The 72,089-nt window shown below is 42.4% G+C and overlaps 4 non-coding genes across 4 annotated transcripts; 3 read left to right on the forward strand and 1 right to left on the reverse strand.

Annotated features, from left to right (window-relative positions):
* The first annotated feature begins 3,413 nt into the window (after positions 1–3,413).
* LOC120268256 lies at positions 3,414–3,520 on the forward strand. Its single transcript, XR_005538890.1, has one exon. It is a non-coding gene; the product is annotated as a small nucleolar RNA R71 (small nucleolar RNA).
* Positions 3,521–26,925: 23,405 nt separating this feature from the next.
* Positions 26,926–27,031, forward strand: LOC120267264. Its single transcript, XR_005538429.1, has one exon. It is a non-coding gene; the product is annotated as a small nucleolar RNA R71 (small nucleolar RNA).
* Positions 27,032–32,739: 5,708 nt separating this feature from the next.
* LOC120265917 lies at positions 32,740–32,846 on the forward strand. The gene has a single exon (XR_005537803.1). It is a non-coding gene; the product is annotated as a small nucleolar RNA R71 (small nucleolar RNA).
* A 26,262-nt stretch (positions 32,847–59,108) lies between these two features.
* Positions 59,109–59,215, reverse strand: LOC120266967. Its single transcript, XR_005538344.1, has one exon. It is a non-coding gene; the product is annotated as a small nucleolar RNA R71 (small nucleolar RNA).
* Positions 59,216–72,089: the final 12,874 nt, after the last annotated feature.

Genomic DNA, 72,089 nt, shown 5'->3' on the forward strand with positions numbered 1-72,089 from the left:
TTTAAGAGGCTTTTTTCCATCTTTTCCCCAACTTTCAAGATGGTGGCGGCTAGGGTTTGGAGAGATATTGTCAAAGAATTTGGAGATTTTCTACGGCTTCGACATCGCACTCCATTTGGATGAAAGTTAGTGGGAGAGCTTTCGTTGGCATCAATCCGGCGAGGTGTATCCTAGGCGGGACAAAGGGACCTTTGGAAGAGTCGAGGCTTCTCCACAAGACTATCATCATGACTATCGAGAGAGTTTTCTATGGATTACTTGCTTTTACATTCGATTTCATTATTGATTGTAACTAGCTCCATGGAGAGATAAACCACCTACTGGGTACATGGATTTGTGAACCCTAGGATATATTTGTTTCATTAAAACTTTTATTATGCTTTCATTAATTGATGCTTTAATTGAGTTCCAATCTTGAATGTTTGATTGAATGAATACTTCCTTAGAGTGACATTGGGTTTAGAGTTCTTATTGGTAACCCTTGTGAGTGAGTGACACACCACGAGAGTTAGACAAAGGTAGATTGGAGAGGGTTGAGAGGGTGAGTATAGAGATAGCGGAGCGTCCCCTTTCCCTTGCGGTGTGATTTATCCGACCTTCATTTCCTCGAGTTCTTTGTGGTCATATTAGAGTGAACGGGCTAAGGGATGACCTTCCGCTGGGGGCTTAGTTGTAGAGGTAACGGAGTGAAGCTGATAAGTGCTTGTTTGATAAGAATATGTGAAGTGTTCTTTCCTTACAATGAGTATTACTTTTATCAAGTTTAAGTGCTAATACATGTGTATTTGTGTTCTTTTGCGCATGTGGGCCTGTGAAGCTATGTTTTTAGAAAAGAAGCCAAAAATAGATCGTGTACGCACTATTTGGTGGAATCTTAGAAGCAACAATGCGAACACACAAATGGGGCTCTAAGATACGTGAATGTGTGCTAACCTCCATGTATTCAAGCCATTACAATGAGTTGGAGGGGCACAAAGGTAGTCACATATGTGTATCCCAACTTGTGCAATGATAGCAAGATCTTCACCAATGAAACCGTTTATTAAAGAAGCGACGCGATCTACGGCATAAACGTGTGCCCGTTTATGTTGCCTCAATGAAAAGTGGATTCGGGAGTGTTTCTAGCGGACTGTAGCCAAAAATTAGAAGTCCAGAGAATTCACACAGGCGTGTGGAAATTCCACATGCCCGTGTGAAAATTCCATAGGGGCGTGTGGAACATCCACAAGCCCGTGTGGATGCCTGATTCTAGCCCTTTAAAAGCCGTTATTCAGCCCCGATTTCTCAATCTTTTCCCCTATTCTTTTCTCCATCTTTTCCTGAAATTGAGAAATGACGGTGGCTAGGGTTTTGAGAGGTATTGGCTAGGGCTTTGGAGAGGTTCTATGGCTTCGACATCGCACGCCGTTTGGAAGAAGGTTAGTAGGAAAGCTTTCGTCGACACCGATCTGGTGAGGTGTATCCTAGGCTGGACAAAGGGACCCTTTCGTCGAGTAGAGGACTCTTCATAAGACCATCACCATGACTAACGAGAGGGTTTTCTATGGATGCTTTGTTTTTATATTCGATTTCATTGATTGTATCTAGCTCCATGGAGTGCTAAACCCATAGTGGGTACTTGGGTATTCATGAACCCTAGGATTTATTCGTTTCATTGAATCTCTTTATTATGCTTTCAATTAATTGATGTTTATTGTGAGTTCCAATCTTGGAGACTTGATTGTATGAATACTCCTCTAGAGTGACACTAGGGTTGTGAGTTCTTCTTGGTAACTCTTGTGAGTGAGTGACACACCATGAGAGTTAGACAAAGCAAGATTGGAAAGGGTTGAGAGGGTGAGTCGAGATGTAGCGGAGCATCCCCTTAACCCTCCGGTGTGATCTGTCCTACCTCCACGTTCCAAGAGTTTTTTGCAGCCATAGTAGAGTGAATGGGCTAAGGGATGACCTTCCGCTGGGGCTTACTTGCGAGTGCAATGGAGAGAAGCGTTGAAGTGATTTTAGCTCCTAGGGCTTAATTATGGCTAAGGATCTTCCACCTGGACCAAAGGGTTAGGTCTATACATAGGAATAGGGTTTATCACTTGGAATCCCTAGAACTCATTGCAATTCTATACGAGTACGAGGTTGAGAGGTTATTCAATCTCTTCTCAGGGACATGTATAGAGTTAGTCATGGTTGACCTTAGATTGGGGATCATGTAATTAAGGATTTCCATGACTCATTGTTGCATCAATTAGGAAGTATAATAGATAGTTCTTGCACTTGAAACGATTGTCCTAGGATGATCAATATCCGGGTACCCCATCTTTATCGATTTCCATACCATCTCCTTTACTTGTGCCCTCTATGTTGTTATTTTTATTTTTGTTATTTCATATTTTTTCACACTTATCACTATTCATCTTCCACATTAGTTAAGAAACAACTTAAGTGTCTGTATTCCCCATTCTCTGTGGATACGATACCCACACATATGGGATTATTACTTCGATACCCATGCACTTGCGGTTTACACGCATATACGGATGTGTCAGAAGCGTTGAAGTTATTTCAGCACCTAGGGCTTAATTGTGACTAGGGACCTTCCACCTGTACCAGAGGGTTAGGTCTACATATAGGAAGGGGATTTATCACTTGGAATCCCTAGAACTCATTGCAATTCTGTACGAGTGCGAGGTGTTGAGATTATTCAATTTCTCCACCGAGACATCTATAGAGTCAGGCATGGTTAACCTTAGATTTGAGACCATGTATTGAAGGATCTCCATAACTCATTAATGCATTAGTTAGGAAGCATAATAGAGAGTTTTGCACTTGATCCTATCGTCCTAGGCGGAATAATAACCAAGTACCCCATTTTTATCAATTGCCTTATATCCTCCTTTACTTGTGTTTCTCTTTCTTGTTTCTTTTATTCTTTTTTAAATTACATCTTTTTGACAAAACCATTATTCATCTTTCACTTGGTTAAGAAACAATTTAAGTATTTTTATTCCCTACTCCTTATGGATACGATACCCACTCACCAGGGATTTATTACTTCGACACCCGTGCAATTGTGGTTTATACGCATATTTGGTTGTGTCATTGCTCAATGAAGGGTGTACCACCAAAGGCTATCGTGCAACCGGATGGGGCATGCCCCCTTCCACATCAATCATAACTTGTTACGGCCGCCAATCTCGGAGAAGTTATAGTGTCTAACTTCTTACTCAATGGCTTCACTTGGGCAGCGAACGATCTAACCACATTTACTCCATTTGTAGCTGTTCAACCCCATTTCTTGAATTAATTATCGGGCTTCTCATGGGGTCTTGCAACCTAGAGTACCTCCTTCTGCTACATCAAGTAGCTGTCTTGTACTTGGGTTCAAACAATTGTAAAAAGTCCGAATGATCATCCACTCTAGAAACCCATGTTGAGGACAATTTCGCAGGAGTTCCTTGAACCTTTCCCATGTCTCAAATAAAGACTCCAATTCCATTTGCACAAAGGATGAGATCTCATTCCTAAGCTTTACAGATTTTCCGAGATGGAAATAATGGGCAAGAAAAGCTTCTACCATCTCCTCCCATATAGTGATCGATGCTCTAGGTAATTAGTGTAGCCACTGCTTCACTCTCCCCTTCAAGGAAAATGGGAAGGCTCTATACTTGATGGCATCATCCGTAACACCATTGATCTTGAGCATATCACACACTTCCAAGAAATTCTCTATGTGATTGTTTGGATCCACATCGGCCAAACCATTAAACTATGCGGACTGCTGTAACTTGTGGATGAATGCAGGCTTTAGCTCAAAATTCTGAGTTATGATTGGGGGCCACATAATGCTAGATTGTGTCCCCAATACAGACAATCTAGCATAATCAGAGAGTGTTCTCTGTTGTTCATTCTATTCCGCCATGTTGTCAGACCCTTCAACTTCCACTTTAGCTAGATTCAACAGTTATTGCACAGATTCTTTACCTTTTCTTCTGAGTATACATTTAAGTTTGGGATCACCTTCAATTAATATCGAAGGGTTTGCTCGGGTCATAACCTGGAGCTGTATCAAAATAAAAAAAACAAAATTAGAAAAATGGTAAAATAAGAGAAGATATAAAATAGAATGAATGAATGAATAGCTAAGATAGCAAACTGCAAAGTATCTCTAAACACCTACCTTCCGGCAACGATGCGAAAAACTTGATAACACCCCTTGCGTGTGACCCGCAAGTGCACGGGTTTGTCGAAGTAATAAATCCCAAGTGAGTGTGGTATCGTATCCACAGATAGTGGAAATAAAAAATACCTAAATAGCTACTTAACCAAATAAAGATGAATAATGATTGTGTTGATAAGATGTGATGTAAACAGAAATAAAAAAAAAAAGAATGAGAGCCACAAGTAAGCGAGAGGTAAGCCAATCGATAGAGGTGGGGTACTCAGACAATGCTCCGAATAGGACTTATGCTTCAAGTGCAAGACCTACCATTATATTTCCTAATTAATGCTTAATGAGTCGTCGAAATCCTAAAGAACACGGTCCCAAACCTAAGGTCAACCATGACTAACCCTACACTATATCCCATGGAGAAATTGCTCAGTCTCAACACCTCACACTGCACAAAGTTGCATGGAGTTCTAGGGATTCCAAGTGAAAAACCCTATTCCTATGTGTAGATCTAACCCTTTGGTCCAGGTGAAAGACCCATAATTACAATTAAGCTCAAGATACTAAAGTCACTTTAACGCTTCACTCTATTGCTCACACAACTAAGCCCCAGCGGAGTTCATCCCTTAGCACTTCACTCTATTGTAACCGCTAAGAACTCGAGGAAATGGAGGTAGGACAAATCACCCCGGAGGGGAAAGGGGACGCCCCGCTACCTCTTGACTCATCCTCTCAACCATCTCTAATCTAGCTTTATCTAACCCTCATGGAGTGTCACCCATCCACAAAGATTACCAATATTGGCACTCAACCCTAGTGCCACTCTAAGGGAGAAATCATTCAACAAGAATTCAAGATTGGAACTCAGTTAAAAGCATCAATTAAGGAAAACATAATGGAAGGTCAATGAAACAATAACATCCTAGGGTTTACAAAATCCAAGTACCCACTAGAGGGTTTAGCACTCCATGGAGCACAATACAATCAACAATGAAATCGAAAGTAAATATAAGTAATCCATAGGAAAACCCCCTCTGTGTTCATGTTGATGGTCTTATACAGTAGCCTCGTCTTCTGCAAAGTTCCCCTTGTCCGGCCTAGGGCACACCTCGCCGGATCGATGCCGACGAAAGCTCCCCCAATAATCTTTTCCCAAGAGAAGCGCGATGTCAAATCCGGAGAACCACTCCAAAGTCATGCCAAAAGCCTCTCAAAACCCTAACTGACGACCTCTAAAAAGATGGAGAAAAGTTAGAGAGAAGGGAGAAAGAAGATCCCCAAAATCGGGTTGAATCGCGGTTAAATTGGGCTGGAATCGGGCATCCACAAGCCCCTGTGGATATTCCACACCGGTGTAGATAATTTCCACACGCCAGTGAGGATTCTCTGGAAATCTGATTTTCGACCGGCTATGAATAGTACTGCCACAGTGTCTTGCTAAAGTTACTTACTACAGTAACATACTATAGTACTCGGTCGAAACACTCCCAATTCCACACTTTTCATCGAGGTAACATAAACGGGCACACGTTTATGCCATACATCACAACTCTTCTTTAATCAAAAGCCTCAATAATGAAGATCTTGCTATCAATGCAACAGTCGGGATACGCAAATGTGACTATCTTCATGCCCCTCCAACTCATTGTAATGGCTTGAATACATGGAGGTTGTCCCACATTCACATTCTTAGAGCCCCACTTGTGTTTTCTCGTTTGTTCCTTCCAAGACTCCACCAAATAGTGCATTCACGATCTACTTTTGGCTTCTTTTCTCAAAACATAGCTTCACAACCCTACATGCGCAAAAGAACACAAATACACATGTACTAGCGCTTAAACCTGATAAAAGTAATGCTCATTGTAAGGAAAGAACACTTCGCATTCTTAACACACAAGCACTTATCACTAGGGTTTAGAGTGGTTTTGACAAGGCTTTTGGAGAGGTTCTACGGCTTCAACACCGCGCTCCGCTTGGAAAAAGGTTATTGGGGAGGCTTTTATCGGCATTGATCCGACGAGGTGTGCCCTAGGCCGTACAAGGGGACCTTTGGAGAAGACGAGGCTACTCCACAAGACCATCGACACAAATACCGAGATGGTTTTTCTATGGATTACATGTTTTTACATTCGATTTCATTGTTGATTGTAACTACCTCCATGGAGAGCTAAACCCCTAGTGGGTACTTAGATTTGTGAACCCTAGGATGTATTTGTTCATTAATCTTCTATTTTGTTTTCGTTAATTGATGTCTTTAATTGAGTTTCAATCTTGAATGCTTGTTGTATGATTTCTCCCTTAGAATGATATTAGGGTTGAGAGTCTACATTGGTAACCTTTGTGAGTTAGTGACACACCATGAGAGTTAGACATTGCAAGATTGGAGAGGGTTGAGAGGGTGAGTTGAGAGGTAGCGGAGCATCCGATTTCACCTTCAATTTGATTTATCCTACCTCCATGTTCCAAGAGTTCTTTGCAGTCATAGTAGAGTGAATGGGCTAAGGGATGACCTCCGCTATGGCTTAGTTGTACGGGTAACGGAGTGAAGTGTTGAAGTAACTTTAGCACCTAGGGCTTAATTACGACTAGGGGTCTTTCGCCTATACCAAAGGGTTAGATCTATACATTAGAATAGGGTTTATCACTTGGAATCCCTAGAGTGTCTTGCAACTCTACACGGAGTGATGTGTTGAGATTGATCGATTTCTCCACCGGGACATACTGTAGATTTAGTCATGGTTGACCTTAGGTTTGGGACCGTGTGTTTAGCAATTTTCATGACTCATTAAGCATAAATTAGGAGATATAATAGTTGATTTTGCACTTGAAGCAATTATCTTAGGTGCTTATCGGTTGACCCCACTTCTATCGATTGGCTTACCTATCATCTATTTGTGATTCTCTCTTTCTTGTTTCTTTTATTCTTGCTTTCATTATATTTTATCAACAAAAATCATTATTCCATCTTCGCTCTCAAGCCTCTCAAAACGATTATAGGCTCGAGATGGGGAAAACATCTGTACTGGGGATGGCTTCTCTGCTGCAAGAGGTGCCTCGATCTCCATCGCCATGGGCTAAGGCTCGGGGGCAAGCTTTGAACCCTCGGCCAGCTCATCCTCCCCCTATTCTACCTTTGGGGCAGGAGTAATCTGAGCATATACTCCTGATTAGACTTTGCGGACCATACCCATCAATCTCATCATCTCTAAGCTCAGGGGGGTAGGTATACTCATCTTCTCTACCCCACGAATCGTGTCCAGAAGACCTATACCCATAACTAGTCTCGTAATGTAGCGGCCCGAAAAAATCATTCCTAATCTAGCATACTGCCCCTGATGTCATATATACTCTATGATAATGTGCCCTAGATGAATCGGTGTGCTTTGGACCATCGAATATATGTACAACAGCTCCTGTCAGCTCAAAATGCTAGTGCTATCACCACAGCCATTCACCGTACTACTCAGAATAATATGCACATATAGATAAGCACGTTAAGAAAGGCATGTGGAATTGGAGACCCCTGGCTCATATTGTCCTTGACCACATAATGCTCTGTACTCTCTCTGCGCTGTCAATGCCCAAGGATAATCTGTAGGTAACTGATGCACGATCAGCAAGCGCACGGAGTCATCAAGTAATACCTTTCGTGCGAGCACGAGAGGGTCGTATTCCCTGGGCCCAAGGATATACCCTTACTTCCTCTTCGCGTATTGTCTAGCCAAAAGATTCGAAGGGGTTCTCTAATCTATTAATTAAAATGAAAGAACTACAAGTGGAGTCTAAAACAAGGCAAGGGTATAAAATCGGGGAATGAAATGGTCACGGATGCGGATTCCCTAGGGGCTACTGAAATGTAAAGGATGCTAAGAATGTCATGCAATTGAAGGTTTGGACCTAGAGATTTAGTAAATTAGATCAACCAGATGGTCACGGAAATTGACCCCTAATCCAGTATAAGTATTTATACAGAATTTCTTCTGATCAAATCCTAATATGATTGCATTAACAAGGGAGAAATCTCTAATTGGAGCCGGAACACAACTTCGTCTAGCCCTAATGTTGGAGGGGTACAAAATACCTGATGGTCACTACGTATTTGTACATGAATCCCATCCAAACTTGGTGTGTCTAGTACAAGGGCGATGGTCACACTACCAAGTACAACCTAGGAGTTGGTTTACAGAGTTCTCATGTAAGCAACCCATCAAATGCACCAAGAATGAATCACAAACACACAACAATTGCAATAAACAAAATTAGATCATCCAAATACACAAGTTCACCCCAAGGTTCACCGGCATCCGGTGACCTTGGGGTCTACTTGTCCATGCAAACAAATACAAATAATAGGTCCATCAAAAAAACTATAAATGACATAAGAAAACTCCTTCAAACAATAGAAGTGAGATGAGAAGCCAAATTAGGTGGAAAGCTTCCATGGATGACGGGATCGGGGGGGCTTCCCTTATCATCTACAAGCTCCCAAAGAAGAGATCGATGAAGATCTAGCCAAACCAAGCTTCTTCCTTTGATTCCCCTTGTCCAAAACGTGTGATCTTACCTCCCCTAAACTGGTAGAAGTCAGCTCCAACTCCCCAAAAAGCTCTCTCCAAAAATGTCTCCCTTTTTGCCATAGAAATTCAGTCCAATATATACCCCGTCAGGTCCATACGGGCTCCATGCGGGCGCATGGAGGCCGTGAAGCTCACTGCCATTTTGCCCAGAAAAGGTGTCAGTGCTACAGTACTCATCTACATTGTCTTGCTACAGTGTTTTCCTACATTATTTAGAGTTGTGAATTTCCAGCAAACCTCACGGGCACTCATGCGGGCGCGTGGACCACGTGAAGCTCACAGCCGAATGCGTGATAGCATGAACAATGACTCCACTACAGTGCTTGCCACAGTGTCGAAACCCCAAAAATGCCATTTTTGTTGTCGAATTTGTCCAATTTGCATTTTTGAGCTTCGTTCGACTCTTCTAGGATTTGTAACATCGAAATAAGCAATTTACAATTAAACGGGCATCAATTCATTAAAATATACAAAAATAATACAAGATTAATACATATAAAATACGTACATTTAGGTGTTTATTAGTAACTGAGCACACTCCTCAGTGTCTGTAAATGCCTCCTTGTACAAGCCAACCCAGGCTGAAATTTGAGAAATGCTCATGCTATGGTGATGTCTAAATGCCCTAAACTGAATGGCATCTAAGCTGTCGAATCTCTCATAAAATCTATCAAACTCAAATGATGATAAGACCTCAAGAGTAAGTACACGAATGGCTTGCTCCTTAATCAATAGTAGCTGCCTCTGACAAGTTCCCCTTGCGTATATCACGCAAGTGCACGGGTTTGTCGAAGTCATAATCCCGGATGAGCGGGTATCGAATCCACACAGAGTAGGGAATAAAAACACTTAATCCGCTTCTTAGGTATGTGAATGATCAGTAGTGACAAGTGTGACAATGATTCAATTCTCAAAAGTAAAAACAACAAGTAATAGAGCACGAGTAAAGGAGGAGGTAAGGCAATCGATAAAGATGGGGTACTCGGATAATGCTCCACCTAGGACAATCGTCTCAAGTGCAAGAACCCTCTATTATGATTCCTAATCAATGCAATGGCGAGTCGTGGAAATCCTTAAATACATAGTCTCAAATCTAAGGTCAACTATGCCGAACTCTATACATGTCGCGGAGGAGAGATTAGATAACCTCTCAACCTCGTACTCGAATAGAGTTGCAATGAGCTCTAGGGATTCCATGTGATAAATCTCTTCCTAATTATAGACCTAACCCTTTGGTCCAGGTGGATGGTCCCTAACCACGATTAAGCCCTAGATACTTAGATCACCTCAACGCTTCACTCCATTGCACGCGCGAGTAAGTCCCACCGGAGTGTCATCCCTTGGACCATTCACTCTATTATGGCCGTAAAGAACTCAAGGAACGGAGGTAGAATCTATCACGTCGGAGGGGAAAGGGGATGCTTCTATACCTCTCGACTCACCCTCTCTACCCTCTCCAACCTAGCTTTGTCTAACCCTCGTGGTGTGTCACTCACTCACAAGGTACCAAGAAAAACTCTCAAACCTAGTGTCACTCTAGGGGAAATGTTCATACAATCAAGCATTCAAGGTTGGAACTCACAACAAACATCAATTAATTGAAAGCATAATAAAGAGATTCAATTAAACAAATACATCCTAGGGTTCACAAATACCCAAATACCCACTAGGGGTTTAGCTCTCCATGGATCTAACTACAATCAAAGAAATAGAATGTAAAAGTAATGAATCCATAGAGAAACCCCCTCGATAGTCGTGTCGATGGTCTTGTGGAAAGTCCTCTACTCGTCGTCCAGGGATTCCCTTGTCCTGTATAGGATACGCCTCGACGGAAGCTTCCCTACCAACCTTCTTCCAAAGGAATAACGATGTGGGAGCCGTAGATACTCTCCAAAACCCTAGTAAATATTTCTCAAAATCCTAGCCAAAACAATCTCTCAAGTTGGGGAAAATATGGAGAAAAGATTGTTGAAATCATTGTTGAAATCGGCTTTAATAGGGCTGGAATCGGGGATCCACATGGTCCAATGAATTTTTCACACACCCATGTGGAATTTCCACACGGGCGTGGGTAATTTCCACACGCCCGTGTGGAATCTCTGGAATTGTGATTTTCGGCCGGCTACGAACAGTGCTGCTATAGTACTTTTCCTTAAAATGTTCTGCTACAGTACCTGGCGTAAAATACTTCCCGAGTCCATACTTTCATCGAGGTGACGCAAACGGGCACACGCTCACGTCGTTGATCGCTTTGCTTTTTTAATGATGGACAAGTTGGTGGAGATCTTATTATGTGTGCATAAGTCGGAATGCTTGAGTGTGACTGCCCTGTGCCCCTCCAAATGGTTGTGCTAACTCAAATACAAGGAGGTTGGCACACACTCTAGCATCTCACACCCGACCTATGTCTTCGCGTTTGAACCTTAGCAAGATTTCCTCCAAAATAAGTGCATTATGATCCACATTGGTTTCTTTCCTTCATACTCGGCCTCACAACCCTACCTGCATGAAAGTAATATAAAAACACACAAATTAGTGTAAAAACCCGAGAAATGTAATGCTTAACATAAGGAAAGAATGCTTCGCATTCATATCACACAAGCACTTATCAAACTCCCCCACACTTAAGCTTCTGCTTGTCCTCAAGCAAAAATTAAACATTCTGTGCATAGATGAAGGAAATATTGGAAGTGCTTGGCCTTAGGGTCACCAAAGTTTACAGAGAGAGCATTCTACAAGTAAGGGAAATTTCAACATTAAATACAAACAATCAAAGCTCTAGCTAAAAACATGAATCAAAAAGAATAACAAACCCGAAATCGTGTACATGTGTGAACTCACTCAAAACAACCCAAGGTATACTCCTCAAAGTTCTAATTATAAGGGACTTATTTATCTACAAAAGTGACAACAATTTCAAAGATGGTAGTAGCTTCACACATCCTCTAAGGTAGCCCTTTCCAAAGCGGCCGCTAAGTGGCTTACACAATTTCGAGGTGGTAGCCCTTTCTACCGGAGTGGTAGCTTTCACTAATCCTATGGGATAGCTCTTTCTCTCATTAGAGCATAACTAGTATTCGACTTATGAGAGTAGCTTCATACTACATAGGTGGTAGCTCTTTCCACCCAAAATGCAAAATAAACAAGAAAACTATTTTGTTCCTTCTTTTCATCATTCATTTTTTTTTTCCAGAATTTAACACAAGAAACAACTATAACTAGTCCTTTTAACATCGAACATGAGTTTCCAATAGAGTTTAAAGAGTGAGTAGTGCACTGAGTGTAATTAAGGCAAAAATTCCTAAAAATTCAAATAAAACTAGAGCATAAAGATATTCAATGTTAAAAATTCTCCTAAACTCAAGAATACAATCATTGCAACTAAGGTGAACCGCCCTTGGCTATGTGAGCATGGACATCAATCAAGAACAATAAAAAGGATGTGTGCACTATGAAATTCCCCCGCACACTTAAGTTGTACATTGTCCTCAATGTACACATGCAAGCTCACTCATAATGGATATCAATCAAGAATATATGTGGGAGAAGCAATCAAAACAATACTCCCCTGACTCCTAGTGTTGCGTTTGATGAAGCTAAATATTTGGGAGTAGTGTTCCAATGTGTTATGAAGCTCACATGGTCAAGTGCCAAAGCACTTTGGCCGTGCCCATGACAAAGTCTCAATTCCACAAGTCACAAGACCATCTGCACGCATATATGATGGGATTCAGTGAAGCTTAATAAAAACAAAATAACTCGAGTATATATAAAAGATAGACAATGAATACAACTCGAGATGTAAAATGAAAATAAACTCAGAAGGAGAATCATTTCTGAGTGAACAAGTCTAAAATAAAATGCAAAATAAAGAAAATGTAAAAAAATAAAGTCAAATGTTGGTGTCATGCTCTGTCGGCTCCTCTGCTACTGCTGGTGGTGGGGAAACATAAAGTTGATCCACCAGTGCTGGTATAGTAGATGGGGGTGCAGGAGATGCCGAGGGGGGCTGAGGAGTCCTCGGTCGCAAGACAAATGAGGAGGCGACATCTCGCTCTAAGATCTGTTGTAATACATCGAAACATGCCATGAACTCTGTGTACTGAGCGGCTTACGTGGCCCTGATCTCGGCAATCTCTGCTCGAGCCTCATCCATCTCTGTCCGTATCACTCCTACCGTACTCTCGAGCCTCTCGAAGCCATCATGGGCTTGAGATGGTGAAAACAAATATACAAGGGGAGCATCCACTGCCGCCGAAGTTGCCTTGGTCTCCATCGGTGCTGACTGAACTCTACGGACCATGCCCATTAATCTCATTGTCTCTAAACTCAAGGGGGTAGGTATACTCATCTTCTCAGCCCCACGAATCAAATCCAAGAGACCCATGCCCAACACTAATCTCGTAATGTAGGGGCTCGAGAAGATCGGTCCCAGTCTAGCATAATGCCCCTGATGTCTGATGTACTCTGCCATGATGTGTCCTAAGTGAATCGGTACGCGCTGCACCATCGAGTACAAGTATAGAAGCTCCTGTCGGCTCAGAACGCCAGTGCTATCACCATGGCCATTCACCGATCTACTCATTATGGCATGTAAGTATCAGTATGCAGGTCGGGAAAGGCACGTGGCCATGGACACCCCCGGCACGTACTGACCTTGACCATATAGTGCCCTGTAAGCTCTATGCGGGGTTAAAGCTCCTGGATAATTAGTAGGTAACTGAGAGTACTCCTTAGTGTCTGTGAATGCCTCCTCATACAAGCCAAGCAGAATTGAAAACTACGTGATGCTCAAGCTATGGTGGTGTCCAAGTGCTCTAAACTGAATGGTGTCGAAACTGTCGAAGCTCGCGTACGATCTATCAAACTCGAATGATGATAGCACCTCTAGTGCAAACTCTCGGATGGCTGGCTCTCTAATCATCAATAACTGCCGCCAACCACCTGCTGAAACGAGATCCTCGACCTCATCAGCGAACTCATCTCCCTATTGTAGATCTCTCATTATACTCGTGTCCAAGAATTGAGTCTGTCCGAACCAGAGTCTCCACAAGCACTCATAGCAAACCTGATGCTCTGGAATCGTGAAACTCATGCCCTCAAGCTCAGATGATGACTCACACGGCCTCTTATCAGCTTGCTTCTTCGACCGAGGTGCCATAATCTGCAAAATTTGAAACGAAATCGATCAAACAAGTTGATAAACTAATGCTGCAAACATCCACATGGTCGTGTGAAATTTCCGCACGCCCGTGGGGATCCATGGGGCGTGAAAACCGCACGGCCGCGCCACAAGAATCCAAAAATACAACTTAAAAGAACTTCTAACTTCGTTCTAAATATAAATCATCTTTCTAATTGAAGAAACGAATCATTATTAACCAGATTCATCTATGAAAATCATGAATTGATGAAGAAAATCATAAATAGGGCTTACCGACGAGTTAAAATGAAAGAACTACGAATCGGCCAAAACACCTTGCAACAATCCTACCAAATCGGTGCTAGAAGGTCGGGGGTTGATGTGAAAGTGCTCCCAGACGAATGGAGGGTGTGAGGGAGAAGAGAATTGACTATTCTCTAAAAAGAACTTGCGCCTCTTGGCGTTCTGTACATCCACACGGGCGTGCGGAAATTACCCACGCCCGTGCGCCCCCACAGGAGAGCTTCACAGGGGCAGGTGCACGCCCCTGGGCGCTCTCGACAAAATCTCTCACTAACTCTGAACGCTCTCGCACGGGCATGCGGAAAATACCCATGCCCGTGCGCCCGATCTACAGGGGCCGCTGCACGCCCCTGTGGCTTCTCTGGACATCCGAGGAAAATTGCTAAGTGTTCCACCGCCCGTGCGGAAATTCCGCACGGCCGTGGGCATTCACAGGCCCATCTCACAGTGGTGATCGCACGCCCTTGTGGATTCTCGGGATGGAGAGAACTCCTCTACAGAGTTTCGCACGGGCGTGCGGAAATTACCCACAGGGGTATGATATTCGCATGGTCACCCACAGGTGCGAGTTCACGCCCCTGTGCACTCTGGGGATAATTTTGACAAACTCTGCAGGAAATCACATGCCCGTGCAGAAATTACCCATGGTCGTGCGATATAACCATGGTCATTCATAGGGGCAGCCGCACGGCCCTGTGTCTTCTCTGGATGATCTCGCAATACAAATACACGGGCGTGCGGAAATTCCACACGCTCGTGCGTTTTCACTGGATGCCTTAGAAAAACCTGCAGGCTCAGCAGAAAGTTTCTGAACATGGTTACACACTCAGAGCCTACCCTAGTATGCAAGTTTTACCAGCGAAAAACATGGAATAAAGCTCAAATGACATTACTTCGCCAATTCCACATGAAAACACAAGATGAATACTCAGAGCCCACAAGAAAATCTCAGCACAAGCATCTAAAAATCAAGACACCAACACTTAACAAATTATTCATGCAAACAAACTAAACTAGAAGATAAGAAAACAGTAAACACTTGGGTTGACTCCCAAGAAGTGCTTGTTTAATGCACTAAGCTTGACGTACCTTGTCTTACCTCACGGGGGATCATAGATGAAGGTTGCCCTCTTACCCATGACTTGAAAGCATGATGTGCAAAAGTCTCTTGAGGATAGAGGGTGAATTATCGGGCTTCGGACCACCTAGCGATGGTTCATCCAACTCCTTCAGTTTATGGACGTCTCCAATAGCCTTGGAGTGTTTCCGGTGGCGTCTCCTAGCCCTCTTCATTTTCTGGAGCACCTTCTTCAAGATCGGCGGGGTAGATGGTACTTCTTCTGTCGAACCAAGCACCATTACTTCTTCATAATCCTTCTCTTGGTCGTACAAACCCTCGTTTCGGTCCGGATTGAACATTTCCTGCATGTATTCAACAATAATCTCATTAGTAGTGTCTAGAAAGTATAAAGTATCATCAAAATCAAGTGAATGCCGCATGGCTTAAGCAAGGCGGTATGTGAGCTTGTCATCTCCAACCCTCAAAGTTAGCTCTCCGCTGTCCATGTCAATCAATGCCATGGAAGTCCGCAAGAACGGTCTCCCAAGTATTAAAGGTACATCTGCATCTTCATCGACGTCTAGCAATACAACGTCAACCAAAAAAATGTACTTGTCCACCTTGACAAGCACGTCTTCAATGATGCCTCTCGGATGTTGCACTGTTCGGTCCGCTAGTTGCAAAGTCATCCGAGTAGGCCTAGGCTCACCCAAGCCTAGCTTTTGAAAGAACGTGTATGGCATAACGTTGATACTAGCCCCTAAGTCCGCCAATGCCATTTCCTCAACTAGATTGCCAATATTACATGGAATGATGAAGCTTCCAGGGTCTTTCTTCTTGTTCGGCATGTTCTTTTGCAATACACCGGGCATGAAGTATCTAAAATCACTGAAGCACTTTCCTCCAACTTCCTCTTGTTAGTCAACAAGTCTTTCAAGAACTTTGCATACTTAGGCATTTGGGTCAATGCCTCAACAAAAGGAATATTAATGTGGAGTTGCTTGAACAAACTCAGGAACTTCTTGTACTGTTCATCCCCATGGTCATTTTTCAATCTAGAGGGGTAAGGGATTCTTGGCTTGAAAGGTAGGGGTGCCACCTCTTTCTCTTTGCTTGTTCCCTCTTCTACCTCTATAACATTGGGTGCGTGTTCTTTTGGCTTCTCACTCGGAAGCCTACCTTCAACCTCACGACCACTTCTCAAAGTGATCGCCTTCACGTGCTCTCTAGGGTTGGTCTCTGTATTGGTTAGCAAGCTTCCATGTGGCCTTTCAGAGAAAGACTTCGCAATTTGCCCCACCTGATTTTCAAGGTTATGCAAGGAGGCAGTGTGGTTGTGAAGTGTAGCCTCGACTGATTCAAACCTTGTATTTGCAGATTGCACAAATCGAGGCAAGTGCTTTTCTAAGTCATTCATTCGGGTTTCCAAACCTGAGACTCTGTTTTCCACTTGAGGGGCTTGTTGTTGTTGTTGGAAACCCGGTGGCCCCATGGCCTTTTGCCGACCCTGATTATTCCATGAGAAATTGGGATGATTCTTCCAACCCGGATTGTAGATATTACTATATGGGTTTCCTTGAGGTCTCATGCCATTACCTACAAAATCAACGTTCTCCACCAAAGAGACATCACCGATAGAGATCTGGCAATCGGAGGGAGCATGTCCTCCACCACACCCGGTGCAATTAGTCACGGCCGCCACTCTATTTGAAGTTAGAAGAACTAACTTCTTACTCAAATTTTCCACTTGAGCCGCCAATGAAGTTACCGCATCTATTTCATGGAGACTGGCCACTTTCTTCTTCTCCCTAGCATTCCATTGGTAGCTGTTTAACCCCATTTCTTCAATTAACTGACGGGCCTCATCAGGGGCCGCCAAAGCTCTCTATATGACTGTTTGGATCTTTATTGGCCAAACCATTGAATTGTGCAGATTGCTGCAATATGTGGATGAATGACGGCTTCAGTTCGAAGTTCTGAGCTGTAATCGGGCGACGTATAATACTCGATTGTGTCTCCAACACTAAAGGTCTGGCATAATCGGATAATGTTCACTGTTGCTCATTCTGTTCTGCCATGTTTTCAGATTCGTCCACTTCCAAATCAGCTAAATTAGATTGTTCTTGCACAGGCTCATTCCTTTTTCTTCTAAGTGTACGTTCAAGCTCAGGATCTCCTTCAATCAATATTGAGGGATTGCCTCTGGTCATAACATGGAGCTGCACCCAAAAAGAAAGAAAAAGAAATCAAAACGATGATAGAATAAGAAGATATGAAATAGAATATATGGTGAAATAGCTATGAAAACAAAGTGCAAAGTATCTCTAAACGCCTACTCCCCTGCAACGACGCCAAAAACTTGACAAGTTCCGTTGCGTATATCCCGCAAGTGCACGGGTTTGTCAAACTAATAATCCCGGATGAGCGAGTATCGAATCTACAGGGAGTAGGGAATAAAAACACTTAATCTACTTCTTAGCTATGTGAAAGATCAGTAGTGATAAGTGTGACAATAATTCAATTTTAAAAAGTAAAATTAAGTAAGAGAGCACGAGTAAAGGAGGAGGTAAGGCAATCGATAAAGATGGGGTACTCGGATAATGCTCCGCCTAGGATAATCATTTCAAGTGCAAGAACCCTCTATTATGCTTCCTAATTAATGCAATGGCGAGTCGTGCAAATCCTTAAATACATAGTCCCAAATCTAAGGTCAACTATGCCTAACTCTATACATGTTCCGGAGGAGAGGTTTGATAACCTCTCAACTTCGCACTCGAATAGAGTTGCAATGAGTCTAAGGATTCCAACTGAAAAATCTCTTCCTAATTATAGACCTAACCCTTTGATCCAGGTGGAAGATCCCAAACCACGATTAAGCCCTAGATACTAAGATCACCTCAACACTTCACTCCGTTGCATGCGCAACTAAGCCCCAGCGGATTGTCATCCCTTAGACCATTCACTCTATTATGGCCGCAAAGAACTCCAGGAATGGAGGTAGAATCTATCACGTCGGAGGAGAAAGGGGACGCTCCTATACCTTTTTACTCACCCTCTCAATCGTCTCCAACATAGCTTTGTCTAACGCTCGTGGTGTATCACTCACTCACAAGGTACCAACAAGATTTCTCAACCCTAGTGTCACTCTAGTGGAAATGTTCATACAATCAAGCATTCAAGGTTGGAACTCACAACAAACACCAATTATTGAAAGCATAATAAAGAGATTCAATTAAACAAATACATCCTAAGGTTCACAAATACCCAAGTACCCACTAGGGGTTTAGCTCTCCATGGAGCTAAGTACAATCAAAGAAATAGAATGTAAAAGCAATGAATCCATAGAGAAACCTCCTCGATAGTTGTGTCGATGGTCTTGTGGAAAGTCCTCTACTCATCGTCCAAGGATTCCCTTGTCCGGTATAGGATACGCTTCGACGGAAGCTCCGCTACCAACCTTCTTCCAAAGGAATGACGATGTCAGAGCCGTAGAACCTCTCCGAAACTCTAGCCAATACCTCTCAAAACCCTAGCCGAAACCCTCTCTCAAGTTGGGGAAAAGATGGAGAAAAGAATGCTGAAATCAGGGCTGAAATCAGCTTTAATAGGGCTGGAATCGGGCATCCACACCGTCCTGTGGATTTTTCACACGCCCATGTGGAATTTCCACACGGGCGTGGGTAATTTTCACACGCCCGTGTGGAATCTCTGGAATTGTGATTTTCGGCCGGCTATGAACAGTGTTGTTACAGTACTTCTGCTACTGTGCCCTTCTACAGTACCTGGCCTAAATTACTTCCCGAGTCCATACTTTCATCGAGGTGACACAAACGGGCACACGTTCATGTCGTGGATCACTTTGCTTCTTTAATGATGGACAAGTTGGTGGAGATCTTGTTCTATGTGCAGTGCTTAGAACCACTAAGATTGCTATTTAACTAGAATGAAAATATGTTGATAGTGATGTGAAAAGAAACTCAACGCAAATGAAAATAAGAAAAGATAAAGGAGGCACAAGTAAAAGATAGGGGAGGCAATCGACGATAAATGGGATACCCGGATATTATTCCGCCTAGGACAATCATTTCAAGTGCAAAAACCCTCTATTATGCTTCCTAACTAATGCATTAATGAGTCATGGAGATCCTTTAATACATGGTCCCAAATCTAAGGTCAACCATACCTAACCCTATACATGTCCCGGAGGAAAAATTGAATAATCTTTCAACCTCGCACTCGTATAGAATTGCAATGAGTTCTAGGTATTCCAAGTGATAAATCCTCTTCCTACATATATACCTAAACCTTTGGTACAGGCGAAAGGTCCCTAGCCACAATTAAGCCCTAGATGCTAAAAGCACTTCAACGCTTCACTAAATTGTACTCGTAACTAAGCCCTAGAGGGAGGTCATCCCTTAGCCCATTCACTCTACTATGACCGCAAAGAACTTGAAGAATCGGAGGTAGAATAAATCAGGCATCCACACGACCGTGTGGATGTTCCACACGCCCCTGTGGAATTTTCACACAGGCATGTGGAATTTCCACACGCCTGTGTGGATTCTCTGAATTTCTGATTTTCTGCGGGCTATGAACGGTAACTGCTACAATGCCTTACAGCTGTGATTTCCTATCGTACCCTGCTACAGTACTCCGCCAAAAAACACTCCCGAATCTACTTTTCATCGAGGCAACATAAATGGGCACACGTTTATGCCATAGATCACGTCGCTTTTTCAATAAATGGGTTTATTGGTGATGATCTTGCTATCAATGTACAAGTTGGGATACACAAATGTGACTGCTCTTGTGCCTCTCCAAATCATTGTAATTGCTTGAATACATGGAGGTTGGCACACATTCACGTATCTTTGAGCCCAACTTGTGTCTTCGTGTTTATTCCTTCCAAGATTTTATCAAATAGTGCATTCGCGATCTACTTTTGGCTTCTTTTCTTTGAACATAGCTTCCAACCCTACCTACTCAAAAGAACACAAATATACATGTATTAGCACTTAAACCTGATAAAAGTAATGCTTATTGTAAGGAAAGAATACTTCACATTCTTAACAAACAAGCACTTATCAGAATCCCTACAACTCCATGTAACTTTGTGCATTGTGAGGTGTTGAGACTGAGTGATTTCTCCACCGGGACATAGTATAGGGTTAGTCATGGTTGACCTTAGGTTTGGGATGGTGTGCTTTACAATTTCTACGACACATTGAGCATTAATTAGGAAGTATAATGGTAGGTCTTGCACTTGAAGCATAAGTTCTAAGGGGAGCATTGTCCGGGTATCCCACCTCTATCAATTGCCTTACCTCTCACTTACTTATGCCTCTCATTCTTTTTCCATTTATTTCTATCTTATCAACACAATCGTTATTCATCTTCACTTGGTTAAGTAGCAATTTAGTATTTTTTATTCCCAATTCTCTGTGGATAAGATACCCCACTCACTTGGGATTTACTACTTCGACAAACCCATGCACTTGTGGGTCACACGCAAGGGGGGTTCTCAGCCATCAAGTGACAGCCTTTTAGTGCTCTATTGGTGATCCAGTGTTCATTACTCTTTTATACCTTTTAATGCTCGTAAGTGGCTGGTTTGTGTGAGGAGCTCGGGCCAAAGCTTGTGATAGGGGAAACGTCTTTTGAATGTTTATCATTATGACATGAGTCTTGTTCTCATTATTTTTATTATTTTTTCATTTATTTTTTTTAGATAGGGTTCTGGTTGGCTTGACTATTATTTATGTTGATCTTTCTGATTTGTTTTTTATTTGTTATTGGTGGTATTATCTTTTGTGTATAGTTAATGACTGATTTTCTCTAGTTTCTATTGCGATTCAGTTGATAATATGCTCCTATGTCCCTTTGCTATCATTTTCATAAACGGGGACATGGATGCCTTATTTGTATATTTGCTTTAATGAGATGTTTTAATGAGAATGACACATTCTTTTACTTCAGTATATGTTCCATGTCGCTTCATTTTCCTGCTCCTTTTATTAAATTGAAGTAGTTTAATGTCACAATAAAATGAAAAGAATGAAAAATACAAGAATTTTGTTCATGGATGTTTATTTTTTAATCATATAGTTATCTTTGTATTCGATTTTATTTGTAACTGTTCATTTGAAAATTATAGCTTTAATGTTATGTAATTGTGGTTGAGAAGAAATTTCCAACGATGTAAACAATTTTTTGTACCTTTTATTAGCATTATCTGAATAAGATTATATAAACTGAACAGTCCAAATCACCATTGTTTACATCATATTTCTTCTAGTGTTTTACTTTCCTATTGTTGTCTTTGACCATATGTTCTGCACAACGTTTTAGTCTCATGTGAGTAGATGATTTTGTGCCTACTAGTAACATTTCTCTATTTTTTCTTCTTTGTTCAGCTTTTGTTTTTCCATTCAATTTCATGGCATGATTACTCTGCTGTTGCAATGCCATTGTTTTTCATGGTTCTTGCAAGGTGGTGTGTGATTGTAGTTAATTCATTAAACTATTTACTCATCCCACAACTATTACTATTTCTTTTTGCCAAATATGTTAATCACTTCTATTTGATTGCTCTAATACTTTACTTTCTTTGGATGTTTTCTTTATGGTACATTAAGCTGCTGAAGATTTTGTAATCTTAAGTGCAAAGAAGTGCTATAGATTAGAAGATGAAAAAGAAGAAATACATAGACAAGAATTTACTGAATTTTTTTGTGTTTCTATTCTTTTTTTGACATTGTTTCTTTCTATGCCATGGAAGTCTTTAAGTTCTATTTCTAATTTGTTCATAGTTGATTGAATTGTTTGTTGTTGCGCTCATGTTTACTATATTTCATTTATGGTGCTTTAGTCTTCTATTTTCCCATGTTTACTTTTCTGTTTTCTCTATTTGAGATGCCCTAATTTTGACCATGCTTTCACATTTTAATGTATAAACAATTATAATGTATATTTAATGTAATACAAACACACAAACAAAGATACTTGAAATAAAGAACCAAGTACAAGAAGACCAGATCTTACCATCATCATAGCATGTGAAATAGAAAGGCACACTTCCCTTGTCTTATGCCAGTCTCCATTTGTTGAATAAGATTCCCTATCACAATGCCTTAATATAATCCCCTCCAAATCATACATTCAAAATCTTCTTGAAATGCCTAAATAAATAAATAAATAAATAAATAAATAAAACATTTATTACCTACTATGGTTTATTTAATGAATGACTTATATATATTGAGAGGCATCAAAGAAACAATACATCACCATCTAATCAACATAAACCCAACAATTGCAATCCCTAGAATGCCATAAAACATTATAATATCTCCAACTCCCCTACTAAACAAACCTAAACATTAAGGCATTTCATAAATGGCTGTTAACATCCTTCCATCACCTTCTCTGTTCATAATATTAGTATAATCTTATGCCTTTTTAAAGCAATTAATCAACTCTAAAAAGCCATGTTACCATAAAACCATAAAACATCATCACTCACTCACTCACTCACACACACACACACACACTCTCTCTCTCTCTCTCTCTCTATCTCTATCTCTCTCTCAACTCAAGCAGTGACATGCCTCTACATCATCATTGCCTTGCTAATCTCCCTTAGCGTCGCTGCAGCCACCCAATCCCCCGCCCACATCTCCTCAACCACCAATCTTACCTACTCGCATTTCCTACAAGACCACTCCGATCGTTGTTGGAATGATTGAGTGAGATAATAATCTGACATCGAATAAAAAATAAAAGTGTATTGGGCGTATATAGTTCAAGTGGAATCACACCAATAGCCTTGAGGTTTTTGGTACATTGGTGACAAGGTCCCATTGCGTATATCCAGCAAGTGCACGGGTTTGTCGAAGTAATAATCCCGGGTGAGCGGGTATCGAATCCACAGGGAGTAGGGAATAAAAATACTTAATTCGATTCTTAGCTATGTAAAAGATCAATGATAATGAGTCTGACAATGATTCAATTCTCAACATTAAAAGCAACAAGTAAGAGAGCAAAAGTAAAGAAGGGGTAAGGCAATCGATAAAGATGGGGTACCCGGATAATGCTCCACCTAGGATAATTGTTTCAAGTGCAAGAACACTCTATTATGCTTCCTAATCAATGCAATGGTGAGTCATGGAAATCCTTAATTACATAGTCCCAAATCTAAGGTCAACTATGCCTAACTCTATACATGTCCCGGAGGAGAAATCGAACAATCTCAACAACTCGTACTCGCATAGAGTTGCAATGAGCTCTAGGGATTCCAAGTGATAAATCTCTTCCTAATTATAGACCTAACCCTTTGGTCAAGGTGGAAGGTCCCTAACCACAATTGAGCCCTAGATACTAAGATCACCTCAACGCTTCACTCCGTTGCACGCGCAACTAAGCCCCAGCGGAAGTTCATTCTTTAGACCATTCACTCTATTATGGCCGCAAAGAACTCGAGTATCAAAGAACATCTACATACTCATCGACATCTAACACTACGAAGTCTACAGGAAATATATACTTGTCCATCTTGACAAGCACGTCTTCAATGATGCCTCTCGGATGTCTCACCGTTCAGTCTGCCAATTGCAATGTCATGCAAGAGGGCCTAGGCTCTCCCTAGCCTAGCTTCTGAAAGAAAGAGTATGGCATGATGTTGATACTGGCCCCTGAGTCCGCCAATGCCATCTCTACACCTGACAAGGTCCCTTTGCTTATATCCCGCAAGTGCACGGGTTTGTGGAAATAATAATCCCGGATGAGTGGGTATCGTATCCACAAGGAGTAGGGAATAAAAATACTAAATTCGCTTCTTATCTATGTGAAAAGTGAATAGTGATATATGTGACAATGACTCAATTCTCAAAAGTAAAAACAACAAGTAAGAGAGCACAAGTAAAGGAGAAGGTAATGCAATCGATAAAGATGTGGTGCCCGGATATTGCTCCGCCTAGGATAATCATTTCAAGTGCAAGAACAGTCTATTATGCTTCCTAATTAATGCAATAGTGAGTCATGGAAATCCTTAATTACATAGTCCCAAATCTAAGGTCAACCATGCCTAACTCTATACATGTCCCGGAGGAGAGATTGGATAACCTCTCAATCTCGCACTCGCATAGAATTGCAAAGAGCTCTAGGGATTCTAAGTGATAAATCTCTTCCTAATTATAGACCTAACCCTTTGGTCCAGGTGGAAGGTCCCTAACCATAATTAAGCCCTAGATACTAAGATCACTTCTACGCTTCACTCCATTACACCCGCAACGAAGGTTGAATCTAACACATTGGAGGGGAACGGGGACGCTCCTGTACCTCTCAACTCACCCTCTCAATCCTCTCCAACCTAGCTTTGTCTAACACTCGTTGTGTGTCACTCACTCACCAGGTTACCAACAAGAACTCTCAACCCTAGTGTCACTCTAGGGGTGTATTCAAACAATCAAGCATTCAAGGTTGGAACTCACAATAAACATTAATTAATTGAAAACATAATCAAGAGATTCAATGAAACGGATACATTCTAGGAATCACAAATACCCAAGTACCCACTAAGGGTTTAGCTCTCCATGGAGCTAATTACAATCAAAGAAATAGAATGTAAAAGCAATGAATCCATAGAAAACCTCTCGATAGTCGTGTCATTGGTCATGTGGAGAGTCCTCTACTTGTCGCAAAGGGTCCTTTATCCAGTCTAGGATACACCTTGCCGGATCGGTGCCGACGAAAGATCTCCCAATAACCTTCTTCCAAATGATGCACGATATTAGAGCCATAGAACCTCTCCAAAACCCTAGCCAATACCTCTCAAAACCCTAGCCGAAGCCCTCTCTCAAGTTGGGGAAAAGATGGAGAAAAGAATACTGAAATCGTGGCTGAATCGGCCTTAAATAGGGCTGGAATCGGGGATCCACATGGCCCTGTGGTATTTTCACACGGGCGTGTGGAATTTTGACAGCCCTGTGTAGATTCTTTGTTCTGCAGTTTTCTCGGGCAGCTGTGAACAGTGCTTCTACAATCTTTTGCTATAGTTCTCTGCTACAGTATCCGGCCTGAAATACTTCCCGAATCCTTATTTTCATCGAGGTAACGCAAATAGGTACACGTTCACATCGTGGATCGCTTTGCTTCTTCAATGATGGAAAAGTTGTTGGAGATCTTGTTCTATATGAATAAATCGGAAAGCTTGAGTATGACTGCCCTTGTGCCCCTCCAAATGGTTGTGCTAACTAAAATACGAGGAGGTTGGCACACACTCTAGCATCTCCCACCCGACCTATGTCTTCGCGTTTGAATCTTAGCAAGATCTCCTCTAAAATCGGTGCATTATGATCCACAATGGCTTCTTTCCTTCATAATCAGCCTCACAACCCTACCTGCATAAAAGTAACATAAAAACGCACATATTAGTATAAAACCGGAGAAAAGTAATGCTTAACATAAGGAAAGAATGCTTCACATTCATATCACACAAGCACATATTAGCACCCCAATTGCCAATGTTGCACGGGATAATGAAGCTTCCTGGGTCTTTCTTTTTGTTCGGCATATTCTTTTGTAAGACCGCCGAGCAAAATGCATCTAAGACCACCAATGCACTCTTCCAATTTCCTATTATTGGTCAAAAGATCTTTCAACAACTTAGCATACCGAGGCATTTGAGACAACACCTATACAAAAGGAATGTTGATGTGTAATTCCTTAAAAAGACCTAAGAACTTCTTGTATTGCTCATCATTTTGGACGTTCTTCAATCTTGAAGGATAAGGGTTTCTTAGCTAGTAAGGTGGGAGTGCCACCTCTTTTTCTTTGTTAACTCTTTCCTCAACCTCCACGACATCTGGTTCCTCAACATTGGTCTTCTCATTAGGAAGTTTGCCCTACATCTCATGACCACTTCTCAAAGTGATCTCCTTCACATGTTCGCATGGGTTGGTTTCAGTATTACTAGGCAAACTACCTTGTGGTCTCTCTGATAGAGACTTCCCAATTTGCCCCACTTCATTCTCTACTTTGTGCAATAAAGGGGTATGGTTGCGAAGTGTAGCCTTGACTGATTGGAACCTTATATCCGATGATTGTACAAATCTAGTCAAGGCTTTCTCCAAATCTGTCATCTGGGTCTCCATGCCTAAAACTCTATTCTCCATGTTCAGGGCAAGTTGTTGGAAACCTGGTGGTGCGGTGGCCTTTTGCTGCCTTGGTTGTTCCATGAGAAATTTGGATGGTTCCTCCAAACCGAATTGTAGGTATTGCTATAAGGATTGCCTTGGTTTCTCATTGCATTACCCACATAGTCAACTTGCTCAATGGATGGTGTACCACCAATACCTATCGGGCAATCAGATGGGGCATATCCCCCTCCACATCCATCATAACTCGTTACGCCCACCAATCTCGAAGAAGTTATAGTGCCAAACTTATTACTCAATGCCTTCAATTGTGCTGCCAATGATGTAACCGCATTGATCTCATGAATGACAGCCACTTTCTTCTTCTTCCTAGCATTCCATTGGTAGCTGTTCAACCCATTTCTTCAATCAATTGCCAGGCTTCTCTAGGGGTCTTACTACCTAAGGTACCTCCTAACACTGCATCAAGTAACTATCTTGTACTTGGGTTTAAACCATTGTAAAAAGTCTGAATGATCATCCACTCTGGAAACCCATGTTGAAGACATTTTTGCAGGAGTTCCTTGATCTTTTCCCATGTCTCAAATAGAGACTCCATTTCCATTTGCACAAAGGACGAGATCTCATTCCTAGGCTTTGGAGATTTTCGGGGAGGAAAATAACAGGCAAGGAAACTTTCTACCGTCTCCTCCCATGTACTGATCGATGCACTAGGTAATGAGTGTAGCCACTGCTTTGCTCCCTCCTTTAAGGAAAATGGGAAGGCTCTCAACTTGATGGCATCATCCGTAACACCATTGATCTTGAGCATATCACACACTTCCAAGAAATTCTCTATGTGACTGTTTGGATCCTCATCGGCCAAACCATTGAACTGTGCAGATTGCTGTAACATGTGGATGAATGCTGGCTTTAGCTCAAAATTTTGAGCTGTGATTGGGGACCGCACAATGCTCGATTATGTCTCCAATACTGATGGTTTGGTGTAAAGAGAGATTGTTCTCTGTTGTTTATTCTGTTCTGCCATATTGTCAGATCCTTAAACTTCCACTTTAGCCAGATTCAATGGTTCTTGTACAGGTTCTTTACCCCTTCTTCTGAGTGTATGTTCAAGTTCATGATCACCTTCAAGCAATGTCAAAAGCTTTCCTCGGGTCATAACATGGAGCTGCACCAAAATAATGAAAACAAAATTAGACCGATGATAGAATAAGAAGATATGAAATAGAATGAATGAATAGCTAAGATAACAAAGTGCATAGTATCTCTAAACGGTTATCCCCAGCAACAGTGCCAAAAACTTGATAACGCCCCTTGAGTGTGACCCGCAAGTGCATGGGTTTGTCGAGTAATAAATTCCCAGGTGAGTAGGGTATCGTATCCACAGGGAGGAGGGAGTAAAAATACTTAAATTGCTACTTAACCACATGAAAGTGAACAATGATAGTGTCAATAAAATGTAATGTGAACAAAGATAAAAGGAATAAGAATGAGAGGCACAAGCAAGTGAGAGGTAAGGCAATCGATAGAAGTGGGGTACTTGGACAATTTCCCCCTAGGATTAATGTTTCAACTGCAAGACCCACTATTATACTTCCTAATCAATGCTCATTGAGTTGTGGAAATCCTTAAGCATACGGTCGCAAATCTAAGGTCAACCGTAGCTAACTCTACACTATGTCCCGGTGGAAAAATCACTAAGTCTCAACATCTCACAGTGTGTAAAGTTGCATGGTGTTCTAGAGAATCCAAGTGATAAACCCTCTTCCTATTTATATGCCTGACCCTTTGATCCAGGCGAAAGGCTCTTAGTCATATTTGAGCACTAGACACTAGAGTCACTTCAATGCTTCACTCTATTACTCACGCAACTAAGCCCCATCAGAGTTCATCCTCTAGAACTTCACTCTATTGTGACCGCAAAGAACTCAAGGAAATAGACGTAGGATAAATCATACCGAAGGGGAAATGGGATGCTCCGCTACCTCTCAACTCACCCTCTCAACCCTCTCCAATCAAGCTATGTCTAACCCTCATAGTGTGTCACGCATCTACAATGGTTACCAAGATGGACTCTCAACCCTAGTGTCACTCTAATGGAGAAATCATTCAACAAGAATTCAAGATTGGAACTCAATTGAAACATCAATTAAGGAAAGCATAAGAAAAGATCAATGAAACAATAACATCCTAGGGTTTACAAAATCCAAGTACCCATTAAGGGGTTTAGCTATCCATGGAGCACATTACAATCAACAATGAAATCAAAAGTAAAAACAAGTGTTCCATAAGAAAACCCGCTTAGTAGTCATGTCGATGGTCTTGTGGAGTAGCCAAGTCTTCTACAAAGGCACCTTGTTCGGCCTAGGGCACACCTCGCTGGATCGGTGCTGACGAAAGCTCCAACAATAACCTTCTTCCAAGTGGAGCACGGTGTTGAATACTTAAAACTACTCCAAAGATGTGCCAAAAGCCTCTCTAAACCCTAGGCGACGGCCTCTTGAAAGATGGATGAAAGTTGGAGAAAAGGGGAAAAAATGACCCTAAAAATCGGGTGGAATCGCGGATTAAATAGGGTTGGATTGGGAATCTGACAAGGTCCCCTTGCGTATATCCCACAAGTGCACTGGTTTGTTGAAGTTATAATATCAGATGAGCGGGTATCGAATCCACAGGGAGTAGGGAATAAAAACACTTAATCCGCTTCTTAGCTATGTGAAAGATCAATAGTGATAAGTGTGACAATGATTCAATTCTCAAAAGTAAAAACAACAAGTAAGAGAGCACGTGTAAAGGAGGAGGTAAGGCAATCGATAAAGATGGGGTACTCGGATAATGCTCCGCTTAGGACAATTGTTTCAAGTGCAAGAACCTTCTATTATGCTTCCTAATCAATGCAATGGTGAGTCGTGGAAATCCTTAAATACATAGTCCCAAATCTAAGGTCAACTATGCGAACTCTATAAATGTCCCGGAGGAGAGATTAGATAACCTCTTAACCTCGCACTCGAATAGAGTTGCAATGAGCTATAGGGATTCCAAGTGATAAATTTCTTCCTAATTATAGACCTAACCCTTTGGTGCAGGTGGAAGGTCCCTAATAACAATTAAGCCCTAGATAATAAGATCACCTCAATGCTTCACTCCGTTAGATCATTCAATCTATTATGGCCGCAAAGAACTCGAGGAACGGAGGTCGAATCTATCATGTTGAAGGGGAAAAGGGACGCTCCTGTACCTCTCGACTCACCCTCTCAACCCTCTCCAACCTAGCTTTGTCTAACGCTCGTGGTGTGCCACTCACTCACAAGGTTACCAACAAGAACTCTCAACCCTAGTGTCACTCTAGGGGAAATGTTCATACAATCAAGCATTCAAAGTTTGAACTCACAACAAACATCAATTTATTGAAAGCATAATAAAGAGATTCAATGAAACAAATACATCCTAGGGTTCACAAATATCTAAATACCCACTAGGGGTTTAGCTCTCCATGGAGGTAAGTACAATCAAAGAAATAGAATGTAAAAGCAATGAATCCATAGAGAAATCCCCTCGATAGTCATGTCGATAGTCTTGTGGAAAGTCATCGACTCGTCGTCCAAGGATTCCCTCGTTCGGTATAGGATACGCCTCGACGGAAGCTCCCCTACCAACCTTCTTCCTAAGTAATGATGATGTCGGAGCCGTAGAACCTCTCCAGAACCTTAGCCGATACCTCTCAAAACCCTGGCCGAAACTCTCTCTCAAGTTGGGGAAAAGATAGAGAAAAGAATACTGAAATCGGGGCTGAATCGGCTTTAAATAGGGCTGGAATAGGGTGACCACATGGGCCTGTGGATTTTTCACACGCCCATGTGGAATTTCCACACGGCCGTATATAATTTCCACACGCCCGTGTGGATTCTTTGAATTCCTGTTTTCACGGGCGGCTGTGAACAGTGTGGAAATTACCCACGGGCGTGCGATATTCGCATGGTCGTTCACAGGGGCAGCCGCACGCCCCTGTGCCTTCTCTGGATGAGCTCATAATACAAATCCACGGGCGTGCGGAAATTCCACACGCCCGTGCTTCTTCACTTGATGCCTTAGAAAAACCTGCAGAATCTGCAGAAAGTTTCTGAACATGTTTACACACTCAGAGCCTGCCCTAGTATGCGAGTTTTACCAGCGAAAAACATGGAATAAAGCTAAAATGACATAACTTCACCAATTCCACATGAAAACACACGATGAATATTCAAAGTTCACAAGAAAATCTCAGCACAAGCATCTAAAAATCAAGACACCTACACTTAACAATTTATTCATGCAAACAAACTAAACTAGAAGATAAGAAAATAGTAAACACTTGGGTTTCCTCCCAAGAAGTTCTTGTTTAATGTTACTAAGCTTGACGTACCTTGTCTTAACTCACGGGGGTTCATGAATGAAAATTGCCCTCTTACCCATGGCTTGAAAGTATGATGTGCAAAGTCTCTTGAGGGTACAAGGTGAATTATCAGGCTTTGGACCACCTAAAAATGATTCGTCCAACTTCTTCGGTTCACGTACGTCCCCAACAGACTTGGAGTGTTTCCGGTGGCGTCTCCTAGCCCTCTTCATTTTCCGGAGCACTTTCTTCAAGATCCTCGGGTTAGATGGTACTTCTTCCGTCGAACCAATCATCATTACTTCTTCATAATCCTCCTCTTGGTCGAACAAACACTCGTATGGGTCCGGATTGAACATTTCCTGCATGTATTCATTAACAATCTCATCAGTAGTGTCTAGAAAATATAAAGTATCATCGAAATCGAGAGAATGATGCATGGCTTCAGCAAGGCGGTATGTGAGCTTGTCATCTCCAACCCTCAAAGTTAGCTCTCCGGCGTCCATGTCAATCAATGCCTTGGAATTCCGCAAGAACGGTCTCCCAAGTATCAAAGGTACATCCGCATCCTCATCAACGTCTAGCACTACAAAGTCAACCGGAAAAATGTACTTGTCCACCTTGACAAGCACGTCTTGATTGATGCCTCTCGGATGTCATACTGTTAGGTCTGCTAGTTGTAAAGTCATCCGAGTAGGGCTAGTCTCACCTAAGCCTAGCTTTTGAAAGAAGGTGTATGGTATAACGTTGATACTGGCCCCTGAGTCCGCCAATGCCATTTCCTCACCTAGATTGCCAATATTACATGGAATGATGAAGCTTCCCGGGTCTTTCTTCTTGTTCGGCATGTTCTTTTGCAATATCGCCGAGCATGAAGCATCTAAAATCACTGAAGCACTTTCCTTCAATTTCCACTTCTTAGTCAACAAGTCTTTCAAGAACTTCGCATACTTAGGCATTTGGGCCAATGCCTCAACAAAAGGAATATTGATGTGGAGTTGCTTGAACAAATTCAGGAACTTCTTGTACTGTTCATCCCCTTGGTCATTTTTCAATCTAGAGGGATAAGTGATTCTTGGCTTGAAAGGTGGGGGCGCCACCTCTTTCTCTTTGCTTGTTCACTCTTCCACCAATATAACCTCGGGTGCGTATTCTTTTGGCTTCTCACTCGGAAGCCTACCTTCAACCTCACGACCACTTCTCAAAGTGATCGCCTTCACGTGCTCTCTATGGTTGGTCTCTGTATTACTCGGCAAGCTTCCATGTGGCCTTTGAGAGAGAGACTTCTCAATTTGCCCCACCTAATTTTCAAGGTTATGCAAAGAGGCGGTGTGGTTGCGAAGTGTAGCCTCGACTGATTCAAACCTTGTATTTGCATATTGCAGAAATCTAGTCAAGTGCTTCTCTAAGTCATTCATTCGGGTTTCCAAACATGAGACTCTGTTTTCCACCTGAGGTTCTTGTTGTTGTTGTTGGAAACCCGGTAGCCCCATGGCCTTTTGTGGACCCTGATTACTCCATGAGAAATTGGGATGATTCTTCCAACCAGAATTATAGGTATTACTATATGGGTTTCCTTGAGGTCTCATGCCATTACCTACAAAATCAACGTTTTTCACCGAAGAAACATCACCGATAGAGATCGGGCAATCGGAGCGAGCATGTCCTCCACCACACCCGGTGCAATTAGTCATGGGTGCCACTCTATTTGAACTTAGAAGATCTAACTTCTTACTCAAACCTTCCACTTGAGCTGCCAATGAAGTTACCGTATCTATTTCATGGAGACCTGGCCACATTTTTCTTCTCCCTAGCATTCCATTGGTAGCTGTTTAGCCCCATTTCTTCAATTAACTGACAGGCCTCATCGGGGGTCTTGCTAACTAAGGTATCTCCAACTGCCACATCCAAGAGTTGCCTTGTACTCGGATTCAAACCATTGTAAAAGATCTGAACAATCATCCACTTCGGAAATCCGTGTTGCGGGCACTTTCTCAGGAGTTCCTTGAACCTTTCCCATGTCTCAAATAGAGACTCCAATTCCAACTGAACAAAGGATGAGATCTCATTCCTAAGCTTTGCTAATTTTCCGGGAGGAAAATAACGGGCAAGAAAAGCTTCTACCATCTCCTCCCATGTGGTAATTGATGCTCTAGGTAATGAGTGTAGCCACTGCTTCGCTCTCCCCTTTAGGGAAAATGGGAAGGCTCTCAACTTGATGGCATCATCCCTCACTTCGTTTATCTTCAGCATATCACACACCTCGATAAAACTCTCTATATGATTGTTTGGATCCTCATCGGCCAAACCATTGAACTGTTCGGATTTCTGCAACATGTGAATGAATGCCGGCTTCAACTCAAAGTTCTGAGCTGCAATCGGGGGACGCACATTGCTCGATTGTGTCCCCAACACTGAAGGTCTGGTATAATTAGATAATGTTCGCTGTTGCTCGTTCTATTTTGCCATGTTTTCAGATCCTTCCACTTCCAAATTAGCTAAATTAGACTATTCTTGCACAGGCTCTTTCCCTTTTCTTCTAAGTGTACGTTCAAGCTCGGGATCTCCTTCAATCAATATTGAGGGATTCCCTCGGGTCATAACCTAGAGCTGCACCCAAAAAAGAAAGAAAAAGAAAATAGAACGTTGATAGAATAAGAATATATGAAATAGAATGTATGGTGAAATAGCTAAGAAAACAAAGTGCAAAGTATCTCTAAATGCCTATTCCCCGGTAACGGTGCCAAAAACTTGACAAGGTCCCTTTGCGTATATCCTGCAAGTGCGCGGGTTTGTCGAAATAATAATCCTGGATGAACGGGTATCGAATCCACAGGGAGCAGGGAATAAAAACACTTAATTTGCTTCTTAGCTATGTGAAAGATCAATAGTGATAACTGTGACAATGATTCAATTCTCAAAAGTAAAAACAACAAGTAAGAGAGCACGAGTAAAGGAGGAGGTAAGGCAATCGATGAAGATGGGGTACTGAGATAATGCTCTGCCAAGGACAATTGTTTCAAGTGCAAGAACCCTCTATTATGCTTTCTAATCAATGCAATGGCGAGTCGTGGAAATCCTTAAATACATAGTCCCAAATCTAAGGTCAACTATGCCTAACTCTATACATGTCCCAGAGGAGAGATAAGATAACCTCTCAACCTCGCACTAGAATAGAGTTGCAATGAGCTATAGGGATTCCAAATAATAAATCTCTTCCTAATTATAGACCTAACCCTTTGGTCCAGGTGGAAGGTCCCTAACCACAATTAAGCCCTAGATACTAAGATCACCTCAACGCTTTTACTGCTGCACGCGCAACTAAGCCGCAGTGGAGGGTCATCCCTTAGACCATTCACTCTATTATGGCCACAAAGAACTCGAGGAACCGAGGTAGAATCTATCACGTCGAAGGGGAAAGGGGACGCTCCCGTGCACTCTCGGCTCACCCTCCCGAACTCTCTCGCAACCTAGCTTTTGTCGAGACGCTCGTGGTGTGTCACTCACTGACAAGGTTACCAACAAGAACTCTCAACCCTAGTGTTACTCTAGGGGAAATGTTCATACAATGAAGCATTCAAAGTTGTAACTCACAGCAAACATCAACTTATTGAAAGCATAATAAAGAGATTCAATGAAACAAATACATCCTAGGGTTCACAAATGTCCAAGTACCCACTAGGGGTTTAGCTCTCCATGGAGCTAAGTACAATAAAAAAAATAGAATGTAAAAGCAATGAATCCATAGAGAAACCCCCTCGATAGTCGTATTGATGGTCTTGTGGAAAGTCCTCTACTCGTCGTCCAAGGATTCCCTAGTCCGGTATAGTATACACCTCACCGGAAGCTCCCCTACCAACCTTCTTCCTAAGAAATGATGATGTCAGAGCCGTAGAACCTCTCCAAAACCTTAGCAATACCTCTCAAAACCCTAGTCGAAACCCTCTCTCAAGTTGGGGAAAAGATGGAGAAAAGAAAACAGAAATCGGGGCTGAATCAGCTTTAAATAGGGCTGGAATCGGGTGACCACACGGGCCTGTGGATTTTTCACACGCCCATGTGGAATTTCCACACGGCCGTGTATAATTTCCACACGCCTGTGTGGATTCTATTAATTCCTGTTTTCTCGGCCGACTGTGAACAGTGCTGGAACAGTGTTTCCGCTACAGTGTTCCGCAAAGAAGACTCAATCCAAATATGAAGGAAGTGGTTCGGACAAAAATCACTAAGCTTCTCGATGCGGGCATTATCTACCCGATATCAGACAGTGAGTGGGTAAGCCTCGTGCAAATGGTTCCAAAGAAGGGAGGAAATACTGTGATCACCAATGAAAAAAATGAATTAATCCCAACTACTACAACTACCGGGTGGAGGGTATGCATTGACTATAGTAACAATGTCCCCTTGCTTATATCCCGCAAGTGCACGGGTTTATCGAAGTAATAATCCCAGGTGAGCGGGGTCGAATACACAGGGAGTAGGGAGTAAAGACACTTAATTCGATTCTTAGCTATGTGGAATATCAATAGTGATAAGTGTGAAATTGATTCAATTCTTAACAATAAAAACAACAAGTGAAAGAGCAAAAGTAAGAAGAGGGTAAGGCAATCGATAAAGATGGGGTACTCGGATAATGCTTCGCCTAGGATAATCGCTTCAAGTGCAAGAACTCTCTATTATGCTTCCTAATCAATGCAACGGTGAGTCGTGGAAATCCTTACATACATAGTCCCAAATCTAAGGTCAACTATGCCTAACTCTATACATGTCCCGGAGGAGAAATCGAACAATCTCAACACCTCGCACTCGCATAGAGTTGCAATGAACTCTAGGGATTCCAAGTGATAAATCTCTTCCTAAATATAGACCTACCCCTTTGGTCCAGATGGAAGGTCCCTAGGCACAATTAAGCCCTAGATACTACGATCCTCTCAACGATTCACTCCATTGCACGCGCAACTAATCCCAGCGGAGGTTCATCCCTTAGACCACTCACTCTATTATGACCGCAAAGAACTCGAGGAACGGAGGTAGAATCTATCACGTCGGAGGGGAAAGGGGACGCTCCTGTACCTCTCAACTCACCCTCTCTACCCTCTCCAACCTAGCTTTGTCTAACGCTAGTGGTGTGTCACTCACTCACAAGGTTACCAACAAGAACTCTCAACCCTAGTGTCACTCTAGGGGAAATGTTCATACAATCAAGCATTCAAGGTTAGAACTCACAATAAACATCAATTTATTGAAAGCATAATAAAGAAGTTCAATGAAACGAATACATCATAGGGTTCACAATCATCCAAGTACCCACTAGGGGTTTAGCTCTCCATGGAGCTTAATACAATCAAAGAAACCGAATGTAAAAGCAATGAATCCATAAAGAAACCCCCTCGATGATCGTGTCGATGGTCTTGTGGAGAGTCCTCTACTTGTCGTCCAAAGATTCCTTTGTCCGGTATAGGATACGCCTCGATCGAAGCTCCCCTACCAACCTTCTTCCTAATGGAATCACGATGTCAGAGCCATAGAACTTCCCCAAAACCTTGGCCAATACCCATCGAAACCCTAGCTGAAGTCCTCTCACAAGTTGGGGAAAAGATGGAGAAAAGAATACCAAAATCGGGGCTGAATCGGCTTTAAATAGGGCTGGAATCGGGCAACTCCACGGCCGTGGACGATACACGCGCCCTTGCGGAATTTCCACACGGCCGTGGATAATTTCCACACGCCCGTGTGGATTCTCTGTTTCTCTGATTTCTCGGCCGGCTGTGAACAGTGTTGCTACACTAATTGCTACAGTGCTGTTACAGTGCTCTGCTATAGTCTTCGACCTGATTAACTTCCCAATTCCATACTTTCATCGGGGTAACGCAAACGGGCACACGTTCACATCGTGAATCACTTGCTCTTCCAATGATGTCCATGTTGATGGATCTCTTGTTCTTATATGCATAAGTCAGAATGCTCGAGTGTGACTGCCTTTGTGCCCCTCCAAATGAATGTGCTCACTCAAATACGAGGAGGTTGGCACACACTCTAGCATCTCACACCGACCTATGTCTTCGCGTTTGAACCTTAGCAAGATCTCCTCCAAAATAGGTGCATTATGATCCACATTGGCCTATTTCCTTCATACTCGGCCTCACAACCCTACCTGCATAAAAGTAACATAAAAACACACATATTAATGTAAAAACCTGAGAAAAGTAATGCTCAACATAAGGAATGAACGCTTCGCATCCATATCGCACAAGCACTTATCATATAGGAAATTAAATGATGCCACCCGAAAAGATCATTTTCCCCTACCATTCATTGACCAGATGCTAGAGAGACTAGCTGGACATGCCTACTATTGCTTTCTGGATGGGTTCTCTGGTTATTTCCAAATTCCCATCGCCCCCGAAGATTAGGAGAAGACTACGTTCACTAGTCCGTATGGCACATTTGCTTATCGCCGCATACCTTTCGGGCTATGTAACGGCCCGGCTACCTTTGAGAGATGCATGACGGAAATTTTTGAGGACATGGTGGAAGATTTTATAGAAGTGTTCATGGATTATTTCTCCATCTTTGGTGATTCATTCGATGTGTGCCTCAATAACCTTGAGCGGGTCCTCATTCAATTTGAAGAGACTAATCTTGTGCTAAGTTGGGAGAAATGCCATTTCATGGTCCAAGAGGGCATAGTCTTGGGTCACAAAATTTCGAAAGAAAGAATTGAGGTCCACAAGGCAAAGATTTCCACCATCGAAAAGTTACCACCTCCAAATTCTGTGAAGGCCATAAGAAGTTTATTGGGACATGCTAGGTTTTATAGAAGATTCATCAAAGATTTTTCTAAAATTGCTAGACCCCTTACAAGGTTGTTGCAAAAGGATGTCCCATTTGAGTTCGATAATGATTGCATGACGTCCTTCATGACACTCAAGGAGAAACTAATTCAAGCACCCATCATGGTAGCTCCAAATTAGGACACCCTATTCGAATTGATGTGCGATGCGAGTGACTTTGTAGTTGGGGCGGTGCTTGGTCAGCGGACAGACAAACATTTCCATCCTATTTACTACGCAAGTAAGAATCTAATGGGAGCCCAAGAGAACTACACTACAACTGAAAAGGAACTACTTGCCGTGGTGTTTGCCTTTGATAAATTCTTGTCATATTTTGTTCTTTCTTAAATGGTGGTGTACACCGATCATTCGGCTTTGAGGAACTTACTTAGCAAATCAGATGCCAAATCACATTTGATAAGGTCTGTTTTATTGCTTCAAGAATTTGACCTTGAGATTAAGGACAAGCGGGGAGCAGAGAATCTCATAACTAAATCACTTATCTCATTTAGAGGGCTCTGGCACAGACACTAAAAGAGAAAAAGACATTAACGACTCATTCCATGAAGAACACTTGTAAAATATCCTGGTAGTGGAAGAGAAGGAACCACCCTAGTTTGCCGATTTTGCTAATTACTTGGTTGGGGGGAGGGTCATCCCGAAATGGTTTAGGTATCAACAAAGGAAGAAATTCTTTTCAGACCTTAAGCACTACATATGTGAAGACCCATACCTATTCAGAGTTTGTTCCGATCAGGTTGCTCGAAGATATGTTTCTATGGCATAGGGTCTATGTATTTTGAGGCATTGCCACTTAGGACCCACTGGTGGCCATTATGATGCAAATAGAACAACAAAGAAAATTCTTGATGCAGGTTTCTATTGGCCATCGGTGTTCCAAGACACCCAAAAATTCATTCAAGCTTGTGATAGATATCAGCGGGTTGGCAACATATCTCGCCAGGACGAGATGCCCCAAAATTGGAGCCAAGCCTGTGAAGTTTTTGATGTGTGGGGAATTGATTTTATGGGATCCTTCCCGAGCTCCCATGAATACAAGTTCATACTCGTGGCAGTCGATTATTTGTCTAAATGGGTGGAGGCTCAAGCCTTGCAAACAAATGATGCGAGGGTAGTCATGAAATTCTTAAAGAAATTATTTTCCAGGTTCGGTGCACCACGTGCGATCATTAGTGACAAAGGCACTCATTTCTGTAATGCCAAATTTGCAAAAATTGTGAAGCGCTATGGAGTCTCCCATAAAATGGCAACACCATACCATCCACAAACTAGCCGGAAAGTAGAAGTGTCCAATAGGGACTTAAAATGAATCTTGGAGAAAACTGTATCTCAGGACCGAAGAGATTGGGCAAAACAACTAGATGACGCCTTCTGGGCCTATAGAACAGCTTACAAGACTCCTATTGGAATCACTCCGTATAGGCTAGTCTATGGAAAAGCTTGCCATGTACCTGTTGAGCTTGAGCATAAAGCTTATTGTGCTATCAAGTTTTTAAATCTCAATTCTTCTCTTGCAAGTTGCAAGAGAAAACTACAACTAAATGAACTTGATGAGTGGCGCTCCACAGCATATGAGAGTTCGAAGCTCTATAAAGAAAAGTAAAAGAGTACCACAACAGACGCATCAAGCATCCTCAACAATTTCACGAGGGAGATCAAGTCCTACTGTTCAACTCTAGGTTGAAATTATTTCCAGGGAAGTTAAGATCATGTTGGTCAGGTGCATACACGGTCACTCAAGTCTTCCCACATGGAGCAGTTGAGGTAACCCACCCGGATAATGGCACTTTTAAGGTCAATGGGCAATGACTGAAATTATACTTCAATAACAACACTACAAGAGAAACCGGGGGTGGCTTCAAACTCTTTGAGCCCCCATGAGGTAAGGAATGAGGTACATCAGGCTCGTGACGTTAAACAAGCGCTTCTTGGGAGGCAACCCAAGCATTCGGTGGTGTTTTCTTTCATTTTCATATTTTAGTTTATAGTTCATTTCACTTTTCGTATTTGATAAGTGCTTGTACGATAAGAATGCGAAGCGTTCATTCGTTATGTTAAGCATTACTTTTCTCAGGTTTTTCCACTAATATGTGTGTTTTTCTGTTACTTTCGTACAGGTAGGGTTGTGAGGCCGAGTATGAAGGAAAGAAGCCAATGTGGATTTCAATGCACCGATTTTGGAGGAAATCTTGCTAAGGTTCAAATGCAAAGACATAGGTCGATGTGAGATGCTAGAGTGTGTGCCAACTTCCTCGTATTCGAGTTTGGCACATCCATTTGTAGGGGCACAAAGGTAGTCACACTCGGGCATTGCGACTTATGCACATAGAACAGGAGCTCCACCAACTCGCCTATCATTGAAGAAACAAGTGATCCACGACATAAACGTGTGCCCGTTTGCGTTACTCTAATGAAAGTATGGATTCGGGAAGCTATTCAGGCCGGATAATGTAGCAGAGCACTGCAGCAACACGGATGCGAGTACTGTAGCAGCACTGTTCACAACCGGCCGAGAAAATAGGAGTTCAGAGAACCCACACGGGCGTGTGGAAATTATCCACGCCCGTGTGGAAATTCCCCACGGGCGTGTGAAGCATCCACGCCCGTGCAATCGCCCGATTCCAGCCATATTTAAAGTCGATTCAGCCCCGATTTCATGATTTTTTTCTCCATCTTTTCCCCAACTTTAGAGAAGGCTTCGGCCAGGGTTTTGAGGGGTATTGGCCAAGGTTTTGGAGAGGTTCTATGGCTCCGACATTGTCATTCCTTAAGAAGAAGGTTGGTAGGGGAGCTTCCGTCGAGGCGTATCCTATACCGGACGAGGGAATCCTTGGACAAAGAGTAGAGGACTTTCCCCAAGACCATCGACACGACTATTGAGGGGATTTCTTTATGGAATCATTGCTTTTACATTCTATTTCTTTGATTGTACTTAGCTCCATGTAGAGCTAAACCCCTAGTGGGTACTCGGGTATTGTGAACCCTAGGATGTATTTGTTTCTTTGAACCTCTTTATTATGCTGTCAATAAATTGATGTTTATTGTGAGTTCCAACCTTGAATACTTGATGGTATGAACATTTCCCCTAGAGTAACACTAGGGTTGAGAGTTCTTATTGGTAACCTTGTGAGTGAATGACACACCACGAGCGTTAGACAAAGCTAGGTTGGAGAGGGTTGAGAGGGTGAGTCGAGAGGTACAAGAGCGTCCCCTTTCCCTCCGGCGTGATAGATTCTACCTCCGTTCCTCGAGTTCTTTGCGGTCATAATAGAGTGAATGGTCTAAGGGATGAACTTCCGCTGGGGCTTAGTTGCGCGTGCAACGGAGTGAAGCGTTGAGGTGATCTTAGTATCTAGGGCTCAATTGTGGTTAGGGACCTTCCACCTAGACCAAAGGGTTAGGTCTATAATAAGGAAGAGATTTATCACTTGGAATCCCTAAAGCTCATTGCAACTATATGCGAGTGCGAGGTGTTGAGATTGTTCGATTTCTCCTCCGGGACATGTATAGAGTTAGGCATAGTTGACCTTAGATTTCGGACTATGTAATTAAGGATTTCCACGACTCACCATTGTATTGATTAGGAAGAATAATAGAGGGTTCTTGCACTTGAAACAATTATCCTAGGCGGAGAATTATCCGGGTACCCCATCTTTATCGATTGCCTTACCACCTTCTTTACTTTTGCTCTCTTACTTGTTGCTTTTACTGTTGAGAATTGAATCATTATCACACTCATTATCATTGATCTTTTACATAGCTAAGAATCGAATTAAGTATTTTTATTCCCTACTCCCTTTGGATTCGATACCCGCTCACCCGGGATTATTACTTTGACAAACCCGTGCACTTGCGGGATATACGCAAGGGGATCTTGTCAAGTTTTTGGCGCCGTTGCTGGGGATTAGGCATTTAGAGATACTTTGCACTTTGTTTTCTTAGCTATTTCACCATTTATTCTATTTCCTATCTTCTTATTCTATCATTGTTCTGACTTTTCCTTATTCTTTTTATTTTAGGAAATGATTAACATGTTTGAATCATTTGACACTATCATGAGAATGGTTGAACACGTGGAGCAGAAAGTTCAAACAATTACATGGCATGACATGCCGTGTTATTCTCACCATGAGCAGTGTACAACTCAACATCCAGTAGAAGAATCAGTTGAAGAGTACATCGCCAGGATTCAAGGGCAAAATGGTGAATTAGATAATGTGATAAAGCAGTTTGAGGAATCCACGTCGGCGTCAATGAGCGACCAGTTGGAGGAAAGTGTAGAAAGAATACATGCTCAGTTTGATTCTTCCTATCAAGGCCAGAGGGAGGAACTCTTTTCAGTTGGGGTTGCTATTTCAAAAGTAGAACTATGTGGAATGGACACGTTGATATCTATTGCCGATTGTAAAGAAATAGGTACCCAGTTAGAACAGGAGGAGAATAACTGTGAACATGACGTAAATGATTTCGAGGAGATTGATAAATTGAAGGAGGGCGGCTTGCATCCATCAATTGTTGAACCACCAGAACTTGAGCTTAAAACTCTTCCAACACATTTGGAATATGCATTCTTAATGGAGGACTCTAAACTCCCTGTGATTGTAGCTTCAAACTTGTCTGCAGAGCAGAAGGATAAGCTTGTTAGCATGTTGAAAAAGCACAAATCAGATATTGCATGGAAGATCTCCGACATTAGGGGTATAAACCCATCATTCTACACTCATAAGATCCTAATGGAGGATGACTGCAAATCTGTGATCCAACCTCAGCGAAGATTGAACCTGAATATGAAGGAAGTTGTTAAGACGGAAGTAATAAAACTTTTGGATGCGGGAATCATCTATCCCATATCAGATAGCAAGTGGGTGAGCCCGACCCAAGTTATCCCAGAAAAAGGAGGAATGACAGTAGTGAAGAATGAAAAGAATGAGTTAATCCCCACTAGGACAGTTACTGGTTGGCGAGTTTGCATTGACTATAGGAGACTGAATGACGTCACTCAGAAAGATCACTTTCCTTTGCCATTTATTGACCAAATGTTGGAACAACTAGCGGGGCATCATTTCTACTATTTCCTTGATGGCATGTCGAGATACTTTCAAATCCCAATAGCTCCAGAAGATTAGGAGAAAACCACATTTACTTGCCCTTATGGTACTTTTGCTTATAGAAGAATGCCTTTCGGGCTGTGTAACGCTCCTACAACATTCCAGCGCTGCATGACGGCCATTTTTGATGACTTTCTCGAAGATATTATGGAAGTTTTCATGGATGATTTTTCAGTGTTCGGGGACTCTTTTGATGCTTGCTTAAATAATTTGGAAAGAGTTGTAGTGAGATGTGAAGAGATGAATCTCGTCCTTAACTGGGAGAAGTGTCACTTTATGGTACAAGAAGGCATTGTCCTTGGACATAAGATTTCCCAGGCAGGTATGGAGGTGGATAAGGCGAAGATTGAGATAATTGAAAAGCTTCCTCCGCCTATGAATGTAAAAGGGATCCGCAGTTTCTTGGGTCATGCAGGTTTTTACAGAAGGTTCATTGAGGACTTTTAGAAGATCTCCCAACCGTTAACAAAACTCTTGGAGAAGGATACCCCTTTTGATTTTGGAAATGACTGTCTGAATGCATTTAATGTGCTGAAAGACAAGTTAGTGCAAGCACCAATCCTGACAACACCGAAGTGGGATGAGCCATTTGAAGTAATGTGTGATGCTAGTGATTATGCAGTTGGAGCGGTCTTGGGTCAGAGGAGAAGCAAGCAATTTCAACCGATCTATTACGCTAGCAAGACTCTCACAAGTGCACAAGAGAACTACACCACTACTGAAAATGAATTATTAGTAGTGGTGTTTACTTTTGATAAATTCAGACCATATCTCATCCTATCTAATGTCACAGTGTTCACAGATCACTCTGCACTCAGTTATCTCATGAACAAGGCAGATGCGAAGCCGAGATTGATTCGGTGGATATTATTATTGCAAGAATTTGACATGGAAATAAAGGATAAAAAGGGGACAGAGAATGTGGTTGCAGATCATTTATCGAGATTAGAAGATTGTGAGGGGCAAGAACCGGCAAGCAAGGAAATTAATGATTTCTTCCCTGAAGAGCATTTGTATGCGGTACAAGAATTAGAATCGAAAGGTGTTCCATTGTTCACAGATTTTGCGAATTATCTATCAGGACGGGTATTGAAGCAGGGTTTAAGCTTTTAGCAGAAGAAGAAATTTTTCAGTGACCTTAAGAACTTTTTCTGGGAAGATCCTTACCTGTTCCGTATTTGTGCAGATAAGGTGGTGCGAAGGTGCGTTTCTAGGGAGGAAGGTTGGAACATCATCGCGCATTGTCACTCAGGCCTAGTGGGAGGGGCATTATGCTTCAAGTCGAATTGCAGAGAAGGTTTTAGACGCAGGGTTCTATTGGCCAACCTTATTCCAAGATGTTCATCAGTTCATTTTATGATGTGATAGTTGTCAAAGGGCTGGAAATTTATAACGAAGGGACGAAATGCCTCAAAATCCCATGTAATTTTGCGAGATATTTGATGTCTGGGGAATTGATTTTATGGGACCATTTCCAAAATCCAATGGAAATCAATACATTCTGGTAGCAGTTGATTATGTTTCCAAGTGGGTGGAAGCCCAGGCTCTTCCAACTAATGATACACGAACTGTGGTGAAGTTTTTGAAGAAGCTATTCACTCGCTTTGGAACTCCAAGAATTATCATCAGCAATTGGGGAACCCATTTTTGTAATACACAACTGGCGAAAGTGTTAAAGCGCTATGGGGTTCATCATCGTCTAGCTACTCCTTACCATCCGCAAATGAGTGGGTAAGTGGAGGTTACAAACAGAGAGCTCAAGAGAATGTTAACCAAATCAGTGGAACAAGGGAAACGAGATTGGTCTGAAAGATTGGATGACACACTTTGGGCTCATAGAACAGCATACAAAACCCTAATAGGGACCACTCCCTATAATTTAGTGTATCGAAAATCGTGCCATTTACCTGTGGAATTAGAGCACAAAGTGTATTGGGCAATTAAAGTGATGAATTTCGACTTGCGCAAATCTGGAGAGCAACGAATATTACATCTCAACGAGTTAGATGAATGGAGGATGAAGGCATATGATAATGCAAGGATATACAAGGAAAGAATTCGGAAGTGGCATGACAAGCATATTAAGATGCCGAAGGACTTCAAAGCAGGCGATCAGGTGTTATTATTCAACTCTCATCTACGTTTATTTTCGGGGAAACTCAAATCAAGGTGTTTTGGTCCGTATTCCATAACCGAAGTTTTACCCCATGGAGCGATTGAGATTAACCATCCGGAGAAGGGCACATTCAACGTGAATGGACATAGGCTGAAACCATAATATGGCAGAGAGATTTGTAGTGACAATAGAGAAGTATTTTTCCTCCATGAACCCCCATGAGGTAAGGCAAGGTACGTCAAGCTTAGTGACGTTAAACAAGCGCTTCTTGGGAGGAAACCCAAGTGTTTACTATTTTCTTATCCTCTAGTTAGTTTGTTTGTATGAATAATTTGTTAAGTGTTGGTGTCTTGATTTGTAGATGCTTGTGCTGAAATTTTCTTGTTGGCCTTGAGTATTCATTGTGTGTTTTCATATGGAATGGGCGAAGTTTGGTCATCTGAGCTCTATTTCATATTTTTCACTGGTAAAATTTGCATAATAGGGCAGGCTCTGAGTGTGTAAACATGTTTAGAATTTTTCTGCAGAGCCTGTAGATTTTTCTAAGTCATTTAGAGAAAACACACGGGCGTGTGGAATTTCCGCACGCCCGTGGAGTTGGCACTGCGAGCTCATCCAGAGAAGGCACAAGGGCGTGCGGCTACCCCTGTGAACGACCATGTGACCGTCGCACTGCCGTGGGTAATTCCCGACCGGGCGTGTGAATTCCTGCAGAGTTGGGCGGATTTTCCCGAGAGCACACAGGGGCGTGGACTCGGCCCTGTGGGCGACCTTGTGAACCATGCACGGGCGTGGGTAATTTCCACACGCCAGTGTGAAACTCTGCAGAGGAGTTCTCTCCATCTCGAGAAAACACAGGGGCGTGTTGCTGCCCCTGTTGATTGGGCATGTGAATGTCCACGTCCGTGTGAAATTTCCACACGGGGATGTATAACACTTGGTATTTTTTCTCGGATATCCAGCGAAGCCACAGGGGCATGTGTCTTCCCTTGTGAGACCTTCTTTTGAGGGCACACGGCTGTGGGCTATGCCACGCCTGTGTAGATCTCCAAGAATTAAAAGACTCTCTGCTCTCCCAATACAATAGTTACACTTTGTTCATCAGCTGAACCTTGGTCGCTCACAGAACATTTTCTAACATTCTCTTGACCTCCTTTTGCTGTCTTTGAGTCGATTGACTGTGCATTGTGCGGATTATAGAGGAGTTTTGCTTCAACTCATCGGTAAGACCTTATTTCTTCTCGTCATCGACTTCCTTTGAGTCTAGCTGATTACATGCGATTTAAATGGATAATACACATCGGTTTCTTGCTAAAATGGTTATGATTTATTTTTAGGAAGACCTGGGAGTGAGATAGGGGTGTAGCTGGGAGAATGGTTACAAAGGCCGTGCGGTTTTCACACCCCGTGAAAGCACACGGGCTTGTGGAATTTCCGCACGGCCGTGCGTTGTTATTTTCATTCAGAAATTAATTGAATTTCTTTTCTAATACGTGCAGGTATGGCCACGAGATCAAAGAAGGCAGTTGCTAAATGTCCTAGAGGGCCAGCCCCTGAGCCGGAAGTCATGGAATTCACACTTCCTGAGCATCGGGCTCAGTTTGAGCGGTTAATGAAGCTTAAGTTTGGTCAGACGTGAATCCCGGATGTTGGGTCACTCAGGAAGGTGCAACTAGCAGATGACATGGCTGATGAGGTCGAGAAACTATTATAGGTAGGAAGTTGGCACAAGATATTAAATATTCATAACCTTGTTATCCGTTCACTCGCTTTAGAGGTGCTTGCTTCATCTGAGTTCGACCGCTCTTATGCTTATTTTGATAATGTCGGCGCTATTCAGTTCAGAGCTTTTGGGCAACATCATAGTATGAGTGTCACACAGTTTTCTACTAGACTTGGTATATACGATGAGCAGTATATTGAGACTGAGGAGTATGAGAGTCTTTGAATTGACATGTCGGGTTTATCGCCCACCGAGGCATACAGAATATTATGTGGTAAGGGGCGATATGAACCAAGAGTGTCTAAGGCCTCATGTTTATCTCGACCTAGTTATAGATATCTTCACACAATCATAAGCAGGTCAGTGAATGGTCGCGGTGATAGCACAAGAGTCATAAACAAGTAAGAACTTCTGTACTTATACTCCATGGTGCGGAATGAGCCGGTCCATCTAGGGCACATTTTAGCGGAGTATTTGAAGCATCAAGGACAATATCCCAGACTAGGTGTTATTTTCTCGGGTCCATACGTTACTAGACTCATTTTGGGGATGGGTCTACGAGACGCAATCAGCAGAGCCGAGAAGATAATTATACCAGCACTACTGGGGTTAGAGACAATGAGGCTCATGGGTTTGATCCATAAATATCCAAATGGTGTTTATGTGCTGAATATACCATTCGAGGATAACGGTGATGAGCCTCAGTCAGCACCAATGGAGACTGAGGCACCTCCAGCGGCGGAGAACATACCCCCCGTACGTTCAGTTACACCATCTCAAACACATGATCGTTTTGAGAGGCTCGAGAATGCTTTAGGAGTGGTGCGGGCAGAGGTTTCCGAGATCAGGGCCGCGCAAGAGGCTCAGTACACAGAGTTCATGGCACGCTTCGACGTATTACAGCAGATCTTAGAGCGAGACGTCGCCTCATAATTTGTCTTACGACCGAGGACTCCTCAGGCCCCCTTAGCTCCTCAGGCTCCCTCGACATCCACTGCACCGGAGCCCGAGCGCGACACTGACATTTGATTTTGTTTTTTCCCGAATTTTCTTTATGTTGCATTTTTATTTTAGACTTGTTCACTCTTAAAGGTTTCTCCTTCTGAGTTTATTTTCATTTTGCATCTCGAGTTGTATTCATATTCTATCTTTTATATACACTCGAGATATGTTTGTTTTTATTGAACTTTACTGAATCCCCTCGTGTATGTGTGCAGATGGTCTTGTCTTCATGGGAATTTAGACTTAGTCATGGGCACGGCCAAGGTACTGAGGCACTTGGCCGTGTGAGCCTCTCAACCCGTCGGAACACTACTCCCATGGAATTAGCTTCATCAAACACAACACTAGGAGTCAGGGGAGTATTGTTTTGATTGCTTCTCCCACATTTGCTTTTGAATGATTTATATTTTGAGTGAGCTTGCATGTGTACATTGGGGACAATGTACAACTTAAGTGTGGGGGGAAGTTTCATAGTGCACACATCTTTTCTATTGTTCTTGATTGTTATATGCTCACATAGCCAATGGCGGTTCACCTTAGTTGCAAGGATTGTATTCTTGAGTTTAGGAGAATTTCTAACATTGAATGTTTTCATGCTCTAGTTCTTGCTTGAATTTCTAGGAATTTTTGCCCGATTTACACTTAGTGCACTACTTGTTCTTTAAACTCTTTTGGAAACTCAAGTTCGATGTTAAAGGGTCTAGTTATAGTTGCTTCTTGTTTTAAATTCAAAAAAAAAAAAAATAGTTTTATTGTTTATTTGTGCTTGTTGTGTGGAAAGACCTACCACCTATGAAGTATGAAGCTACTCTCATAAGTCAGATACTAGTTATGCCCTAATGAGAGAAAGAGCTATCTCATAGGATGAGTGAAAGCTACCACTCCGGTAGAAAGAGCTACCATCTCGAAAGTGGCAAAGCCACCTTAGCGGCCGCTTTGGAAAGGGCTACCTTAGAGGATCTGTGAAGCTACTACCATCTTTGAAATTGTTGTCACTTTTGTAGATAAATAAGTCCCTCGTACTTAGAACTTTGAGGAGTATACTTTGGGTTGACTTGAGTGAGTTCACACACATACACGACTTCGGGTTTTGTTTTCCTTTTTGATTCAAGTTTTAGCTAGAGCATTGATTTTTTCATATTTTAATATTGGAATTTCCCTCACTTGTAGAATGCTCTCTTTGTATATTTTGGTGAACCCAAGGCCAAGGACTTTCAATATTTTCTTCATTGATTCACATAACGTTTTAATCTTTGCTTGAGGATAAGCAAAAGCTTAAGTGTGATGGAGTTTGATAAGTGCTTGTACGATAAGAATGCGAAGCGTTCATTCGTTATGTTCAGCATTACTTTTCTCATGTTTTTCCACTAATATGTGTGTTTTTCTGTTACTTTCGTGCAGGTGGAGTTGTGAGGCCAAGTATAAAGGAAAGAAGTTAATGTGGAAGACAATGCACCGATTTTGGAGGAAATCTTGCTAAGGTTCAAACGCGAAGATATAGATCGATGTGAGATGCTAGAGTGTGTGCCAACCTCCTCATATTTGAGTTAGGCACATCCATTTGTAGGGGCACAAAGACAATCACACTCGGGCATTCTGACTTATGCACATAGAACAAGAGCTCCACTAACTCGCCTATCATTGAAGAAGCAAGTGATCCACGATGTGAACGTGTGACCGTTTGCGTTACTCCAATGAAAGTATGGATTCGGGAAGCTATTCAGGCCGGATTATGTAGCAAAGCTCTGCAGCAACACGGCTGCGAGCACTATAGCAGCACTGTTCACAGCCGGCCGAGAAAACAGGAGTTCAGAGAATCAACAAGGGCGTGTGGAAATTATCCACGCCCGTGTGGAAATTCCCCACGGGCGCGTGAAGCATCCACGCCCGTGCAGTCTCTCGATTACAGCCCTATTTAAAGCTGATTCAGCCCCGATTTCAGCATTCTTTTCTCCACCTTTTCCCCAACTTGAGAGAGGGCTTCGGCTAGGGTTTCGAGGGGTATTGGCCAAGGTTTTGTAGAGGTTCTACGGCTCCGACATCATCATTCCATAGGAAGAAGGTTGTTAGGGGAGCTTCCGTCGAAGCGTATCCTATACCGGATGAGGGAATCCTTGGACGACGAGTAGAGGACTTTCCACCTAACCATCGACACGACTATCGAGGGGGTTTCTTCATGGATTCATTTCTTTTACATTCTATTTCTTTGATTATACTTAGCTCCATGGAGAGCTAAACCCCTAGTGGGTACTCGGGTATTGTGAACCCTAGGATGTATTTGTTTCTTTGAACCTCTTTATTATGCTTTCAATAAATTGATGTTTATTGTGAGTTCCAATCTTGAATGCTTGATGGTATGAACATTTCCCCTAGAGTGACACTAGGGTTGAGAGTTCTTGTTGGTAACCTTATGAGTGAGTGACACACCACGAGCGTTACACAAAACTAGGTTGGAGAGGGTTGAGAGGGTGAGTTGAGAGGTACAGGAGCCTCCCCTTTCCCCTCCGGCATGATAGATTCTACCTCCGTTCGTCGAGTTTTTTGCTGTCATAATAGAGTGAATGGTCTAAGGGTAAACTTCCGCTGGGCTTAGTTGCGCGTGCAAGGGAGTGAAGCGTTGAGGTGATCTTAGTATGTATGGCTCAATTGTGGTTAGGGACCTTCCACCAGGACCAAAGGGTTAGGTCTATAATAAGGAAGAGATTTATCACTTGGAATCTCTAGAGCTCATTGCAACTCCATGCGAGTACGAGGTGTTGAGATTGTTCAATTTCTTCTCCGGGACATGTATAGAGTTAGGCATAGTTGACCTTAGATTTGGGACTATGTAATTAAGGATTTCCACGACTCACCATTGCATAGATTAGGAAGCATAATAGAGGGTTCTTGTACATAAAACAATTATCCTCGGCGGAGCATTATCTGGGTACCCCATCTTCATCGATTGCCTTACCCCCTTCTTTACTTTTGCTCTCTTACTTGTTGCTTTTACAGTTGCGAATTGAATCATTGTCACAATCATTATCATTGATCTTTTACATAGCTAAGAATTGAATTAAGTATTTTTATTACCTACTTCCTGTGGATTCGATACCCGCTCACCTGGGATTATTACTTCGACAAACCCGTGCACTTGTAGGATATACGCAAGGGGATCTTGTCAGTATTTCTTAGACTTGTGTTGCTTTTGAATAAGTTCATGCTCTCACACTTTGCACATTGCTCTTGTCCTTCTAAATGTGGTGTATTTGTGCAACTTCTTGAGGAACTCATTTTTAGGTGTTAATTCATGTGCTAGATCATTGTTTTATCCATTTCATTCATTTTTGGAGAAGTCTTCATCCTTGCCATACCATTTTTACATCATTTAAAGTAGGTTTTCAAAGTTTCATGCGAGTTTTAAGGTCCTACGGCCATATTGGGTTGTATGGGGGTCATCTTAGATGAACACAGAGCAAACCAGAGGCTCTGTGCCATCTCAGACGGGTACCAGACGGCCCCCATACGGGGCCGTTTTAGACAGCTGGACCTCTCAGCCGAGAGAAGCCAAACGGCCTAGACGGCCCCCCATACGGCGCCGTATGGGGGTCATCTAGGGCGGGTCGGTCTCTCTCTTCCCCCCTCTTATACCTCTCTCTTTTCTCTCTCTCTCTCTTCCATTCTCTCTTCTCTCTCATTTTCCACCAAATTTCTCTCTCCTTTCTCCCTCATTTCTTGGCCAAACCTTCTCATTTTTTCTCCTAAAAGTTTACCCAATCCATTGGAGACGTCGATCTAATGATTTTCTCTGAGTTTAAAGCTTGTTTTCTCCAGATTTCATCGCTATGCTTTTTCAATGCCCTAGTTTTATCTTTTTCATTTCTTGGGCATTCTTAGAGATTTTGGGTGGGATTTCTTTAGCATTTCGTTTGGTTGGGGCTATATTTATTGGGCCCTATGTGACTAGATTCATCTGTGGCATGGGTTTATTTGAGCAGACATGAGGTATGATCGTTGTAGGAAGTACAACACCCCTCGGACATGCCCACATACTGGCGATAGGCTTGGTGGTGAGCGTGCGTGTGAGCCATGCCACTGGTGAGTCCAGTCAGCGATAGATAGAGCACATAGAGTCAGAGCCTGAGGGCACGCCTGCCCCCACCCCCGGCACTACATCATTACCTGACTTCGACATGAGACAGAGGGGGATTGAGGGAGAAGTTCAAGCTGTGCGCCAGGAGTAGCATGTGATTCGTGGCCAGCTTCACTAGATCATTGACGGACATCACCGACTCAAGGCAGATTTTCACCGTTTCATCACCTCGTACCATGGCTAATCCTCGCACCTTATGACCGCTCCTTCTGCCGCCATCCCACCACCACCGGCACCGGATTGTGATGAGTAGCAGTTTTTTTGAGCATGGATACCTATCATTTACTTTAATTTGTTTTGTTTTATATTTTTGTGTTTTGAATGAGTTGGCCTGGTTCTTACCCTACCGACTTGTGATTATCGAACTCTATGTTATTTTCATCTCTGTGTTTTGTTGACTACTCTCTAGTTTCTCCATTGTGTTGGTATTCTTAAATTTTTGTGGAATGATGATGTCCCCTTGTTGCCTCGCAGGGCATTGATGGAATTTGGTGAGCTTTCCTAGTTTTAATGGAGGTTAGATGAGACATGTATTCCTCACCACATCTTTTGTCGAGTCATACCTCATGACGAACACAAGATGAACCGGGGAAGTTTCGTTTTCACCCTCCTCTATTATTTGCATTGCTCTTCTTGCATGTTTTTTATGATTAGTGTACATTGAGGGCAATTCACAACACTAAGTGTGGGGATGTGTGTATTTCATGTATTAGTACAATTTGTTACATGCTAATGCCACCTATGATGGCTTTGTTCATTCTTGTAAGATTCTTTTAGCTTGGATTAATGATTGATGTGAGTTATTCGTTGCTATGCTTTACTGAATCCTGTTTCACCCCTAGTATTATCATGTGCACTAAATTTTATGTTGATGCCCTGGGAATAGCTAATGTGGCTACTCTAACTCTCTTGTATGCGTAACACACTAGTTTGAGTACTTGGCCTTAGAACACTAAGTTCTATCCTTCAATGGACTATTAAGAACTTCTAAGTCTTGTTGAGCTAATCCTAGTTTTGTTTCATGTAGAGTACTCTGAAGATGTGATCTAGGGTGAAAAAAAAGAGAAAAGAAAAAAAATGAGTCTATGTAAGTATTCCTCTACTACTAAAGCATAAATGAGTCTATGTAGACTTTAATCGAGTAGTTGGTTGGCTCATGTGCCTAACCAGCATGGGTATCCTCCAGAAAGATTTCAAAATGATGTTGGTACAGTCTACATTAGTTGGACTCGAAAAAAAGAAATGAATGATGAAATGAAAAAAAAACTCTAGTGATATTTTTGAGTACCTACCAAAGGTTTTGTGATGAAAGTGGATTTAGTTTCAATCTATAGAATTAGAAGGATCTTAGTTGGCCATTGGAGTAGCACTTAGTAGTTTAAGACTTAGTATTCTTTGTAAGTGGAGTGATTAGCATCTAGAGCTGTACTGATTGAAGTCCATAGGCTAGACCAGATCAGGGTAAATGAGATATAAGATTCACTTACACAGCACAGACATATAAGGGGTGAGACAGGATATTTTTATTATGCTTATTGACTATAACTAAACATCTATGTATCATTGTCCATTGCTTTTGGAGTCTTATATTTGCTTGATGCCAGAGGTAGTGCATTTAGCCACTTTTTAGTCTCTTTGTTTTTCATGAGTTGATTGCTTGGGGACAACCAATGCTTAATTGTGGGAATATTTGATAAGTATCTAAATGTAGGTGTATTCGTATATATATATCATATTCACTTTAAATGTATTTTGTGAGGTTTGATGCCCGTTTTGCTCTTAATCATCTACTATTTGTTTTATAGTGCATAAGGAAGCCATGGAGAACAAGAAGATATCATTTAGGCGAAAAGACAAGAAAACAGGGATTTCATACCACTCCCCATACTACATAGTACGGGGGCCGTATACACTATAGCAGCAGAATGATTTGGAGTTGTCTGCCCAGATTTACATACTACCGAGTATACGGGGCCGTATGCATCCTGTATGAAATGTGAATCTAGGATTTTTGAGTGCTATACTACCCTCATACAACCCCTATACGGTCCTTATGTCTGGTGGTATAAATACTGACTTTTAAGGCATAAAAAGGGGCTTTTTGCTGGGCTGATTTTGGGTGACCACTTGATAGGCTTTGGGGGGACCTTGGGAAGGAGAAGAAGGGCAAGGAAGCTAGGAGATCATTCAAGGCCAAGGTCCAAGACTCTCAAGGCAAGAAGGCAACATCATTCAAGGGGATATCTACCACGATTGGAAGGAAGGAGACCCGCGGCTAGAGGAAGCGTCATTCGGCATTCCTTTGGTGGGGGAAGCGTCAGTCCCCATATATTCTACCTCCTCCTCCACCATTTCATCTAGGGAGTGTCACTTATGCTTTTCTTTTGTGTTTCACTTGATTGTATTGCTTGTTGTGGGATGATGACACACTAGACCCCTAAGGCCACCGGGTGTTGGTGAACCTTGGGGGGTTTTATCATGTACTTTGGATGATTACTTGTTAATTCCATGTTTGGGTAATTTTGAGATTTAATCCATCGTTTTCATGCTAAGTGCTATACTATGGAGAAATCCGTAGCTCTTTTATGAGTGATGCATATAGATGTGACTTGCTCGCATGTATTAGATCATGAATGGATTAGAAGGGGATACTTGTATCATCATGCCGACAAATCAGGTGTTTGGTAGCCCTCCATATAGGTTTAAGCCGAAGAAGAGTAGGCTTACTCCTAAGTGAGATTTCCTCATACTTAATGCAATCGTACGAATGTGGATTTGGAAGAAATTCCTATCTATGTTCTTATGGGGTTAGGGTTCAATCGTAGAGAAATTGGGGTTGTTCTAATCTTGGAAACTCATGGTCCATTTTATCCTTGCATCTTTTATTCATCATCCATGTTTCATGATAACCCCTCAAGGGGATCTGCATCCATAGGCCTTTGCATTACATTGTGTTTCTTGCTTGCTTATTGCTTGTTCTCTCTAATTTTTTGATAATCTTGTTTTAGTTTTAATTGCACCTAGTAGAGTAAGTTCCCTCACTTGAGATCTTAGGCTAGATAATAACTCTAGAAGGAGTAATAGGAGATCTTTAGCCCCGTGGAATACGATCCTCGTGTCTTCACACGAGGTATTACTTGGCGATCCCGTACACTTGCGGGGAAGCAATCAGATATTTTATAGAAGTTACTTGAGCAAGACGTGACCTCTCCCTTTGTGATGAGACCTCGAGATGCACTAACTTCTCCATCATCTCTAGCATCACCATCATCACAATCAGCACCAGCATCATCATTATCAACAGCACTAACAGCAGACCCACTAGCACCACTTGACAGCGACACTTGAGATGTCTTTATCTTTCTTTGCTTTTATGTTTTTTGTATTTTATCTTTGCATTTATTTTGGACTTGTATCACCCAAAAAGGATCTTCCTTCTGAGCTTATCTTTTATTTTCCATTGTTTGGAGTTGTCTTTAATTTCCATCTCTTTATAGACTCAATTTTATTTTGTTTTTATTGAGCTTCACTGAACCTCTTTATGTATAGGTACATATGGTCTTATGAGTCTGGAATGTGATCAATAGTCATGGACACGGTCAATGTGGTATTCACATGGCCATGTGTGCTCCACAACCCGTTAAAATTTAATTGTCAACGAATATAGCTCCATCAAATGTACCATTAGGAGTTCAGGGGAGTATTATTTCAATTGCCTATCTCCATTCATTGTTTTTAATTGTTATACTTCTTTAGTGTGCTCGCATATGTACATTGAGGGCAATGTACACCTTAAGTGTGGAGGGAGGGAGGGAGGGGGGAGTTTGAATTACACATGTTTTTTTATACTTATATTTTGATTTTTCTTGATCATGTAGCCAATGGCGGTTCACCTCAGTTGCAATGGTTGTATTCTTAAGTTTAGGAGAATTTTTAACATTGAATACTATCATGCTCTAGTTTTTACTTGAATTTTAAAGAATTTTTGCCCAATTAACACTTGTTGTGTTACTCATTCACTAAACCTTGTAGAAACTCAAGTTTGACATTTAAGGGACTGTTTCTAGTATGTTTCTTGTTCTAATTTCTGAAAAAAATGATGACTGATTGAAAAACGAAGAAAAAGATGTGTTTCTTTGTTTGTGCATTGGCGGTAGAAAGAGCTACCACCTATGAAGTACGAAGCTACTCTCATAAGTCGAATACTAGTTATGCACTAATGAGAGAAAGAGCTATCTCATGGGATGAGTGAAAGCTACTACACCAGTAGAAAGAGCGACCACCTCGAAACTGTGAAAGCCACCTTGGTGGCCGCCTAGGAAAGGGTTACCTTAGAGGATGTGTGAAGCTACTACCTTCTCTTTTCTTTTTGTACACAATACTTTTTTATTCATGTTTTTAGATAAAGCATTGATTTCTCTTATTTTGTGTTGGAATTTTTTTCCTTACTTGTAGAATGATTCTTTTGCATGCTTTTGGTGAAATTAAGGCGATGCACTTTCAATTTTCCTTCTTAGATGTTTTAATGTTTTTATTTTTGCTTGAGGATAGCAAAAGCTTAAGTGTGGGGACTTTAATAAGTTCTTGTGTATAAGTAATATGAAGTATTCTTTTCTTGCATTGAGTAAAGGGGCCTAGTTGAGATGTTGACACACCCCTTGCAAGTGTGTACCGCATGTGCATGGGTTGCCGAAGTAATAAAATACCCTGGTGAGTGGGTAGTCATATCCACAGGGAATAGTTGTTAGGAGCAAATAGTGATGCTATTTAGCTAAGAGTGAACCAATTTATGAGTGAGTGAACAATATCAATGCAAATAAAAGTAAAGAAGAGAAAGGAAAGCGCAATAGGGATAAGGAAAGGCAGTCAATAAGAAAATCGGGTACTCAGACATTGCTCACCCTAGGACTATTGTTTCAAGTGCAAGATTGCTAATTATGCCTCCTAATTGAAGTTTAATGAGTCATGGAAACCCAAAAACACACGGTCCCAAACCTAAGGTCAACTGTGACTAATCCTTATACTATGACCCACCGGAAAGGGATACTCTCGATGCCTCACACTGTACGGGGTTGCAGGAAAATCTTGGGACTCCAAGTGATAAACCCTATTCTCTAGTATAGATCTAACCTTTTGGTACAGGCGAAAGACACCTAGTCACAATTAAGCCCCAACACTAAGGATTACTTCAACACTTCACTCTGTTGCTTGCACAACTGAGCCGAAGTGTAGTTTGTTGATAAGTGTTTGTGCGATATGAATGCGAAGCGTTCATTCCTTATGGTGAGCATTACTTCTCTCGGGTTTTTACACTAATATGTGTGTTTTTATGTTACTTTCATGTAGGTGGGGTTGTGAGGCCAAGTATAAAGGAAAGAAGTCAATGTGGAAGACAATGCACCGATTTTGGAGGAAATCTTGCTAAGGTTCAAACGCGAAGACATAGGTCGGGTGTGAGATGCTAGAGTGTGTGCCAACCTCCTCGTATTCTCGTTGGCACATCCATTTGGAGGGGTACAAGGGCAGTCACACTCGAGTATTCCGACTTATGCACATAGAACAAGAGCTCCACCAACTTGTCTATCATTCAAGAAGCAAGTGATCCATGACGTGAACGTATGTCCGTTTACGTTACCCCGATGAAAGTATGGATTCTCGAAGATATTCAGGGCGAATACTCTAGCAGAGTACCGCAGCAAAGTACTGTAGCAACACTGTTCACAACCGGCCGAGAAAATAGGAAATCAGAGAACGCACACGGGCGTGTGGAAATTATACACGCCCATGTGGAAATTCCACATGGGCTTGTGAAATATCCACAGGCCCGTGTAGTTGCCCGATTCCAGCCCTATTTAAAGCCGATTCAGCCCCGATTTCAGCATTCTTTTCTCCATCTTTTCCCAAACTTGAGAGAGGGCTTCGACTAGGGTTTTGAGGGGTATTGGCTAGGATTTTGGATAGGTTCTATGGCTCCGACATCGTCATTCCTTAGGAAGAAGGTTGGTAGGGGATCTTCCGTCGAGGCGTATCCTATATCGGATGAGGGAATCCTTGGACGACGAGTAGAGGACTCTCCACAAAACCATCGACAAGACCATCGAGGGGGTTTTCTATGGATTCATTGCTTTTACATTCTATTTCTTTGATTATACGTAGCCCCATGGAGAGCTAAACCCCTAGTGGGTACTTTGGTATTTGTGAATCCTAGGATGTATTTGTTTCATTGAATCTCTTTATTATGCATTCAATTAATTGATGTTTATTGTTAGTTCCAACCTTGAATGCTTGATTGTATGAACATTTCCCATAGAGTGATACTAGGGTTGAGAGTTCTTGTTGATAACCTTGTGAGTGAATGGCACACCACGAGTGTTAGACAAAGCTAAGTTGGAGAGGGTTGAGAGGGTGAGTCGAGAGGTACAGGAGCGTCCCCTTTCCCCTCCGACGTGATAGATTCTACCTCCGTTCCTCGAGTTCTTTGCGGCCATAATAGAGTGAATGGTCTAAGGGATGACCCTCCGCTGGGCTTAGTTGTGAGTGAAACGGAGTGAAGTGTTGAGGTGATCTTAGTATCTAGGGCTTAATCGTGGTTAGTGACCTTCCACCTGGACCAAAGGATTAGGTCTATAATTAGGAAGAGATTTATCACTTGGATTCCCTAGAGCTCATTGCAACTCTATGCGAGTGCGAGGTGTTGAGATTGTTCGATTTCCCCTCCGGGACATGTATGGAGTTAGGCATAGTTGACCTTAGATTTGGGACTATATAGTGAAGGATTTCTACGACTCACTATTGCATTGATTAGGAAGCATAATAGAGGGTTCTTGCACTTAAAGCTATCGTCCTAGGTGGATCATTATCCGAGTACCCCATCTTTATCCATTGCCTTACCTTCTCCTTTACTCGTGCTCTCTTACTTATTGCTTTTACCTTTGAGAATTGAATCATTATCACACATATCACTATTGATCTTTCACATAGCTAAGAAGCGAATTAAGTATTTTTTATTCGCTACTCCACTGGATTCGATACCCGCTCATCCGGGATTATTACTTTTGACATTCGAGTGTTGGGGACACAATCGAGTATTGTGCATCCCCGATTACAACTTCGGAACTTTGAGTTGAAGTCGAGCATTCATCCACATGTTGCGACGAAACCACATAGTTCAATGGTTTTGGCCGATGAGGATCCAAAATAGTCATATAGAGAGTTTTCTTGAGGTGTGTGATATACTAAAGATAAACGGAGTGACGGATGATGCCATCAAGTTGAGAGCCTTCCCATATTCCCTAAAGGGGAGAGTGAAGCAGTGGTTACACTCATTACCTAGAGCATCGATCCCCACATGGGAGGAGATGGTAGGAGCTTTTCTTACCCGTTATTTTCCTCCCGAAAAATCTGCAAAGCTTAGGAATGAGATCTCATCCTTTGTTCAGTTGGAATTGGAGTCTCTATTCGAGACATGGGAAAAGTTCAAGGAGCTCCTGAGAAAGTGCCCGCAACACGGATTCCCGGAGTGGATGATTGTTCAGACATTTTATAATGGTTTGAACCCAAGTACAAGGCAACTCTTGGATGCGGCAGCAGGAGGTACCTTAGGTAGCAAGACCCCCGATGAGGCCCGTCAGTTGATTGAAGAAACGGGGTTAAACAGCTACCAATTGAATGCTAGGGAGAAGAAGAAAGTGGCTGGTCTCTATGAGATAGATGCGGTAACTTCATTGGCGGCTCAAGTGGAGAGTTTGAGTAAGAAGTTAGATCTTCTAACTTCAAATAGAGTGACGCCGTTACTAATTATAACGGGTGTGGTGGAGGACATCCTCCCTCCGATTGCCCGATTTCTATTGGTGATGGTTCTTCGGTAGAGAATGTTGATTTTGTAGGTAATGGCATGAGACCTCAAGGAAACCCATATAGCAATACCTACAATTCGGGTTGGAAGAATCATCCCAATTTCTCATGGAGTAATTAGGGTCCACAAAAGGCCATGTGGTCACCAGGTTTCCAACAACAACAACAAGCCCCTCAGGTGGAAAACAGAGTCTCAGGTTTGGAAACCCGAATGACTGACTTAGAGAAGCACTTGGCTAGATTTGTGCAATCTATAAATACAAGGTTTGAATCAGTCGAGGCTACACTTCACAACCACACCGCCTTTTTGCATAACCTTGAAAATCAGGTGGGGCAAATTGCGAAGTCTCTCTCCGAAAGGCCACATGGAAGCTTGTCGAGAAATACAGAGACCAACCCTAGAGAGCATGTGAAGGCGATCACTTTGAGAAGTGGTCATGAGGTTGAAGGTAGGCTTCCGAGTAAGAAGCCAAAAGAACACGCACCCGAGGTTATAGAGGTAGAAGAGGGGACAAGCAAAGAGAAAGAGGTGGCACTCCCACCTTTCAAGCCAAGAATCCCTTATCCCTCTAGATTGTAAAATGACCATGGGCATGAACAGTACAAGAAGTTCCTGAGTTTGTTCAAGCAACTCCACATCAATATTCCTTTTGTTGAGGCATTGGCCCAAATGCCTAGTATGCGAAGTTTTTAAAAGACTTGTTGACTAACATGAGGAAGTTGGAGGAGAGTGCTTCAGTGATTCTAGATGCTTCATGCTCGGCGGTGTTGCAAAAGAACATGCTGAACAAGAAGAAAGACCCGAGAAGCTTCATCATTTCGTGTAATATTGGCAATTTAGGTGAGGAAATGGCATTGGCGGACTCAGGGGCTAGTATCAACATCATGCCATACACTTTCTTTCAAAAGCTAGGCTTGGGGTAGCCTAGGTCTACTCGGATGACTTTACAACTAGCGGACCGAACAGTGCGACATCCGAGAGGCATCATTGAAGACGTGCTTGTCAAGGTGGGCAAGTACTTTTTTCTGGTTGACTTTGTAGTGCTAGATGTCGATGAGGATGCGGATGTACCCTTGATACTTGGGAGACCGTTCTTGCGGACTTCCAAAGCATTGATTGACATGGACGGCGGAGAGCTCACATTGAGAGTTGGAGATGACAAGCTCACATACCGCCTTGCTGAAGCCATGCGGCATTCTCTTGATTTTGATGATATTTTATACTTTCTAGACACTACTGATGAAATTGTTGATGAATACATGCAGGAAATGTTCAATCCGGATCCGTATGAAGGTTTGTTCGACCAAGAGGAGGGACATGAAGATGTAATGATGCTTGGATCGATGGAAGAAGTACCATCTACCTTGGGGATCTTGAAGAAAATGCTCCAGAAAATGATGAAGGCTAGGAGACGCCACCGGAAACACTCCAAGGCTGTTGGAGACGTCCGTCAATGGAAGGAGTTGGATGAACCATTGCCAGGTGGTCCCAAGCCCGATATTACACACTCTACTTTCAAGAGATTGTGCTCATCATGCTTTCAAGTCATGGGTAAGAGGGCAAACTTCATCTATGAACGCTCATGAGGTAAGACAAGGTACGTTAAGCTTAGTGATGTTAAACAAGCGCTTCTTGGGAGGCAACCCAAGTGTTTACTATTTTCTTAGCTTTTAGTTTAGTTTGTTTGCATGAATAATCTGTTAAGTGTTGGTGTCTTGATTTTTGGATGCTTGTGCTGATATTTTCTTGTGGGCTTTGAGTGTTCATCGTGTGTTTTCATGTGGAATTGGCGAAGTTTGGTCGTTTAAGCTCTATTTTCATATTTTTCACTAGTAAAATTTGAATAATATGGCAAGCTCTGAGTGTGTAAACATGTTCAGAGATTTTCTATAGAGCCTGCAGAATTTTCTAAGGCATCCAGAGAAAACATACGGGCGTGGGGAATTTCCGCACGCCCGTGGATTTGCACTGCGAGCTCATCCAGAGAAGTCACAGGGGCGTGCGGCGGCCCCTGTGAATGACCATGCTACTGTCACACGCCTGTGGGTAATTTCCGCACGGGCTTGTGAATTCCTGCAGAGTTGGGCAGATTATCCCGAGAGCACACAGGGGCGTGGACTCACCACTGTAGGCGATCTTGTGAAAACCGCACACCCGTGTGAGATCGTTCAAAGTCAGTGAGAGTTTTTCTCGAGGGTGCACAGGGGCGTGTGTGCGCCCCTATGGTTCTATTGTAATGAGGCGCACGGGCGTGGGTAATTTCCACACACCCGTGTGGATGCACAGAATTCCATGAGATGCGATTTTTTCCTTAAAAACCTTGTGATCCGTCTCATTCTTCATCTCCAGTCACCCGAAAACTACTTCTGATCATCTTCTCGACCGCTCATCGTCGTTTTGGAGGATTTTGCTTCACATATCATTCCGATTTTCAAAGTTTTCACTTTTTTTTCTTTGGTAACCTTTTTATCCTCTTTTCTTCGCCAACTCTTGTTTTTCACAGATTAAATGTCTTTAATTATGAATTTTCATTTTTACAATGCATGGTGTATCTTTAGAAAGCGTCTAGACGCAGTTTTAAGTTGAATTCTTTAGAATTGTTGTGCACCCATGCGGTTTTTTTTCACGCCCTGCAGATCCACACGGGCGTGGGTAATTTCCACAAGCCCGTGTGGAATTCTGCAATATACTACTTTTGAGCTTCTTTGATCATTTTCCTCTTTTTTTACTACAGATATGGCACATCGCGTGAAGAAGAACGAAGTAAAGCATCTCAGAATCACCCCACCCGAGCCAATATGATTGCTTCCCCGCAAGTGTATGGGATCGCCAAGTAATACCTCGCGTGAAGACACGAGTATCGTATTCCACCGGGCTAAGGATCTCCTATTACTCCTTCTCGAGCTATTATCAAGCCTAAGATCTCAAGTGATGGATTTTTACTCTACTAAATGTAATTAAAGCTAAAACAAGAATATGACCAAATTAGAGAGAACAAGCAATAAGCAAGCAAGAAAATCAATGAGGTGCAAAGGCCTATGGATGAGGATCCCCTTGAGGGGTTATCATGCAACATGGATGATGATCAAAAGATGCAAGGGTAAAATGGACCATGAGATTCCAAGATTAGAACAACCCCAATTTCTCGGTGATTGAACCCTAATCCCATACGAACATGGATAGGAATTTCTTCCAAATCCACATTCTTACGATTGCATTAAGTATGAGGAAATCTCATTTAGGATTAAATCTACTCTTCTTCGGATTAAACCTACATGGAGGGCTACCAAACACCCAATTTCTTGGGGTGATGATACAAGCATCCCCTTTTAATCCATTCATGACCTAATACATGCGAGCAAGTTACATCTACATGCATCATTCATAAAAGAGCTACGGATTTCTCCTTAGTGTAGCACTTAGCATGAAACAATGGATTAAATCTCAAAATTACCCAAGCATGGAATTAACAAGTTATCATCCAACATATATGATAAAACCCCCCAAGGTTCACCAACACCCGGTGGCCTTGGGGGTCCAGTGTGTCATCATCCCACAACAAGCAATACAAACAAACAAAATATGAAACAAAAGCATAAATGACACTCCCTAGATGAAATGGTGAAGGAGGAGGTGAAGAATGTGCCGAATGATGCTTTCCCCGGCAAAGGAGTGCCAAATGACGCTTCCTCTACCCGCGGGTCTCCTTCCTTCAAATCATGGTAAATCTCCCCTTGAATGATGTTGCCTTCTTGCCTTGAGAGTCTTGGACCTTGGGCTTGAATGATCTTCTAGCTTCCTTGCCCTTCTTCTCCTTTCCAAGGTCACTCAAAATCTCCCAAGTGATCTCCCCAAAGTCGGCCAAGAAAAGGTCCAGCCAAATGTCCTTGTCTTGCCCTAAAAGTTGGTATTTATACCCCCCGAGGCATATGGGTCATATGGCGGTCGTATGGCACTCAAAAACCCTAGATTCGCGATCCATATAGGGTGCATATGACCCCCATACTGGGTAGTTGACAAGGTCCCCTTGCATATATCCCGCAAGTGCACGGGTTTGTCGAAGTAATAATCTCGGATGAGCGGGGTCGTATCCACTGGGAGTAGGGAGTAAAGACACTTAATTCGATTCTTAGATATGTGGAGTATCAACAATGTAAGTGTGATAATGATTCAATTCTCAACAATTAAAAACAACAAGTAAGAGAGCAAAAATAAGAAGGAGGCAAGGCAAGCGATAAAGATGGGGTACTCGGATGATGCTTCACCTAGGAAAATCGTTTCAAGTGCAAGAACTCTCTATTATGCTTCCTAATCAATGCAATGGTGAGTCGTGGAAATCCTTACATACATAGTACCAAATCTAAGGTCAACTATGCCTAACTCTATTCATGTCCCGGAGGAGAGATTAAATAACCTCTCAACCTCGCACTCGAATAAAGTTGCAATGAGCTCTAGGGATTCCAAGTGATAAATCGCTTCCTAATTATAGACCTAACCCTTTGGCTGAATGTCCCTAGCCACAATTAAGCCCTAGATACTAAGATCCCCTCAACGCTTCACTCCATTGCACGTGCAACTAGGCCCCAGTGGAGGTTCATCCCTTAGACCATTCACTCTATTATGGCTGTAAAGAACTCAAGGAATGGAGGTAGAATCTATCACGTCAGAGGGAAAGGGGACGCTCCTGTACCTCTCGACTCACCCTCTCAACCCTCTCCAACCTAGTTTTGTCTAACGCTCATGGTGTGTCACTTACTCACAAGGTTACCAACAAGAACTCCGAACCCTAGTGTCACTCTAGGGGAAACGTTCATACAATCAAGCATTCAAGGTTGGAACTCACAATAAACATCAATTTATTGAAAGCATAATAAATAAGTTCAAAGAAACGAATACATCCTAATGTTCACAATCACCCAAGTACCCACTAGGGGTTTAGCTCTCCATGGAGGTAAGTATAATCAAAGAAATCGAATGTAAAAGCAATGAATCCATAAAGAAACCCACTTGATGATCGTGTCGATGGTCTTGCGGAGAGTCCTCTACTCGTCGTCCAAGGATTCCCTCGTCCGGTATAGGATACACCTCGATGGAAGCTCCCCTACCAACCTTCTTCCTCAGGTTTGACGATGTCAGAGCCATAGAACCTCTCCAAAACCTTGGCCAATACCCCTCAAAACCCTAGCCAAAGCCCTCTTTCAAGTTTGGGAAAAGATGGAGAAAAGAATACCAAAATCGGGGCTGAATCGGCTTTAAATAGGGCTGGAATCGGGCAACTCCATGGGCGTGGATGCTTCACTCGCCCGTGGGGAATTTCCACACGGGCGTGGATAATTTCCACACGCCCATGTGGATTCTCTGTTTCTCTGATTTCTCGACCGGCTGTGAACAGTGCTGCTACAGTACTTGCTACAGCCTTCGCCCTGAATAACTTCCCAATTCCATACTTTCATCGGGGTAACGCAAACAGGCACAAGTTCCTGTAGTGAATCACTTGCTTCTTCAATGATATATATGTTGGTGGAGCTCTTGTTCTTATATGCATAAGACAGAATGCTCGAGTGTGACTGCCTTTGTGCCCCTCCAAATGGATGTGCTCACTCGTATGCGAGGAGGTTGGCACACACTCTAGCATCTCACACTAAGGAAAGAATGCTTTGCATTCATATCACACAAGCACTTATCAGTAGTATGGAAATCTGGGCAGACACTCCAAATCATTCCGCTATTACAGTGCATACGGCCCCCATACTAGGTAGTATGGGGGTCGTATGAAATTCCTGTTTTCTTCTCTTTTGGCCCAAATGATATCTTCTTGTTCTCCATGGCTTCCTTATGCCCTACAAAGCAAATAATAGACGATTAAGCACAAAACAGGCATTAAACCTCACAAAATACATGCAAAGTGAATATGATATATACATGAAAACATCTACATTTAGACACATATCACAATACACATGGAATTCTCAAATCCCGAGCATCAAGCTCGATTGAGAGACTTTCAGCACTTGGTTTTTGTCAGACTTGTTTCGCGGATTTGTAAGTGCTGAGAGATATTCAGCAGGGTGACGAGCTAGCTAATGAGATTGATGAGATGCTAGCAGTAGGAAGCTGGAGGAGGCTACTAACGATCAGTGAGCCAGCTTACCGCGCATTGACAATTGAGGTTTTAGCTTCTTTTGAGTTTCATTTGATGCATGGGAGATTTGACACTATGGAGGCTATACAGTTTTGGGCATTCGGACATCCATTTTCCATGAGTGTCACTGAGTTTTCGATTCAGATGGGCCTGTACGATATCGCATATACAGGTACAGTAGAGTATGGATGTTTACATGCGGATTTTTTGGTATCAGTGACTCCACATTAGGATTTGTTCTTTTTAAACTCCATGGCCCGCAATGTGTCAACGCACTTGGGGTGCATATTAGCGGATATTTTGAGACACGGGGGTCAGTCTGTGAGAGTGGGTTTATTATTTGATGGCCTTTACATCACCAGGCTCATCTTGGGAATGGGTTTGGGGGATGCTTTACGTTGTGCTGAGAGGACAGTTGTGCCTACCCCTCTTGCGTTTGAGACAATCAAGATGATGGGGTTGGTACGGAGATGTGGGCCAGGGGTCTATATTCTTGCTACAGCTACCCCAGAGAATGCCAGGAGCGGAGGAGATACTTCGGAGGATTCTCGGCAGAGTCCCAGATCCCCCGCAGCACAGGGTCCTCAAGCTTATAACCGTATTGAGAGGCTTGAGAGTGTTGTGAGAGAGATTCATACCGAGATAGCGGAGCTCCGCGCTATACAGTCAGCTCAGTATACAGATCTTATGGCCTGTTTCGACTTTCTACGAGATCTATTGAGATCCAGACCCTCGGCATCTACTGCACCCCCATCCTCTACCTCGGCACCGGTGTACCCACCATGTGCGTCTTCACCAGCAGCAGCACCAGAGCCCGAGGGCGACACCGACACTTGACTTTACTTTATTTTTCTTTATTTTGCATTTTATTTCAGACTTTTTCACTCATAAAGGATTTTTCTTCTGAGTTTATTTTCATTTTGCATCTCGAGTTGTATTCATTGTCTATCTTTTATATATACTCGAGTTGTTTTTTTTTTTTATTAAGCTTCACTGAACCCCCTCGTGTATGCGTGCAGATGGTCTTGTCATCATGGAAATTGAGAGTTATTCATGGGCACGGCCAAGGTGCTTAGGCACTTGGCCGTGTGAGCTTCACAACCCGTCGGAACACTACTCCCATGGAATTAGCTTCATCAAACGCAACACTAGGAGTCAGGGGAGTATTGTTTTGATTGCTTCTCCCACATTTGCTTTTGAATGATATACATTGTGAGTGAGCTTGTAGGTGTACATTGAGGACAATGTACATCTTAAGTGTGGGGGAGAGTTTTATAGTGCACACATCTTTTCTATTGTTCTTGATTGAAATATGCTCACATAGCCAATGGCGGTTCACCCTAGTTGCAATGATCATATTCTTATGTTTAGGAGAATTTTTAACATTGAATATTTTCATGCTTTAGTTTTGCTTGAATTTCTAGGAATTTTTGCCCGATTTACACTCAGTGCACTATTCACTCTTTAAACTCTTTTGGAAACTCATGTTCGATGTTAAAGGGACTAGTTGTAGTTGTTTCTTGTATTAAATTCTAAAAAAAAAAATTTGTTTATTTGTGCTTGTTGGGTGGAAAGAGCTACCACCTATGTAGTATGAAGCTACTCTCATAAGTCGGATACTAGCTATGCCCTAATGAGAGAAAGAGCTATCTCATAGGATGAGTGAAAGCTACCACTCTGGTAGAAAGAGCTACGACCTCGAAAGTGTGAAAGCCACCTTAGCGGCCGCTTTGGAAAGGGCTACCTTAGAGGATGTGTGAAGCTACTACCATCTTTGAAATTGTTGTCACTTTTGTAGATAAATAAGTCCCTTGTACTTAGAACTTTGAGGAGTATACCTTGGGTTGTTTTGAGTGAGTTCACACACATACACGATTTCGGGGTTGTTGTCCTTTTTGATTCAAGTTTTTAGCTAGAGCTTTGATCTTTCATATTTAGAGTTGAAATTTCCCTTACTTCTAGAATGCTCTCTTTGTATACTTTGGTGAACCTAAGGCCAAGCACTTTCAATATTTTCTTCATTGATGCACATAATGTTTAATTTTTGCTTGAGGACAAGCAAAAGCTTAAGTGTGGGGGAGTTTGATAAGTGCTTGTGCGATATGAATGTGAAGCGTTCATTCCTTATGTTGAGCATTACTTTTCTCAGGTTTTTACACTAATATGTGTGTTTTTATGTTACTTTCATGCAGGCGGGGTTGTGAGGCCGAGTATAAAGGAAAGAAGCCAATGTGGAAGACAATGCACCGATTTTGGAGGAAATCTTGCTAAGGTTCAAACGCGAAGACATAGGTTGGGTGTGAGATGCTAGAGTGTGTGCCAACCTCCTCGTATTCTAGTTGGCACATCCATTTGGAGGGGCACAAGGGCAGTCACACTCGAGCATTCTGACTTATGCACATAGAACAAGAGCTCTACCAACTTGTCTATCATTGAAGAAGCAAGTGATCCACGACATGAACGTGTGTCCATTTACGTTATCCCGATGAAAGCATGGATTCGGAAAGATATTTTGGCCGAATACTGTAGCAGAGTACTGTAGTAGTACTATTTATAGCCGCCTGAGAAAACAGGAAATCAGAGAACCCACACGGGCGTGTGGAAATTATACACGCCCGTGTGGAAATTCCACACGGGCGTGTGAAAGATCCACAAGCCCGTGTAGTCATCCGATTCCAGCCCTATTTAAAGCCGATTCAGCCCCGATTTCAGCATTCTTTTCTCCATCTTTTCCCCAACTTGAGAGCGGGCTTCAGCGAGGGTTTTGAGTGGTATTGGCTAGGGTTTTGGAGAGGTTCTACGGCGCCGACATCTTTATTCCTTAGGAAGAAGGTTGGTAGGGGAGCTTCCGTCGAGGCGTATCCTAGACCGGACGAGGGAATCCTTGGACAACGAGTAGAGGACTCTCCACAAGACCATCGACATGACCATCTAGTGGGTTTTTAATGGATTCATTGCTTTTACATTCTATTTCTTTGATTGTACTTAGCTCCATGGAGAGGTAAACCCCTACCGGGTACTTGGGTATTTGTGAACCCTAGGATGTATTTGTTTCATTAAATCCCTTTATTATGCTTTTAATTAATTGATGTTTATTGTGAGTTCCAATCTTGAATACTTGATTGTATGAACATTTCCCCTAGAGTGACACTAGGGTTGAGAGTTCTTGTTGGTAACCTTGTGAGTGAGTGTCACACCACGAGTGTTAGACAAAGCTAGGTTGGAGAGGGTTGAGAGGGTGAGTCGATAGGTACAAGAGCGTCCCCTTTCCCCTCCGACGTGATAGATTCTATCTCCGTTCCTCGTGTTCTTTGCGGCCATAATAGAGTGAATGGTCTAAGGGATGAACTTCCGCTGGGGCTTAGTTGCGCGTGTAACATAGTGAAGCGTTGAGGTGATCTAAGTATCTAGGGCTTAATCGTGGTTAGGGACCTTCCACCTGGACCAAAGGGTTAGGTCTATAATTAGGAAGAGATTTATCACTTGGAATCCCTAGAGCTCATTGCAGCTCTATACGAGTGCGAGGTTGAAAGATTATCTAATCTCTCCTCCGGGACATGTATAGAGTTAGGCATAATTGACCTTAGATTTGGGACTATGTAATGAAGGATTTCCATGACTCACTATTGCATTGATTAGTAAGCATAATAGATGGTTCTTGCATTTGAAGCGATCGTCCTAGACGGAGCATTATCCGAGTACCCCATCTTTATCAATCGCCTTACCTTCTCTTTTACTCGTGCTCTCTTACTTGTTGGTTTTACCTTTGAGAATTGAATCATTGTCACACTTATCACTATTGATCTTTCACATAGCTAAGAAGTGAATTAAGTGTTTTTTATTCCCTACTCCCTGTGGATTCGATACCCATTCATCCGGGATTATTACTTCGACAAACCCGTGCACTTGCGGGATATACGCAAGGGGACCTTATCATTTATCTCTTAGCACTTCACTCTCTTATGACCACAAAGAACTCTTGGAACATGGAGGTAGGATAAATAACATCAGAAGGGAAAAGAATGTTCCGCTACCTCTCGACTCACCTTCTCAACCCTCCTCGACCTTGCTTTGTCTAACCCTAATGGAGTGTCACTCGTCAACAAAGATTACAAAGAAATATTCTCAACCCTAGTGTCACTATAAGGGAAAATCAATACAACAAGCATTCAAGGTTGAAACTCAATTAAAACATCAATTAAATATGCAAACACACGAGTCAATGAAACAAAATCATCCTAGGGTTTATAAGTCCAAGCACCCACTAGGGGTGTAGCTCTCCATGGAGTAATACATCAACAATAAAATCTAAAATAAAAGCATGCTACCCATATATAAAACCCCTTGTAGTCCATATGGATAGTCTTTGTGGAGCCGCCTCGTCTTCTCCAAAGGTTCTCTTATAAAGCCTAAGGCACACCTCCCCCAATAGCTCTATTCCAAAAGAACGCAATGTCGAAGGCCGTAGATGGGAAAAAGATCTCTCTAAACGTCTTCAAAGATGGACAAAAGATGGACAAAAGATGGGAAAAAGATCTCTCTAAAATACCCAAGTCATGGTATTTATATGGGCAAGAATTGGGCATCCACACAAGCGTGTCGAATTTCCACAAGGCCGTGTGGATTTCGTAACTTGTTTCTATGAGTCGTGAATAGTAACTCACGATGAATGTAAACTCGCTATAGTACCGCCAAATTGCTCCCCGACCTCCACTTTTTCATTGAAGCCACATGAATGGCCACACATCCATGTGGTAGATCGTGTTGCATCTTCATTGAAACCACATCAACGAAGCTCTTGGTAATGTTGTATAAAATCGTCACATATAGAGTGTGATTGCCTTTATGCCCCTCTACTTTGTGTATTCTCTTGAGCACAACGGAGTTTGGTGACACGTCCGAATATGAGTGTAAACCGCAAGTGCATGGGTATCAAAGTAATAAAATACCCGGTGAGTCGGGTAGTCGAATCCACAGGAAACAAGGCTACTAGTACTAACTTCTTCTCTCGCTTTCTAGCCTAATGATAAAATGGAAAGGTGTGGTGATCTATGTGTGAAGAAATAAACACCGAGACGTAATATGCAAGGGTGAAATGGATGGAGATCTCAATCAAGAAAGTGGGGTATTCGGGAAATGCTTCCCCTAGGATTCAGTGTATTAGGTACCGAATGAGGAAAAATGTTTCTATGAAGAGTAGTTAAGTCCTAGAAATCCAAATATAATTGGATCCAGCCTCCCGATCACCGATACTAGTCTCCTCACGAAGTCCCGGTGGAGAAATCAGCTCAATCTCAACACCTCACACCACATATGACCGCGAAAGCACTCTAGGTATTCCAAGAGGTGTATCCGATTCCCTAAAGATTGATCCAACCTTCAAATTTCCGGCGAAGGGATCATAACCCCCTCACAAGGTCCCCAGGAGAAATCTCTCAATCTCATGCCTCACACCAAATATGGTTGCATCAGAGCTTAGTGAACGGAGATAAAAATCACACAAATTGAAGGGGAAAGGGAATGCTCACTATCTCATGACTCACCCTCTCAGACCCTCTTCATTCTTGAGATTCTAACCCCTAATGGAGACCTCCCCACATCACCAAGGTAACAAATCATACAAACCAAATTACCAAAAGATTAATAAGGCAAGCAAGCATTAGACAATCAAGATTAAAAAACTTAATCAAACTTGATTTAAATAGAAACACTAAGCAAATACACACAAGATGAGAATCCTAGGGGTCACAAGCCCAAATACCCTCTAGGGTTTTAGCTCTCCATAGAGCAACATAAAAGACACACCATCAATCAATGAAAGTACATTAAAACCATAGAAATAAATGCCCTTATATATGAACTGATGGCCTTGATGGAGAGCTTCGATGTCTTGAGGACCCACTCTGAAAGCTAGGTTCACGCTGGCTTACTTGATGCTATGACGGAGGAGGAATCAATCAAAGTTGGTGACGAAGCACCTCAAAGCCGTAAATACCTCCTCTCCAAAACCCTAGTCGTCCTCACCCCTCAAGAGCCGAACAAAAGATGAGAAAAATAGGGCAAAACAACTATTTATAGGCCTTAGACTCCATCTGTCACGTGCCCCCACACACCCATGTGGATTTTCCACGCACCCGCGTGGGCTGCAGGAATTTTCCCGCGTGGGCTACGAGCTACATTACTACCGTGTGTGCTACAGTGATTTTACTACAGAGCTTTCACAACAAAACGCGTCCAAACACTCTCTCTTGAGGCCACATATGTCCGGGCACATGTCCATGTGGTAGTCTATAAAACTTTTCTTCACCCAACGTGATCTTTGAGAGGTCTTGCAATCTTTTTCAAAGAGAAGGACATGAAGATGTGGCTGCCTTTTGTGCCCTTCCAACT

This window comes from Dioscorea cayenensis, chromosome 1 (assembly GCF_009730915.1).
Source record: "Dioscorea cayenensis subsp. rotundata cultivar TDr96_F1 chromosome 1, TDr96_F1_v2_PseudoChromosome.rev07_lg8_w22 25.fasta, whole genome shotgun sequence".
Taxonomy (NCBI): domain Eukaryota; kingdom Viridiplantae; phylum Streptophyta; class Magnoliopsida; order Dioscoreales; family Dioscoreaceae; genus Dioscorea; species Dioscorea cayenensis.